The sequence below is a fragment of the Miniopterus natalensis genome, chromosome 8 (genome assembly GCF_054644295.1).
Source record: "Miniopterus natalensis isolate mMinNat1 chromosome 8, mMinNat1.hap1, whole genome shotgun sequence".
NCBI lineage: Eukaryota > Metazoa > Chordata > Mammalia > Chiroptera > Miniopteridae > Miniopterus > Miniopterus natalensis.
This window is the reverse complement of record NC_142088.1, coordinates 2,053,364-2,124,315: the sequence shown is the minus strand read 5'-3', so window position 1 is coordinate 2,124,315 and position 70,952 is coordinate 2,053,364.

Sequence of the window (70,952 nt, the reverse complement as noted above, 5' to 3'; positions counted from 1 at the left end):
CCTCCGTGTCCATGCTCGGGACGGGACAGTGAGGGAGGAGGCCCTGCTCCGGAGTCCACCCTAACTTAGAGCAGGTTGTTCACTTTTACATCATGACAGATGCTGCTCTTGAGTCCCGGGACTCGAGGTGGGTAGTGAGTCTGCCTCCCGCTCCACTGCTGACTCACCGGGTGTGACATGGGCAGATGCCCGGCCTCCCTGGCTTCCCATCCTCCCCTGTGAAGTGGGAAGGCCTGCTGTGACAATCACATGCCTCTACGTCTCCCGGGAGCACGCCCTCCCGTGCGCGTGCGTGTCCACGTGTTTCACGGCAGCATTCATTCCAAACATGCACCAGATGCCCGTGGGAGACGGGGCAGCGACCTTGCTCCCAGGGCCTCCCCTGGTCTTTGGGGGGTAACCTCACCTTCCCTGTCCCCAGGAGTTGCAGAGACACCAGCGTCATTCTCCCTGGCTTCCTTCCAGAAAACTAGTGGAAACTCATAGCTTAGGTTTCCCTGAGGTTTTCTTGCATTTTCTTCCCCTGTGACTAAGCTTTTGCAGGAAATAGGTCTCTGGGTCAGACCGTGACACAGGGGCAGGAACATGCATTTTGCTTCCGAAACAAAGAGAAGTGGGGGGGGGATGGGCCCTGAGCAGACTACAGAGTGATGCCCTTGTGAGTATGAGTGTGTGTGAGTGTATGTGAGTGTGTGTGTGTGTATGTGTGCGTGTGTGCGTGTGTGTGTGTGAGTGTGTGAGTGTGTGAGTGTGTGTGTGTGACTGAACATGTGTGTGTGGGTGCATGTGCATGTGTGAGTGTGTGTGAGTGTATGTGAGTGTGTGTGAGTGTGTGTGTGTGACTGAGCATGTGGGGGGTGCGTGTGTGTGTGTGTGAGTGTGTGAGAGTGTGTGTGTGTGTGACTGAACATGTGTGTGGGGTGCATGTGCGTGTGTGTGTGAGTGTGTGTGTGAGTGTGTGTGTGAGTGTGTGTGATTGTGTGTGTGTTTGTGTGTGACTGAGCATGTGTGGGGGCTGCGTGTGTGTGAGTGTGTGTGTGACTGAGCATGTGGGGGGTGCATATGCATGTGTGTGAGAGTGTGTGTGTGTACGTGTGTGTGTGTGCGTGTGTGTGTGTTCTCAACACTGCCCGCCTGTGCCTAGTCCTGGACACCTAGGAGAAGTAGGATCTGCTCTGCTCCTGGCGGGTGAGCAGAGGAGCCTCTGTTTCTCTCCCCCTGACTTCCTGAGCAGATTCCCAGGGACTGCAGAGATTAGGTTTCAATTCCCGTAACAGCCCCAAACCGTGCAGGTGTCAGCCACCGGAGAGGAAGCCGGCTTGGTGGGCTGTGGGCCACCTGTCCAACACTGTCCGTGTCTGGGCTCTGCTGCTGCAGGCGACTCCCACTTGGTCCAGCCTCCATCCCGTTTTGCCTCCTTCCCCATCTGGCCGCCTCTGAACTTGACCGTTCGCATCTGGTCTTGTCCCCCCTGTGACCTCAGCTCCCTGCAAGGACGGTGGCTGGGACCTTCTCCAGTGTTGCTTGATAAATGCAGGACGCCCAGTAAAATTGGAATTTCAGATACTCGGGATGTACTTATCCTAAAACGTTATTTGTGTTTACCTGAAATTGACGTTTCACTGGTGTCCTGTATTTTTATTTGCTGGGTCTGGCCGCCTCTTCCTTGCTTTGAGCTACTATGGAGAATGGACACCTGTGCTGGGACTCTTGCTGGACCTTCTATCAGCTCCCCACCTCCCCCCGCTCCTGCCCTGGGAGGCTGACCGTGCGGGCTGTGTTTAGAGCTGGATCCAGGATTTAATTTATTAGTTACTATAAAATGACAAACACAGAGACAACTGCCTTGTAAGAAGAGGAGAGGACACACCACCTGTGGGGGGCACACCAGGCCGTGCAGGGCCACATGGGGAAGCACCAGGGTCGGTCAGGAGGCAGAGGGAGCCAGGGGAGAGCCTGTGCCGGGGCCTTGACTGTAGTTTTGTGGGTGGGATGGAGAAGGCAGGAGAGACCAGCTGAGCAAGCTTAGGGTTGGGGAGTGTGAATAAGTTCATTGTGTTCTGGGCTAGAGGGGTGGTCTCTGGTTGTTCAGTACCTGGTCATGGGGTGATTTAGGGTGGGGAGAAGATTGGCCCTGGTGTGTGAGGGTTGGGCAAAGGAGGCGATTGGGGCTATGGACTCAGGACTGGTTGGCGGGCATGCTTGCAGGAATTAGCTCACCCTGGGAGGGACAGTTCCTTCCAGGGTCCGCAAAGCCCCAAGATGTAAAAGCATCACAAAGTATAGGACATAGAAAGCAGGTTGGTGCCAGCTGCAGCCATGGGCCCTGGTGCCCTCTGCTTTTGCGGGGGGGGGGGGGGCACAGGGGGAGCCCTGCACGAGATAAGGGAAAGCACGCACAGTTCGGATATTCACTCACCTGCCCCGACCCCGGCAGGTCATCCCTGGGCTGTCACTCCCTGCTCCCCGCAGGGCAGGTCCCCTGCACAACCCTCTCCTTGTGCCGTAGCCACCAGTCCTCATTTCTCCTGGGCTACTGCGCCATTCCTTGTGAGCCCCCGGTGCCCCTCCCAACTCATGGGGGAAAATATTTAAAACTCTCTGAATTATCCTAACTTGAGCGTGCCCTGTTTTCTGTTGGGACTCTTACTAATACCAGAACCGGTGGGCAAAGCAGACCCTCGGGCCCTCACTGGATTCCGGGATTGGACCACTCGGATGTCAGTGATCCAGAGGCGCCCTCCCCGCTGGCGACATGATTAATGCGCAGCGTGTGGCGGCCTCGTGACGACTGTGTGATCATCCTGTTATCAGGGGTCTGCCGGGGGAAGCGCGGGTGGGCGGCGAGGGGGGGGGTGGAGGAGCTGAGCCCTTAGTCTCTATGGCAACAGTGCCGACTGAGATTGTGGAGTCAGCCCTGCTTCTCACCACCTGCGGGGCGAGCGGGAGGGAGAGAAATTCGCGCCAGGAATTCGCAATTAAGCATCACGGGGGCAGAGCGCGCCCCCTCCTCCGCCGTGTGGACGCAGACCTGGGGGAGGCCTGGTCCGGGCGCTGGTGAGAGGGTTGCGAAGTGAAGCACCAGCTAGAAGCTCGGCCCACAGGTCTCGACAGGCCTGGTCAGGTAGGGGCACCGGGGAGCGGCCGTGGGTATGGGGCGCGGACGTTTAGGCACATCACCCACATGTCCCTGAACCCCCTTTACCAGCATAAACACTCCCTTTGTAAAAAAATAATAACAGCAGCACCCTGACTATTCTAATTGCTTCCTGCTTCCTCTCGGGGCTCTGCCTGCCACACCTCCCCGAGGACACTCTCCTCGCCACCTGGCCGAGGCCGAGTCTCCCCCACCCAGTGGCCCCCCATCACCTCACTCCGTGTCATTACTGTCTTCGTGCACCAAGGCCGCCGCAGCAACACGCCACATGGGGGGCCTGGACGACAGACCTTCCTGTCTCACGGTTCTGGAGGCCGGGGGCCCGGGACCCAGCTGCTGGCAGCGTAGGTTCCTGGCGAGGCCTCTCTCCTTTGTTTGAAGGCGGCCACCTTCTTGCTGTGTCCCTGTGGAGAGAGGTCTCTGGTGTCTCTTCCTTTTTCAAGGACGTGAATCCTATAAGGTTGGGGCCCCACCCCCATGACCTCATTTAACCGTAATCACCTCCTTAAAGGTTCCATCTCCAAATTCAGTCCCATGGGGGTTAGGGCTTCAACATATAATTTTGGGGGGACACGGTTCAGTCTGTAACACCCGCTTAAGAAAAAGGATCCAAAAGCGGTCACTGTTTTTCACATCTGTTTGTGGTCTCTGTCTTTTACGGGAACATCCTCTCAGCATCTCCTGGGCAGAGCCCTTCTCTGGAGCACTCGCTTTTCCATCTCTGCGCTTGGAGCAAGGCCAGGAGCAGAGCAGGTTCTCATAAACATTATTGGGTAAAGGAACGGATAAACAAATTGTGTATAAATAGCTATACTTCCCTGCAGGACACTCCAAACTCCACCAGCGGCCCTTGACCCATCTATCGTCTGAACTTGGCTGGGCGCAGGCAGCCGTGATTCTGACCATGCGGTGACGAGAAAAGCAATTCGGGGAGTCGGTGTGGCAGGGATGGCCTGGGTGCCCACGGGGACGCATCCTGAGGCGCGGGAGGGAGGGGTGGGCACCGGCCAGCCCTGAGGCACCCCCTGCCCTGCTCAGTCTTACCTCGGGTTCCCCCGGGGCCCCGTGAAGAGCTGGATGTGGGCTTTGGTCAGCACCATCCTGGCCGCAGCTCACCTCGGGAGCGCCTCCGGTCTCCAGCTTGCCATGCACGGCGCCCCCGCGGTCTGGAGGAGCTTTCATCTCACAGGCCAATCCTCGGCCGGGGGATGGGAGCCTGTGGGTGCACGCTTCCCCCGTCGGTTCCTCGGGTGGACAATTCTGAGACCTTTCTGTTCTCGCCTCGGTCTGCCCTGTGGGGGTGGACCAGCTTCATGTCGCACTTTAGAGTTTATCACATGGACTGTATGGACTTCCCCCCTTCGCTGTTGACTCCCAGGCCCTTGCTCCTATGCCTGGACGCGAGCCTGTCGGTGGAGACATGCCGCCGGTTTGTGACGGGCAGAGTCCGACGCAAGCCTTCGCTCACACCCTCAGGCGCTCCCTCTGCCCCTGGTGCCGCAGAAGGCCCTGCGCAGCTTGACCGTCACAATGGCCCCGTGAGCTGAGCAGAGTAACTTTTATTCTTTATCCCGTTTTAGAGAGAATTGTCTCGAGGTCTCAGTGTTCATGAGTCACTTGACCAGCAGTGCGTCACTCCGCTGGGGTGTGCGGGCCTCCAAATCGCCAGTGAGCCATGGCCCCAGCTCAGCTGGGCTTTATCCAGTGAAAACAGACGCGGACACCTAACTGGTCTCCTCGGAAGAAGGTTCTGAGCCCAGGCCACCCCCCTGCTTTCCGATTGCCCGGGCCCGTTGTCCTGGCCTCAGTTATAATCATCTAACGCCTTATCTATACTGCTCCGAATTCATTCTGAGTCTCACGATTCCCGAGACAAGACGCTCACCGAACTCTGGGCCCCTGCCCCCAGCTGAGCGGGATGGAGTCTGGGGAATTCAAGCCAGTATCCTGCGGGTGATCACTCTGAAGATGGGCTGAAATAACACAGGGATCCCACTTTAAGAGGACTGACAGGCAGGTGCCAAAGTCACGGGCTTGCTGTCCCTTTGCTCTGAGTCATCTGTAGTTGACCTCAACTACATTAGGCTCAAAGGAAAGGTCAGATCTACCCGACACTAAAAGTCTAGCTAGACTGTAATTTTTACCATGTAAGCATCGTGGAGACAGCCTCACTTAAAAGCATCCACCCATGAAATAAACCGTATCTGCTGGCCACGTCCCATAAATCCTAGAGGAGGGGAGCTCTTGTGAGCATGTGTGTGTTTGGGGTGCACTTTAATGACCTGGAAACGAGTATGGAGAAGGTCAGCTCCGGGGAGGTCCAGCTGTCTCCATGGTGACATCTCAGCTGACCCTGGGGTTGGGGCAGATCCCACTGAAGCCCAGCAGAGCAGGCCCGCCAAGGTCCCTGGGAACAGGTCAACAGGAGCCGAGAGCGCGGAGACCAGCTGGGCACAGCCCAGGAGGGAGCGGCTGCCAAGAAGCACAAATTCCATGACTACTTCTCGCTCCTTTCCATGGGAATCGGGGCTCGTTTGGGAATTGGCTTCCTCGTGATGTCTGAGCTCTGGCTGCCCGCTGCACAGACCCGAGCTTGCTGAGCTGACCCGGGCTCACCAATGCCAGTGTGGCCCGTTTCCATGCTTCTCTGCTCGAAAGGGGCCTGGCCAGTCCAGCCGGTGGTGTCCCCAGCCGGTGGTGTCCCCAGGATCTCAGGGCATCGGCTTCTGCCACGTCCACTGCTGTGCCTGTAACAGCCGGGTCAGTGATGTTGACCGTGGGCCTGTTTCTATGACGACTTCCCTTTGAGAAGATAATTGAATGCTTGTGCTGAGGGAGATGCTTTTCACTTATATTTGTCATTTAATTTAATGTTCACAAGGCAGTGACCTTGTTGGTATCATTCCTAAGCTCACAAATGGGGTCAGAGAGTTTAAGTGACTTGCCCAGAGTCAGCCAGGCAGTGTGACAGAGCTCTGTCAAGCGCAGGTGTGTCTTTGTCCAAAGCCCGTTCTGCCCCACGGTGCTCTCGGAGGTGACCCGCCCCACAGTGCTCTCTGAGATGTCCTGCCCCACGGTGCTCTCTGAGATGTCCTGCCCCACGGTGCTCTCTGAGAGACCTGGTGTCCTGCGAGTAGATCCACCTCCCGAGGGCAGTGCCTTCGGTGGGGAGGGCTGGGCAGGGTGGGATGTGGAGCTCAGGAGCGGGTGCGTCCCCTGCTGTCAGGGAGGTGCGTGGCTGAGGCCTGCCAGAGAGCCTCGGAAGACTGGTACACTGGACACCCCGTGGTTAAGCCCCGTCTGTGGAGGTGGGGAGAGGGCAGAATGGCAGGAGAGAACTTCCATGTAATAACAACCAGATGTCCTAGGAGAGTGGGAATGGTTTTCCCTTTTTGCACGAGGACCCTGGAAACTGCCTCAGGAAATTAGCCTTAGCCCCTGATTAAGTTAAACTAGATGTGTCAGGGGGTGGATGAAGTGAAAACATCCAGCACCACGTGGCGTCGGACACTCCTGACCGTGAACCGCGTTAAATGGACAGAGATACTTGTGTAGACAAAGCGTTGGCGTGCCTTGGGTGAAACTAAATTCTTCAAAGCTCAGGTTGTTCGTTTCCCACGGAGCTCTCTGGGTCGGCCTGGCATTCGATCCCACGCTGACCGAGTATTAGGGAGAAAACTCACCTAGAAAAGTACGGGCATTATTTACTGGCATTTGGTCCTAATTTTCAATACAGTGCCAAACAATATTAAAACGCTGATCTGCCCGCCTCATGGGACCATTACACCAAGACTTGTGTCCAGCGTAATTTCCAACACTCTCGAGTAAGAACTGCAATTTGTGCCTTTAAACAATCCCCCTTCTCAGGAACCTTGGCCTTCAATGAATAACAATGACCTTGTTGACTTCAGTCCCCCATCTTGAGGCTGCCACACACACTTACAATTTCCTGGGCATTTCTCCACCGGCCCCCCCATGGCATCAGATAACGGGCGCTCCCAGTGGAGCCATTTCCTCTTCTTGCCTTGGTACCAACTGCGGAGGGTGATGCCTCTTGAACGTGCCTTGTGATCAGTGTCAAAAAAAAACCTGTCCAGCTCCTGTGCCTACTCTTCCCTCTTTCCCCTCCTTCCAAGGCTCCGGCGTGAGCAATTCCCGAGCATCTTTCCTACGGGACAGGAAAGGGACTGTCACTGCAGGAGACCAATGCAGCTCTGAGGAGCCTGAGAGCTGGGGCCCCGCACAGTGTCAGATCCGCCAGAGCCCAGAACCGGGGTCCTGGGGCCACTGAGGATCGTGACCGTGACCAGGGTGGCGAGGAGAAAGCTTCGAGCCTCGAGCTCAACAATGGAGGGAATTTTGTTCCTTGAAGGCTGAGGACCCCTGAGCAGGCATCTCGTCGCGGACGCACCGCGAGGAAGGGACCTTTGGGGAAGGAGCTCAGCTTTGCAGGGGCCCCTCCTTCCTGGCGGGAGAGAGGAAGGCTCCCGCGGCCTGCAGCCCGGGGCTCGGCCTCATTTGGCCCTGGAGACGAGCAAGGACTTAGGACCCACTGCAGCTCTTCCTCAGCCTGTCGCTCCCACCCTGTTGACTCCTCCCTGGTGCAGCTCCACCAAGGGGACCACCGCCTTCCACAGAGACAGCCGGCTCGGGGACCCAGGGGTCCACGCGTCCTCACAGCCCCCTTACCTTCCGAGCTCCCCGCTTCTGAGTGGTTTCGAGATGCTTCCCCTCTTTCCTGACGCTAACTTTGTTTTGCTTTCTGAGCTTTTCTGCTTTCTCCGTGGATGAAGAATGGGCTCTCGCCCACGAGCCGGGCAGAGATTTACACGCAAGAGCCGCCGCGAAGGGGAGCGAGGCTCCGTGCCCTCGGGGAAACGCTGGAGGAAGGCTCGCAGCTAATCAGCGCTGCTGCTTCCCGGCAAGTCCGGGCTCCCTCAGCTCCCACCGAGTGACAATTCCGCGAAAGTAACAGAGACAGAGAATTATGATCCCTCCAGAAATGACTTAAAGTGTGGAGATAGGTGACATGTTCTGTTTTTGTAACAATCAGCATTTTAACTGATATTTTAAGCAAAAGTGTCATATTTCTTGTACCTCCCCCACTATCCAAGTACCTTCCAGATCATAGCATTTAGGGTAGCACAGATTTTCTCTCCCTCTGCCCCCTTTGTCACCTTTGATACTAAGTTTTCCCTCCCTCTGCCCCCTTTGTCACCTTTGATACTATGTTTTCTCTCCCTCTGCCCCCTTTGTCATCTTTGATACTATGTTTCTCTCCCTCTGCCCCCTTTGTCATCTTTGATACTATGTTTCTCTCCCTCTGCCCCCTTTGTCATCTTTGATACTGTGTTTCTCTCCCTCTGCCCCCTTTGTCATCTTTGATACTGTGTTTCTCTCCCTCTGCCCCCTTTGTCATCTTTGATACTAAGTTTTCCCTCCCTCTGCCCCCTTTGTAACCTTTGATACTGTGTTTGAGACTTAAATAGTCACATGTAAACTGTCGTTAATTCTGAAGAACCTGGGCATTCTTGCTTCATGTCCTTGACAGGAAATTGGTGTCCGGGAGGCAGATGCCCCGCATGCAGCCTCTGGTAGCCATCAGGAGCTGAGGTCTCACTGAAGCCACCACCGTGCTGAGGAGTCTACACCAAGTCCGTCCTTCCACTGGCTCCGCGGCTCACTGCTGACCCTCACCGCTGACCCTCACCGTGGCCTTGGAGAGTCCCTTATGGCTGAACAGTGACATTGATTAGAGTGCAGTCACATGGGCCCACATTTTGTCTTTATTTCCTAGAAGTTGATTAGCCTAATTCTGCACAGGAAGAAACCAAAGCTCGGTGAGAAGTGGCGTCTTGCCCAAACCCGCACCACTAATAGAGGAGGCAGAGCTGGAACCCGTACCTGGGTATCTGTCTGGGCTCCCAGTGGCGGGGCACTCGGGGCTGTGGGCTAGCCCGAGGCCACTCATGGCGGGACTGCTGTGTATACCTTTGAAGCCCTCCCCGAGCCTGGTTGAGGGCCATGGAGGCTTAGTTAGCTGTTACTGGATGACTGAGAAGGCGGCAGTCATGGACGTGAACATGTCATGGTCTTGTCAAGCAACGTAGGCAGCGTCTCTGCGCTTCCGCAGGGGCTCCGGCTGGTCAGGACCGAGGGATAAACTTCGCTTATTTCACCCCCCCTCCTCCCCCCGTCGGAGGTTAACTGTTTCGTATTCTTTGTTAAAATAACTCTTTTGACGGGTTAAGAACCACTAGGCTGCTTAAATAAACAGACCCAGGTACACACAGAAACGCTGGGGTAGAAATAAGCTGGAACTCGAGGCCTCGGGGCCGGCGCGCTAGTGGAGGAACGTCGAAAATGACGCGTGGATTTGCCTGGACAGTAAATACCCAGCGACGGCTAGCGAGAGAGATCCTTCTTCTTAGGTAGAAGAAATGGGTCCCTTGATACTTAATCTTCCTGAATTATTAAAATAAGCCCGGGAGTAATGCTGTACCGTCCTTCAAGTGCGCTGCTCACACGGACGCTATTTTTACTTTAATGTTTCGAGTAGTGAACTCAATCTGCCTGTCACAGGGGTGGGCAAAAGTAGGTTACAGTGGCGAGTGCTCAAAACGCAGAGTTGATTCTTGTATTATTTATTGACTATTGTATTATTCCCCATACGAATAGCTGCAAACCCGCCGCTGCCCCCCCCCCCCCCCCCCCCCCCCCGTCACTGTGACAGGCCCGTAACGAATGTGTCAGACCCAGGGGCTGTCGCGTGCGCCGAGGGGCTGTGGGGCTTGAGCACTTCCTGCGCGGGCCGTTTGCTGGCCAACAAGCGTTTTCCTAACCAACAAATAACACTAACGGAGGAAGCGGGCGCTCTACCTGGCAGGGGGTGAGCGGCCCCCCTGCGCAGGGTTGTGCCCAGAGGTGTCCAGATGTCGGGACCGAGCACCGGCGGAGACGCAGCCGGCTCCCCACACGCAGCGGCCTTGGCCCCGCAGCCACGCGGCCTTTTTACTGGCATTTCCTCTCCCCTGGAATTTGACGTTGTTTGCCAGCACTGCCTGCATTAATCAAGCCGCCGTTTCTCCAGACATCGTTTATGTTTGCTGGAGCCAGAGAGGCATCTGTGGGCATTATTTTCACTCCAAAAGTAAACTCGGGGCCAGAGAGCGGAATGCCGTTGGTCTCATTTCATCGCAAAGCCCCAAGGACAAGTTCTGTCCACTTCTGGATTTATATTTGGTCTCGTGACAAAGTAGAAGGAAAGAAGAGCTGGAGGGGACGTCAGGACACGAGAGGGACAGAGGGAAATGTCTGGGTCTCTAGGGCGTCAGGAGCACCGGTCTCCAGTCCCCCTACCGGGACCAGGGCACTTCCTTCAGTAACGAAGGGAGAGTTTGTCATTTTGACTGATCCCCCACAAACATCCGAAGTATTTTTATTCAGCCAAAGGGCCTGATGACATTGGGTTTGGGGACCAGGCACTTTCCAACCAGGTGCAGAGGATGCTGGAGGTCGCTCGCTTGCATTGCTCCCAAATCCCGACCCTAACAAGATGATGCGGATAGCCCATCAGAGTTTATTCCGCCAGGCTCTGTCCATTGTATTTCAAGGCGGCATCAGTATTTCTCCAGAGAACAAAAGCACTATATAAACCCTGTTTGTTTGTTTGTTTGTTTGTTTTTAAAAAAGGGAGCTGAGAAAGTATAAAAAATAAAATCCTCTGTAAGCACGCAGTTCAGACATAACTGCTGTCCACGGTTTGATATTTTCAGATTCCCCCGGACCTTTAATATTCTGCGAGGGTATAATTTTACGGATTTGTAATACCCTGTATGACCCTAGTACCTTAGGGTGGTCAGCCATTCTGCCACGACTAAGCTCTTACCGTCCTCACGTTAGAGAGAGGACCGCCCTGGGCATTCTCGCACGCAGACCTCAGGCCACGCTTTCTACTGTTTTCTCAGGGAACCTGCCTGCAGAGGACGTGCAGACGGCCGGCGGACACGTGAAACGTTGCTCAACTAAGCATCAGAGGGATGGGAATTAAAGCCACAGCGAGACGGCCCCTCACTCCTGTGAGGACAGAGGAGGGTAGGGGGGGACATGGCCATGGGAGGAGACCTGAATTGGGGCGGTGACACTCAATACAGCACACAGATGATGTCAGAACTGTCCGCCCGGAACCTATACAACCTATTAACCCATGTCACCCGATAAATTAAATAAAAATAAAGTAAAAAGAGGGCTGGAAATCAGAACGCACTGACTCTCTCAGGTGTCTTGACCAAAATAGTGCTAAAAACAGGTCTACCCGGTGCCCCATCAAGGTGCTAATTTACCAAGAAAAATAACTGGACTCACGGCCAAGACCACCAGGCCCTGGTCATTGGATTCATTTTTCCTTGAAACGCTCAAGCAAACGTCTTGAGATAGACATGAGGTGCGATAGAAAGTGTTGCCGCAGATGCAGACAGGATCCCTCCTTTCTTAGGTTTTCTGTTCTGTGCAACAGTGGTTCTCAGGGTGGGAAACGCGCCGCGTTGGGCTGCGCTGCGTGAAATGATCGGCCGAGCATCGGACCCGGGGAACGCCGGCCGGCCTGGTCCAGGGGGCGGGCGGCCCCACTCCCGGGAGCCGGGGCCTGGTTTCCAGCGTGGGGCGCACCGAGGTTAGTTCAAACACGGCGGGTGAAAGGCCGAGGGGCTGTGTTGTGCTAACCCGAGGTTATCGCTGACTCCGCGGCCGCGGCTTCCCTTTGGTCCAGTCTCCCCGATAAATCAGGCTGCACCGCCATCCGCGACCCTGTCAGCTTCCATAGCATAGGCTTCCTTTTCCATCCTGAAATTCCTGCGTCTTTATGCAATTTCCCTGCTAACTACTGCAAAAATAAATAAAGTACATTCCCGGAGTGAGTGAAAGGAAAAGAGACGAGCGAAGAGCGAGGACGCCCTTCGAGGGGGCTTCTGATGCAGGGTCGGGAAGCTTAGGTCAGCGGCGTCCCGACCGTCCAGGATGGCCCTCTCCAAGCGTGTGGATGAAACACCTCACAAATGTTTATGTGCAAGTAGCTGCGTTAGAGCCGGGCAGACGTGAGCCAGGAAACCGGAATTGAGGCAGCGGGAACACGGCTCTTGGCTCCGTCTCCATCAGGCCTGGTGCCATCGCTTATAAATCTTGGATGATCACCTACTGTTCTGAGGCCCCTGACAGCGGACTTCAGCACAGACACCGGCTACGTGCTCCTGCTGGAGCAGAGAAAGCTCGTCCGGGAGGAAGGAGGCCAGGCCAGGGCCTTTACTACGAAAGGATCTCCCCCCACCACACCCCCTTCTCCGTGTTACTGTCCTGGACAGGAGAGGGCGGGGGACGCGCCACATGCTCCCAAGGCCACGTTTGATGGGAATGTGCAACCGCTCACGGGGCTTAAAAAAACGTGTCTATTGCTCATTCATTAGTGTAGGTGCTTGGAGCACGTGAGCGAGAAAACAGGCCAAGCCCCTGGCCTCCAGGTGCCCACATTCTATTAAATAAATGAAGTAGAAGTCAAGCCTCCTAAGGCACAAGGGGGTATGTGCCGTGGGAAATACAGAGCAAAGCGAGAGTCAGCCACGCAGAGCAGACCTGGCTGTCCCATTGCAGAGCTAGTGGAACAGGGATGGAGGGGTGACAGTGTCCCCGGGGGCTGCCTCGGAGCATTTGCGCAGAGGCCCCGGCACAGGCCCTGGTGTGGAGTGACGGCGGCCACAGTCGGCCCACAGGTGAGAAGGGCCTCGGCATGTGAGGGGACAGGCCATGGGTCGTTGTCAGACTAAACCTGGCGTTTGAGAAGATGGGCAGCCTTCCAGAGGCTTGGAGCTGGAACGCCCACAGAGCCATTTCCAGGGGCCGTGTGGCAGCCGGGCCCCCACAGGCTCCCACCCCTCTCTGTGGAGCTGCGACGCTGAGCCCAGGGCCGCTGGGATTCCTCTCTCTGGACCCAGAGACCAGGCTCCCTCCCGGGCCCACACGTTCTGCCTGTGGGACCAGCAACGGCAGACGACTCGGAGGACTGCTGGGTCTCCAGGAGCTGCGGCCCCCTAATGTCGCTGACAGGGGAGCCCAGGGCCCCTCTCCCAAGGCTGTGCCCCCTCCCTTCCTTCCTACCGGCCGGGGCCACATGCTGGCTTCTGGGGAGAGGGCACAGGGGCCCCCGCCTCCCCCTGAGCCCTGGCGGCAGGCGGGGGGATGGGGGCTTAAAATTATGTTCCCCAAACGTGAGCTGACCTTCCCGCGGGAGAAAGGGACGCATTTTATCCTAAACCCTTTAACATGCTCTTTCCTTCACGTTGTTTTAGCCGTTTTTAAACACCTTTTATCTGTAGTGTGGCCACGGATGAAATATCTCCAGCCTCACGCTTCAAGGTACTTCTCCTCCCAGCCAAGGCCCCGGTGGGCATGAAGGCCGGGTGGGCATGAAGTCTCCAGTGGGGAGGAAGGCTGGGGGGCATGAAGGCCGGGCGGGCATGAAGTCTCCAGTGGGGAGGAAGGCTGGGGGGCATGAAGGCCGGGCGGGCATGAAGTCTCCAGTGGGGAGGAAGGCTGGGGGGCATGAAGGCCGGGCGGGCATGAAGTCTCCAGTGGGGAGGAAGGCGGGGCGGGCATGCCTCGTGTGGCTGCACCTTCGGGCTCTGTGTAAACACGTTGTCCCCCTGGGCTTCGTCTGCCCGTCAAGTCCCAGCGTGTCCCGGTCACTGCTGGGCCAAAAGGTCCTGCTTTTAGCTTCCTCAATAGGCCAGCAAGGTTAACAAGTTAATAAAATCCTATTTATCAGGCTCCGGAGTCCATTTCCCCTTCCCTGTGGCTCATGGTTATAATTATTTTTTATGGACTCTCGACATTTCTTTAGATCTGATTTCCTCGAACTCCCCCCGCCCCCATTTCCTGAGAGGCAGCCCGGGGCAAGGGCGAAGGGCTGGGCCCGTGGGAGGGTGCCTGTTACTGATTTCCACCTGGGGGGAGCGAGGGTCGCCCTGAGGGACATGTTTAGATGCTCGATTCTCTGACTCGGGCATGGCTGTCTCTCCTCTCGGTGGAGGGGGGAGAAAGCTGGTGGCCCCAGGTGGCCCCAGCCCCGCCCGCAGGCTAGGAGACCGGGAACCAGCTCTGACCTCGTCACGTTCCAGATTTTTACCTGAAAATTGGAGAAATCGTGTTTGAACCACAGGCCTAAATGGAGGCAACTACAGTTATTTACGTGAAAGTGTTTAAGCTGAGGCCTAAATGCTAACTTCAGAACCATGTCCACGCCGGTGCTGTGCAAGCGTCGGCTTCCCCCGCAAGGACTTAAAACCAACACACCAACCCCACCAAGTAGCACGTGGATCTATCAGTTAACCCAGCATTTAATACGTCAAAGAAAGAAAGTAACAATGAATAAAATGGCAATGAACTTGTCAGATAAAATGGAATATGTCTTAATTTCACATGCACGCCCTAAACATACAACCCTTAGTATATAGGATGCATTGTGGGTCTTTAATATGCCCTTTAAAACCCCAAACACAAGTCATTGTCATGCTTAATGGTGACACATAAAGTCATTCAAATTAAAGTCGGGGCAGTGAAATGAATGCCCATGTCCACTATAGTCACTTATTTTTTTAAAATACCGACCAATGCAATTAGATAAATAGAAGATTACGTAATTGCATAGCTAAAAAGACAAAATAGTCAACTGAAGAAATTATTGGAATCGATGGGAGAATTAAACGAGCTGTGTGGTTTTAAAATTAATTGGCAAAAATCAATAGCTTTCCCTCACTTGAAAATTAAACACTTAGAAAATGTGACCGAAGGGGGGCTCCCATTTATAATGGCAATAACGCTTGAACAGCTACGAATAAATCTGATGAGACAATTGCAGGACTTTTATTCTACTGAGAAAGAGAAACTCATCCTGAGGGGCATTTTCTTTGAGTCAATGAGATAACGTAGCTTATCTTTGGAACGGCAGATTCAACCGTGTACATAAACGAAATTACCCTAAATTAGGCGATATAATCCATGCAATGCTAAGTAAACCACCAACAGGGCGCTCTGGGATTCCACGGCAGGATATTAAATTTCATGTGGGAAAATACGCGTGCGAGCGTGATTGAGGGATTTGTGGAGAATCACAGGGATGAGAGCCGGCCTTCCCGGATATCTGACGTTTAGCTCCAGAAAAATCAGCGCGGATGGAGAGACTCGCCGGCCGAGGACACGGGCCGGACGCAGGCCGAAGCGCCTCCGGGCCGCAGTGCTCTCAGGCCCGGAGGAAGAGCCATCGGAAAGCTGACCTTGGCGTTTGCGGAAGGCAAGTGGCAGAGCCCTGAGTATAGAATGACACCGTCCTGGGAACACAGCAGTCGGCGGCTACACGTCTTCTGGGAGGATGGGCGGAAAAAGGATGGCGGCGATGAAATCTTTGCCGGGCAGGGTGGGAGTCCGTCGTGGGGAGAGGGCAGGAACTCCCTACTCTACCGGGTTTGGGGGAAAATGACTTTAGTGTTTTGAAAACAAAAAGAACATTTATCTTTAGATGGATAACCCAGACGTTGTGAAAAAATTATGAAAGAAGTAAGGTTTGTTGAACACGAGCCTAGGAATGTCACAGCACAGAGAGTAATATACTTACAGACAGATGGATGGAAATGGTTTTATAAAAACGGATTATGCTATAAACTGTTATTTATCAAAAATGACTGACTTTCATTTTAAGGAAGTGCTGAATTACAAGGGTTTCTTTGCCTCTTCGCCAGGAGAAAACAAATTGGTTTCTAAAAGACACCTGGAAACGTAAGACGATGATAAACCATGAACAGGCCACAGTCTCCGCATCGCGTTGGTTGCTTGTTTCAGCTTCTCGCGGTTCCTGTTAATTTGCTGTGAAAGATGACAGGATGGGTGAGCCTCGCTCCCTCCCCTGCCCCCCCCCTGCCCCCCCTCCCCTGCCCCCCCTCCCCTGCCCCCCAGGGTTCGGCAGCAGTCTCTGTACATTTGAAAGGTTTCTGGGACCTACTCTCTGCTCCTTAACAGTAATTCCCAGAACGGCTTGGTCCCGACTCCGCATTTAAACACGTGCTCTGCTCCCGCTGGGACTCAATATTCTGCAGTGTTTCCCTGGGGAGGGACTTCTTGACTTGCTTATTTGTGGTTTTGTGGGTTTTTTAAAATTTATCTTTATTGTTGAAAGTATTACAGGTGTCCCATTTTCCCCCCTCAATTGACCCCCTCCGCTTTGCTCCCACCCCCTCCCCAGGCCTTCACCCCGTCATTGTCTGTGTCCATGGGTTGTGCATATATGCATATAACTTCTTTGGTTAATCTCTTCCCACCCTTCACCCCCTTCCCTCTTTCCTCTGAAATATGATCGTCTGTTGCCTGCGTCAGTGTCTCTGGATCTATTTAGTTGGTCAGATTCTTTTCCTCATTAGCTTCTTCTTAAAGAAGACCCTTCAACTTTTCCCATAGTGCTGGTCTGGTGGTGATGAACTCCTTTAGCTTTTTCTTATCTGTGAAGCTCTTTATCTGACCTTCAATTCTAAATGATAGCTTTGCTGGGTAGAGCAATCTTGGTTGTAGTTCCATGTTTTTCATCACTTTGAATATTTCTTGCCACTCCCTTCTGGCCTGCAAGGTTTCTGTTGAGAAATCAGCAGACAGTCGTATGGGGGCTCCCTTGTAGGTAACTAACCGCTTTCCTCTTGCTGCTTTTAAGATTCTCTCTTTGTCTTTAGCCTTTGGCATCTTAATTATGATGTGTCTTGTTGTGGGCCTCTTTGGGTTCCTCTTGTTTGGGATCCTCTGTGCTTCCTGCACTTGTAAGTTGATTTCTTTCCCCAGGTAGGAGGAGTTTTCTGTCATTTTTTCAAATAACTTTTCAATTTTTTGCTCTCTTTTCCTCCTGGCACCTGAATAATATGAATGTTGGGCCTCTTGAAGTTGTCCCAGAGGCTCCTTACACTATCTTCATATTTCTGGATTCTTTTTTCTTTTTGCTCTTCTGGTTGGGTGTTTTTGTTTCCTCATGTTCCAAATTGCTGATTTGATTCTCAGCGTCCTCTACTCTGCTGCTGATTCCATGTAAATTATTCTTCATTTCAGTTCCTGTAGCCTTCATTTCAAATTGGTCCTTTATTATGTCATAGATTTTCTCAGTTATTTCCCTAACCATCTGCTTAAACATCCTTATAAACAAAATTCTGAACTCTACCTGTTAGCTTGCTTGGTTCTATTTCATTTAGTTCCTCTTGTAGAGATTTCTTCTGTTCTTTCCTTTGTGACATGTTTCTTTGCCTCCACATTTTGGCTGCTTCCAGGTGTTTGTTTCTATGTACTAGGTAGAGCTGCTGTGTCTCCTGGAATTTGTAGAGTGGCTTTGTGTAGTAGGTGTCCTGTAGCGTCAGTGGCTCCGCCTCCCCAGTCCCCTGAGGTGGGCCTTCTAGGTGCCCCCCTGTGTGGGCTGTGTGCACTGGACTGTTGTAGTTGAGCCTTGGTTGCTGTTGGTGTCCCTGGGAGGAACTGACCCCCAGGCCGATCAGCTGTGAGGACCAGCTGCAACTACAGCCAGAGAGCTGCTGTGATGGAGCCACCCCTATGGAGCAGGATTTACTTCAGTGGGGCTTTGGTGGTCACCAAGTGCACCCCTTGAGTGTCACTCGTGGCTGTGGTAGGGTTGTGATCCAGCGTGGTTGAGTCTGCCCACCAGGTGCACTGTCTCTGGGGCCTCCCAGGAGGTGCAAAGTCAGCCTGTGCCAGTGCCTTGCCCAGGGCCACCCAGCATGAGCTACACAGCAAACCGTAGTTGGCTGCTACTTGTGCTGGGCTTGGAGGTGCCCAGGAGAGGCCCAGCTATGAGCCAATGCAGCTGCCGCTAGTGCCAGGCCTGGGGCCGCTTATCAAGCCGTATGGGGCAGCTGCTGCTTGTTTGAGAGATTTTAGGAAAGTCCTAAGCATGGGGTTCGAGAGGCCACTTGCACAGAAAAGCCCCTGGAAATGGCCCGGATGAGCTGCAGGTGGGGGGGCGGGGCCTCCGGGAACCACGGGGCGGGGCCAAAGGTGAGTCAGGTGCTGGCGACTCAAACATGGCGCCTGCCTGCCGGCTGTGCCGGGAGGACTCGCCACAGGAGCAACGGCCTCCGCCAGCCCCTCTGCCCGGGAGGAAGCCGCCCTCCGCCTCTTGCCCGGATCTCAGGCAGGTTAGTTCCCCCCGAGTGTCCCGGGTCCTTTCAAGCGCCTGCCCAGCGCTGGGCTCCGAGGGAGCATCCGAGTGAGTCCTGCCGGGCCCTTTAGAGGAGCTGCTGGGGCTCCCGCAGCCTCCGCGACCCTCAGGGACAGTCCCCGCTGTTTTCACAGCCTGAAGCTGTGGGGACGTCTCTTCCCGGCCCTGAGCCCTGGGCTGGGGTCCGCTGTGGGGCTGGGCCCCCCACTCCTCCAGGAAACCCCCGCCGCCGAGATCCCCTCTGGGTTTCCCCGCGGCACCGGGTGTGGGCCCGCGGCCGCTTCTCCGATTCAGCCCCGACCCGCCCGCGTCTCCGCCCCTCCTCCCGGTCTCGGTGCTTCCTCAGCTCCCTGGTTGCCGGGCTCCGTGCAGCTGGATCTCAGGAGGCTCTGCGTGAGGGTGGCTCTGGGTTTTAGTTGTGATTTTGCTGTGGTTGTGGGAGGCGGCGGGTGCGTGCAGGGTTTCCTGCGCAGCCATCTGGTTTCTCCCTGACTTGCTTATTTGGATTCAGGGTGCGGTGAGCTGGGGTTCCCAGGGGCAGCTCTCAGCTGCTGTAGCTGCTGGGTCCTTCAGGCCCGACAGTGTCCAGGCGTCGCCTTTACTTTTGGAGGGCGAGTGGTCTCATGTCAGGAGCTGCGCGGCGCTTTGCTCTCCCCTGACCACCCCCAGGCTCCCCGCCGGGGTCCTAGGGAAGGAGGGAGCCCCCGGACACGCCCCTGGGAGAACATTCTTCAGCCCAGAGTGTGCTGCGGTTCCCACATGGTCCTTGGTTATTACACTAAATGCATTAAACACACACACGCCAACACCCAGTCCACGTGCCCCACGCCCATCCCGCGCCCAGCAAGCACGCTCCGCGCACACGCCCCCGCCGGGCAGCCCACGCAGAGGCTGAATAATGGGGCCGTTGCTCCCGTTCCCCCTGCTCCTGAGGTGCAGGGACCTCGGCCGGTCAGGACGCGTCTCCTGCAGCATCGCTTGGTTCTGCAGCCGACTGCCCCTCGATGATGCAAGTTCCGGACTCTATCTCACGTTAAGTTTTTTAAAAATTATCTTTAATATTTTAACATTTCTATTCTCATATTTGTAATTATCCCTGCTACGTTTTTATATTTTATCTTGTACAGATCCTGAAGCCCATCTGTTGTGTCCTTGACAGTCTTTTGTATTTCTTCCAGTAGGACTTTTAATTGATTTTAATTAATTCTTTAATTTGAAGGGACTGTGAATATAATACATGTGCATAATGAAAATAAATTCAATTAATATCAAATGTCAGCACATATAAATCTATAGCTTCTAATGGCTGCGTAATATTTCTTTTGGTGTAAATACAAAAATTACGTATAAACATTTAACTTTTCCCACTTCTACACCTCTCATATTTCATTTTAGAAAGGCTGCTATTACAACTCTCTCCGTAACATGTGCAGGAATGGGGGGGATAAAGTTCTGGAAGTGGGATTGCTGTCGAAACGCTTAAGTCACAGCCGTGGGGACACGTGGCCGCGTCTGGGGACACTTCAGGCTGTCAGTAGGAGGCGGGGTTGCCCTGGCATCTAGCGACGGGAGGCCAGAGATCCTGCTGGACACCCTGCCATGCCCGGGACCCCCCCCCCGAGAATTGCCTGGGCGCAGTGACGGCCGCTCTGAAGCCGAGAAACCCCGTGCTGTGGCTGTAACCAGCAGCACACGGATGCTGAGTCACGTGGCGTGAGGGAGACGCAACCAGGACCCAGTGGGACGAGAGGGGCCCGAGGAAAAACGGTGTCTGGCTAGGGAAAGAGGGTCTGTAAGAAGTGCATCAGCACAGACGTGACCAACAATGAAGGGAGCGGGGACCGGGCATTAACACAGGGCAGGAGCCAGTGGATTAGAAACATCCCAGAGCAGAGAGAACCCAGCAGTGAGCCCATGAACAGTGTGGGGGCCTGGCGTTGAAGCACAGTAACAAGACAAACCTGTAACAGCTAAGACGTGTTCGGCTGAGCCGTGGGAACGTGCCCTGCTGTAGGGGAGAGACTGTCGGGTGCTGGCGGTTTCTCAGGAGCCCACCCGACGTTACCTGCCTGCCCTCGGAGAAGGGGTGGGCTGTGCGCTGGAAGCACGTCACCTAACCTGCTTCTTAGAACAGAGTGACAGGGCCCGGCCGGCGTGGCTCAGCGGCTGAGCGTCGACCTAGGAGCCAGGCGATCGGGGTTCGATTCCCGGTCAGGGCACAGGCCCGGGTTGCGGGCTCGATCAATGACTCTCTCATCATTGATGTTTCTATCTCTCTCTCCCTCTCCCTTCCTCTCCCTGAAGTCCATAAAGATATATTTTTAAAAAAACACAGAATGACAGGGAACCGCTGGGACTCAGAGGGGCCCCTGGGCCCACAAACATAAGGCATCGTACCCAAGACCAAAGAGAAAATATAAGCGCCTCATTTAAAACCCACACTCCACGCTCTTCACTGTGAAGCTAATGTCCACGCAGAATAAAGGGAACAACAAAGAGGTTAATCAAATTTTTAAAAGATCACAGAAGAAGCAGCAGGGCCATGGGGGTCCAACATACAGCCAGCGGGCGCCTGGGGTGTGGGGGGACGGGACAGATCAGACACGGGGAGAAGTCGCCGTCCCGGGGACGGGGGAGCTCCGTCGGCTGCGGAGAGACCTCATCACATTCCCGGGACATTTCGATGGAGGAGGCAGGTCCTGAAACATCCCTGGTGAAACTCATCAACTCCAAGGATGGAGAAAGAGCACCACAAGCTTCCAGACAGAGAAACCGCCGTTCCCGTCACGGAGAGCAGAAGGAAGCACCCCGTGTGCAGACGCCCCCCAACACAGCTCCATACACGGGTAAGCCCAGGCGGCCGACGGAGAGCCGGAGCCCCGGCGCTGGTACCCAGCGAGGCTGGTTTTCTTGGAAAAAGCCAACAGCAAGTCATGATCAAGTATACAATAAGCGTCTCTGGAAATAACTAGTAGATCATACTTGAAAGGAATGAAAATAAAAAGAAAAACCAACTTAGACGAAAGGGAGATATTATGGGGGGAAAAACTGGTTGGTGGTGAGCATTTTAACCCAGGACTGAGTGTAAATAACTATGGTAATTATGTTTATGAAACATAGTAAAAGTCAACATTTTGAAAGGAGAGCTGCTAAAGCAAAATTTAAAAATGACCTACAATGTACCGAAATTTCTGTGCTTATTGGTAAAAGGAATTGAAAAGCGTGGGCGGGAGTGCGCGTACACTGATTTTAGAGCAGAGGGGAAACAGCATCTCATGTCTGAGATTTTGTGTTGGGTGTTGAAAACGTTAATGCCGTCTGTCCATGTTATTTGAGCAATAAAATTAGTGACTAGGAGAACCAAGGACAGATTATATGGCCCTTCATTTATCACAAGGTGAAAAAATATGATAAAATGAAAGCTACGAAAGGAGTAGGAACTATTTCATTCGGACTTAAGAATGAACGAAGGGAAACCTATTAAGGTTCACACATTCCCTGTGTTGCCAGATTTGTGAAGAAACCATCTGGTTACCTCGGTAGATGCAGAAAAAATTCAATTTTTTATATGGGATCAAGGAACAACGGTTAGCCAACCAATAAGGGAACGCTCTTCGCTAAATAAAAGGCGTCAGCCAAGCAGAAACCATCACTTAAGAGTGAAGCACTGGAAGGACTTATTCTGAAGTGAACAGGAAAGTGTCTGTTACCACTGTTTCTAATTAATATTGTGCTGCAGGCCCGGAAAGCACAAGACAGAGGAGAAAGTCTCCGCCCCCTGACAAAGAAATAAATAAAAAATCCCCAAACTAAATAAGATGTGAAGAGATTGGAAGTACGCGTGGTGATTGCTCCCAGCAGCCGCGAGCTAGGCCGTCAGTGTGACGACGGCATTGAAGGCGCGGCCGGGACGCGGCGGGGCGGCAGGAATCTGGGAGCGGGTGGAGCAGCGGACAGGCCGGCTGTTCCCGGGAAGTGGAACAGCTTAGACGCAGCGCGTGGAAGCGCATCTGCGCTTGCAGGCGAGCGGCAGCCGGGGAGCCGATTCCCGCTGGGTGAACCTGTGAAGTCCAGGCAGAGCCCCGCGCGTGGGCGATGAACCCCGATGTCCCCTTTTTTTTTTTTAATATATCTTTATTGATTTCAGAGAGAGGGAAGGGGAGGGAGAGAGAGATAGAAACATCAATGATGAGAGAGTCATTGATCGAGCCCACAACCGGGCATGTGCCCTGACCGGGAATCGAACCCCGATCGCCTGGATCCCAGGTCGATGCTCAACCGCTGAGCCACGCCCGGCCGGCCCGATGTCCGCTTTTATCATCAAATCCCCGTGGGGGGGAAGGGCCGGGAGGGTGAGGGGCAGGGTGGGCAGGGGAGGCGTCACGACCTTATGGCGACCGGAACGGCCACCCGTCGTGCAGGGGACAGGGGGGCTGGGTGTAGGCCTGCCCCCTGCCCCGTGACACTCCAGGTAAAGACAGAAGTCGAAAAAGTAAAACACGAAGCTTCGCAGGAGAGAAAAGCAGGGCCGTAGCCAACGTGGTGGAGATGTGGAGAAATGGTGGCATTTCTGTCCTGGGGGGGCAGGGCCGGGGGCAGTCAGGGGGGACATGGGACAGTGTCTCAGGAGGACAGGCTGCCCCTTCTAGGGGATTTGGTGGTGGGGGTTCCCCACATTCCTGCGTTTCCCTCCCTCGGACCAGAGCCCCAGGAAGCCTCGCGTATTCGGATGTTCGCTGCAGCATTATTCATAAAGGCGGGAGCAGACAAAGCCCAAATGCCCTTCGTGGGAAACAGCTGCGTCCTGTTCCTGTCCTAGGGCCTTCACGGGTCTGAGTCTGCAGGGAGGAGAGCAGGACGGGGCAGGGGCTCCAACTACACCGGCAGTGTTGCTCCATTGAAAAGAAACAGCATCTGAAGCCAAATAGAAAACGTGCTCGAAAACACAGGTGACTAAGCTGACAACTAGCGCCGGTGTTTCTCTCGAGGGGACACTTGTCTGGTTGGGGAAGATGGGCCTAGGAAACTTCGTTAGGTCTGGAAGGGAGCCCAGACTGTGGATTTTGGAGAAAACGGCATCTGAAGGAGGCCTCCATGCGGTTACACTGGGGTTGGCGTAGGAGTGTGATTGCAGAAAATTTATGTAAAAGCCGAGCTCTCGCTCCGGTGACACTAGCGTGGTGGGTACGTGTCACCAGGTGACACTAGTGTGGTGGATACGTGTCATCGGGTGACACTAGTGTGGTGGACACGTGTCGTCGTGCATTTGTCCAAGCCCACAGAGGGCACAGCACCGAGAGTGACCCTAAGGTCCACTATGGCCTCTGGGGGTGATGCCCTGAAACGGAAGACTCATGGGACCATCTGGCGAGGATGTTGATAGTGGGGTGGCTTTGGGGGTGTCTGTGCAGGTGGGGGTGTAGGAACTGGGGGTAAATGGGAAATCTCTGTACCTTCCATTCAACTTTGCTGGGAACCTAAAAGTCCTCTAAAAAAATTAAGTTGATTTAAAAAGCCAAAGTTCAAATTTGACATAGTAAAAAAAAACACAAAAAAACAAAAAACAGTATTTTACTTCAAAGATTTAAATGTTTACACATCTTGCAGTGATTACTTTGGTAATTAAGAAATTTCATCTCTACTAAGAATGAAAGAAATGCAAATTTTACACAGACCACATTGTCAAAAATGTGATTAAAACGTCATGACGCCCTATTGGCGGGAGCTCGGGGTGGGGAGCAGACAACCCATCGCTGCTGCAGGATGTAAATTAGCCCAGATTAACTGCGGGGCATCTAAGCCCTGGGGAGGCTCAGAGCCTTGAAACTGTAATTTCCCTTTAAGTAATTGAACCTTGGCCAAGGTCAGAGATGTGCAAAAATATTTACATAAAAAGGGGTATGTTGTTTCTTAAGTTATTAAAGTAAAATATAGGAGACATCTGTATAGACGTCAGTGATAGAAATTTATTCAAATAAAATATGCTGTGTCCATGGGATGAAATACTACCAATCATTAAAATCAATTTTTCAAAAAAAGATTCCATTTTATGGACACTGTTTGTGACATAGTGGTAAGCTTCAAGAGTGGGTTTCAAAACAGTATTACAATGGGACTCCTATTTCTGTCTGTGTGTGTATCATATATATACACATATATATACACATATAAATATATATATATATATTTGGCTACACAAATACACACATATAGGAGAGAAAGGAGTGGAGGGAGGGAGGGAGAGCGAGAGAACAGATAGAAGGAAATAGAACAAAATGTTAACTGTGCTCATTTCTGGGAGGTTTAGCATAGTTTCTGCATTTCCCACCTCTGTACAGGGTGCACGTATATTACTTTGATAGTGACTTGAAAATGCAAAGGAAAAACACCTGGAGTTTGGGGAGCCAGAGCTGCCCCGAGCCTGCTCACGTGGCCGTGGCCGTGGCCGTGGCCGTGGGATCAGGTTCCTCCCGGCCCAGGGTCCTTCCGTCTACACAGATGCCAGGTGGCAGGATTAGTTCAGAAGCCACCCCCCGAGTCCAGCCTTTGCACCACGCAGCCGCCCAGACGTCGGGGGGAGGAAAATGCTGTGGGCACGTGAGCCGACCAAGGGACCGGCGACATCGCCGGGTGCCACAGCGGTGAAGTTCCCCTCGGGCGCACGTGGCCCCGGTGAAGAACCTCGCGAATACGTCACATCGTGTCCAGCGAGCAGGACATGAGAACCCACGGGGCCTGAACTGAAAATGAACTACTGGGGAGGAGCAGCGTTTTGCTGCGAAAATAAAAGTACTAATTTGATAAGGAGATTAGGGGAGTGAACTTCGGAGAAGGGAGGTTTCCTTGTTAAAAATTTACCAGGGTTAATGGGATTCATTAATCACCCATCTGCTATTCCTGGTTATAAAAATACCAAACCAAGAAGGAAACTTACGGAGGCCTTACACCCCCGGAATGTTCTGGTACTTTTTAAAGGATCTGGACATTTAGCTTTTATTCCTGGCAAAGAGCAAATGTGTATTGAAATATAAACTCTGGTGTCTATTTGCATATGTGTCTGTGCAAGAGTCCATAGCGATAACCGAGGACAGCGCAGCGTGGGGACAGTTAGCCCGCCGGGGAGGCCGGAGCTCTCGCCACCTGCCCGCCCACCCCCCCTGCCCACCCACCCACCCACCCACCACCCCCCTGCCCACCTGCCCTCTGCCCCCCCACCCACCCCCCTGCCCCCCTACCCCCCTGCCCACCTGCCCACTGCCCACCTGCCCACCCACCCACCCACCCGCCCCCTGCCCCCCTGCCCCCCTGCCCCCCTGCCCCCCTGCCCCCCTGCCCCCCTGCCGGGCGCGTCCTCGCTGTTCTGCGGTCAGTGCGGAGCAGCGTGTGCTGACCTAACATTCATTTCCTACCTCTGTGTAGGGCCTGGGGTTATGAACCCCATTTTAAAGGCGGGAGGGCCCTCGTTCCCACCAGCATTCTTTTCGGGCCTCCCTGCCTCTCCCGGCCCCCTCCCCTTCCCCTCCCTCGCTCTCCCTCTGTCCCCCCCCCCTCCAGCCCACTCTGACGGAGACCAGATAGAGAGATGACAGCGAGAGGTGCAAGCTAGTGTTTGCCTGTCTGTCGTCTGTCGTCAGTGGCTCTGACTGACCCGGAACCCCCGGGAGCCGCCCCGCGAGCCCTGCTGTGTGGTCTCCCCAGTGAACCTGGAGACAGAAGAGAAAAGCCTTGGCGAGCGTGAGGGGGCGTTTGAAACAGGCGGGTGTGGCCCGAGCCAGCGCGCCTGGAGTGAGACCCGTCGGCGTCCACTCGGGGCTCTCGGCCGGGCCTCCCCGAGCCCCGCGCGTCTGCTCGCCTGCACCCCGTCTCAGGCTCCTCCGTGGGCCTCATCGCTTCAGCCGACGACTCCTCCTGGCTTTGAAAGTGCACCTGGCTTTGCTCCCACGGGCGGGAGCGTGACGGACAGAAATCAGCTGTTTACCGCGCAGAAGACGGGCCACAGTACTAAGCGTACCCCAGGCGTGGGGACCTGGAGCCCAGTGACTCCCAGCATCTGCGAGGCTGGAGGAAAAGAATAGTAGTAATAACAACAATAATAATAATATTGCAAGTGCAGAGCCAGGTCTGAGCGCTCACCACCAAGAAGCAGGTTTAACGACTATTCTCCCAGGACGCGGCCGACTGCGTGAGTCGGATGATTGCCTGGTCGGTGGCGTCCCGCGGACCCTCCTGAATATCAGCGTCGCTTGGTACAATCAACCAGGGGAGCATCCCACCTCCCCTCCTCTCCCCTCCCCAAGGCCCTTTCCTTCTCCCAGCTCTCGTCTCCGTTCCGGGCGGAGGGTGCAACGGGCGGAACGTGAGGATGGCGTCGGGAGTCCACCCGAGGGTACCAGCCGGGTGACTTACCGACCTGTGACCCGGGGCAGGGCTGGTCTTTCCCTGCAAAGTGGAGACGGTGTCGTCGACCCCGATGACATGCAGAGTTGTTATAAGAATCAGAGGGTGCGGGTCTGCGGGGCACCCGGGGAGGGATAAATTACCATCCAATCAGAGAGTTAAAAATAATTCTTAAATCTGTTTCCTCCCCACCCTCTACCCTTCGAATCGATGAGAACTTTTTCGGGTAAGGGGCCGAGTCCAGCTCGTTTTTCCTCTGGAACGTCACAGATATTCTGTATAAATTTGCAGGCTTCAGTCACCCTCTGAGAGGGGTGTTGGTTACTCTAAGTTTCTGCGACGTAATTTGAGAATTTGTGGCAAAACCCACTTAAAACTGTATAGATTTTGACCCTGAATCTGTAAGTTTTGGGGAGCACGTGAGCCACAGGGTCTCTGGCTGCCCCGTCCAGGCCGACCCTCCTCAGACCCCTCTGTGCACAGGTTTGCCTCAGGAAAATGCCCTCTGGACGCGAGCTGGCAATCGACCGAAAAGAGGAACCGGCCGATGGGGTCATTTTTCTGTCTGTCTGGCGAGGCGATAAGGCAGGCGCAGCCGAGTGTTCCCCAGGGAGGAACGCGGGGTGTTCGCCGCGAGACCGTGTCGGTCGGTTTAAGGTCCTGCGAGGTAACTTGAGAATCTGCGGCAAAACCCCCCTAAAGCTGTCCAGGTTTGGGCCCCGAATTCGCGCTTTCAGACATGTACTAAGTGGCATGCGTGTCGCCTCCTTCATAAAAACGGATTCCAGGCCCGTGGCGCGGCCGGCCGGAGCTTTTGTGAGAGCGACTCACTCCGGGCTGGTGGGATGGTGGACAACGTTTCCTTCACTTATCTACAGTTTTTGCACTTTCTACAATAAACATCCATTATGGACAAAGTAAAAATGAGTGAGCGTATGAAAGGAACTAGATCTCCCAAGACTCAAAATTGGCCTTGGCCGCGGGCGTTGCTGACGAATGCCGCCTCGTTGACGACCCGGTGCGGGTCTGCAGGATAGCGGCGCGGACGCTAAACAGAGAATATGAAATATTTACGCGGGGCGGGGGCCCGCGGGCGGCGCACCCCCGGAGGGCCAGAGGGGCCGCGGTGTTGGCTCGGCTGCAGGAAGCTGGCAGGCAGGAGGGGACGTTCTTGCCGAGACGGAGGCTTGTGACTGAGGATGCGGGTCCCAGCTGGTTTACTGCGAGCATTTCCTGCGGTTTATCTGAGTCCGACAGCTCCCCGCTGAGCACGAGGTTCCCAGGGCCGGGGCCTGGCCTTGCGCCCCGGTTTCTCTCTCCGTACCTGCCGAGGCCTGCAAAGGGCAGCCGGGGGAGATGCGACGTGCGCGGCCGGCTGGCCCGCGTGGGGCCCGCGGAGGGCCGTGTCCGACGCTCGGCCCCGGGACCAGCTCCGCTGGTCAGAACGCTTGGGCCAACTCAGATGGACAGTCAGAGGTTCCTGAGACGTTAGAACCGGGGAACAGTGGTTGGCAATATCCATCCACTTGAAAACAAACAAACAAACAAAAATCTTAGTATTTCTGTTCAGTTAAAAAGTTTTTAAAATAAAACAAGTCAGTGGGGGACTTGGGGGACCACAGGGCCCAGAGAGGCTGCTGGGAGGAAGCCGTGCGGACAGCAGCCGTGTTTATTGAGCGCCTACCCCAGCAGGCCCTCGTCCACGTGCTCGAGCGCCGTGGACCCCCAGCCTCGCACCCGCCACCCGCACCCACACTTTACAAGGCAGGAGGCAGAGCCGGGTCGGGTCACGGTCCACGGCCGCGGTCACGGACGTGGCGGAATCTCCTCTTGGCCCCGTGTCCTGCCTCCCCCGGCCCGGGGGTGACCGGCGGGGTGATGGTGGTGGAGGGAGCAGAGCAGGGCCCCAGGAGGAGGAGGAGCCCCCTCCCCCCTCTCCTCCTCGCCCACCCGGCCCCGCCCTGGCTCCCACCTGGGTGAGGGCATCTGCCTCCGCCTGGCCTGTCCTCCCTCGGGGCCCTGACCTGAAACATCGCCCGCCCGCTGCTGCCAAACACGATCCTGTGAGGACGGCTTGATCCCGAGGCGGACGCTTAATGATGCACAACTCGCCATTCCCCACCCCAATGTGCCCCCCTACCCCTGGAGTCCCCAGCACCCCGCTGACAGCGAACGGGGTCTCCCCCAGAATGTCTGCCCCACCCCGACGTCGCCCTGTCTCCTCCCCGCACCTGGACCTCGGCGGGGGTGCCTGGAGCGCCCCCCTCCCTCCTCTCCAGCGCGCCCCCCACCCCTGAACTCTTACAGGATTTGCATCTGTGACTAATTACTGGCTGTTTAGCTGTCCCGTCAGGGTCCTCCTGTTGCTCTTGGCTGGAGCCTCAGGCCTCGCCCTGCTCTGTGGAAGCGCTTTGTTCTGCACCCTGATGGATGGCCGGGCCCCGAGGACGCCTCCCGGGAGAGGCCCCAGGCTGAGCTCACGCGAGCTCGGGCTCTGCACCCTTTCTGCTGTGTTTTCCCAAACCTGTCTGTTTTTTAAACTTAAATGAATTCATGGTTAAAAAATAGCTTTTTATCACCCCCAGGAATGGGAAACAGTATCGCATGGCTTGCCGTCTGCAGAAATGGCTGTAAAACGAATCCCGTGAGCCGCGCAGGGCAGTCAGATCGCCTCTCCACCCGAGGCCTGCTCTCTTGGGGGGAGCGGAGCCCGCCTGTCAGGGGTGCGTTAACCGCACACCCGGAGCAAACTCAAGCTCTCCCAGTGTCCAGACAGGACTGGAAGGGAGCAACCTTTCTCTCCCATCCACAGTCGTTCAGTCCAAGGTCCAGTTACCCACGGTTCAGCCCGCACTCGGGACTCCAGAGTGCAGATCCCAATAATCACCATTTACTGTGCAGTTTTCAGATAACAGATCCTATGTATTATCTCACCCGAGCCACCTGAAGTTCTCCGAAGAAAGTGCTACTGCTACCCATTTCCCAGGTGAGAAGACGGAGGCACCCAAAATCAAGGAGCTTGTCCAAGACCACACAGTGGTAAGTGGCTGAGCCAGGATCTGGCTGGGGAATATCCAGCTGTACTGAGTTTTATAACAGAGAATGTACCACAGGGACATCCCAGGATGGAAGTCAGAGCCACAGGAGGCTCCGTGGCTGCAGGAGATGCCACCCAAACAAAGGGAGTAAGAGCCACAGCTGGCTCCCCTCCCTCCTACACACCCGTCACCTGCCAGGCTCCGTTGGCCGAGCCCATGGGCCTGCAGCCTGCAGGGGCCAGACCCTGATATAGAGCGGAGAGGGGCGGAGATGGGGGAGATGCCTCTGAGACCACCAGGGCCCAACCCTGGGTCGTCTCGCCCACCCTGACTGATGGATTCCTCAGGAGACATCGACTGTGCATGTTCTCTCTGTTCCAAGGAGAGGGGCTTCTTTGTACTTCCCAGAGACGGGGGTGTTTGCTGGGCTACCTGGAGCTACCTGGAGACGAACTTTCCCACTTGCTATTAAGTTTATTGAAAAAATGGTGCAAAGTGGCCCAGACTGGGAGAAATGAGAAGGAAAGTCAACTGTTGCCTTGGATGGGGCTCGGGTCTGAGGTCCGCAGGGCCTGTGGACACAGGTCGCCCGTGTGTCACTTCTGCCTGAATTCCTAAGAGGAGGCCCAGCCGCCCAGGCTCTGGTGGAGACATATGAGAGTTTGGGTCCCAGCACTGGACCCTCCACGTGGCCAAGGCTCCCAGCTCTGCAGGAGCGTAGAGCTGAGAGAGACCACACGCGGGACAGATCGGATGTCAGAGGCCCCGCTCTGGGGCCGGGCGCACACAAGCCCAGGAAGTGGGGTGGGGGCGGGGACGGCAGCAACCAGCTCCGCTCTCCAGCCTGGTGGGTTGTCCACGTGGAGTTAGACTCAGATTAATCTGGAGAAAACGAAGTCAGGCTCTTTCCTGCACGTCCGAGCCCGTGAAATTCTCAGCTGTCCCGTGATATAAAAAATGAGGGTCCCTGGCTGGTGTGGCTCAGCTGGTTGGAGCATTGTCACAGATTCAATTCCTGGTCAGGGCATATACCCAGGTTTCGAGTTCGATTCCCGGGTTGGGGAGCATACAGGAGGCAACTGATATATGTTTCTCTCTCTCTAAAAGCAATAAAAAATATATATATTTTTTAAATGAGAGGATGATACAAGGTCAGTCTCTCGGTCTCTGCCAGCCTGAGTCCCTATGGCCGGGACTGTGTTAATGGAACACTCTCTGGGACCCTGGGCAAAAAGCAGACTCCTACCTTGGCCGGGTGTTGGCGTAACACAAAACTAGAAAAGGGACCCGTCCTGCCCGAAGCCTCTTCCCCGAGGGGCTGCTGCAGAGCTGGGAGAGGCAGCTTCCCTCTGAGACACCTGCAGCCGGGTCAGTGGGAGCAGAGGTGACACACCTGTCCCCATCACAGCAGAGCTGCTGGAGGGCCTGGATGAGCAGGGCCAACGCTCAGTCCTCTGGGCAAAAGCAGTAATGAGACTTTGGCTCCACCCCTGCCGGGGGGAGGGGCAGGACGTCGGGGTCACTTGGATCATTAAAAATCAAAAAGAATTCTTCCTTTTAATCATTTCTTTTCATGACAAGCTTAAGGCCACAGGCCGGCCCCACACCGCTGGCTCCTTTTATTTCGCTCTAACTGAAGTTCAGGAAGCCAAGGACACTCTTCATGTTTCTCACACTAAAACTCAAGCTGCACCGTGTCCAGAGGAGCAGCTGAGAGAAAATAATAGGATCTCCTGGGAGTTTTCTTCCTGCTTCCAGGGAAAAGATCGTGTTATCAGCTTGTACCTCGCTCGGTGAATGCCGCGGGTCAGAGGCTACTGTTCCGCCCAAGCCTCTCGCCTCCTAAATTTCCCAGAAGGGTCTTGGTCATGGGGTTGAGCAGCACTCATCTGGCAAGGTGGCCCTGGCTCCCTGCAAGGTGGCCCTGGCTCCCTGCAAGGTGGCCCTGGGTCCACGCAGGGCTCCTCAGTCCCCAAGAGAAGCTTCCAGCCCAGGGGTTCTGTGCCCGGGACACGCAGAGCAGCAGGCCCCGGAGCTGCTGGCTGTCCCGGCTCCGGCTCTGTCTGTGCCACCTGGACTTGGCACAGCAGGTTTGGCCCTCACCCCACTGCGCCCCTTGGAGAAAAAGCAGAGGCTGGGCTCTCAGGACCTGGTCAGTGGTGAAAAAGAGGGGTGGCGGCCATCAACAGGAGAGCCCAGGATTGACATTCTTAGACCCTCCGAGTGAACGTTACATGGCCACAAATAAGCAGGTGCCATCAAAGTTTAGCTTTTAACATGTTCCATCGTCATCCGACATCATTCCTTCATCGTCTGACGTCATCCCCGTGGCCTGTGTCATGACTTGGTGGAAATATGCACCTTCTTGGGAGCACTGGGCAATTGTGCTTCCTTACCATGCTGAGACAAAGGAAAAAGTGGGAATCCAAGGCCTTTGCAAGAAATAGAGCTCAGAATGGAGCTGCTGGTCTCTAGGTGGAGTCCCCTGGGGTGTCCCCTGTGGTGTTTGCTCATCCGAACCTTCCGTAAGGCCCGTGGACAAAACCTGCGCTTCCCACATTAGAACTGACGTGGGATTTTGTGTCTGGGAGAGGAAAGCCCACCTGCTGGGGGGGAATCGCTCAGAACTGTGTCGGCCTCGAGGAGCAGAGGGGCAGAGCCCGCGACTGGAACAGCGGCCCCTGGAAGGAGCCCTTTAGGCCGAGAGATGAGGGGTCCTCACACTCTGGTCTCTCACCATTTGCATTTGAACTGCTGGCCACAGGTAAGGCCACTGGGACAGGAACGTGGCCCCCGCGGTACGCGCCGGCCGGCAGCCGGACACTCCGCCTGTCGCCCCCTTGTCGGCAGGTGTTCCTGGAGGACATGGGTCTTTCCGATGCTCTTCTTTCTGTTTCCTTCGGGTGTTAACATCTCCCTCTCTTTTGAAAGAATTTTGTCTGTCACTCATGCAAACAGAGAAACAGAATTCACCACGATTTGCCTGTGTGTTAAATATTTATAATTATTTGGAATAAGATGCCTGTTCTATAGATGGGTCAGAGGGGGACGAGTGGCCGAGGCACATGGAAGTTTTATAAGCCGTAGAGGGCTCTGTGAATGCTCTGTACTGATGTCTGATGTTGTTGCTGCAGCCCCCCCACACTCAGGGACACTGATGTCACCCCCAAAGGTGCCGAGTTGCCATGAACCCGCCACCAGCATCCCATTCAAAAGACCAGGACTGGAGAAAGGTTCCCTGAAGTCCTGGGTTCACCACCCAGAAAATTGCATTTCAGCAACGATTTCCTCACAGTTATCGCAGAAAGTAGCTGCGGAAAACTCTCCAAAACGTAGCGGGGGGGGGGGGGGGGGATTAACACGTGCCCTTTAGTGTCACAGAGACCGGCGTCTGACAATTTACCAAGCCCACCCACGGAGCATCTGAGCTCCGCAAGAGCTGTTGCTGTTGTTTTGATTTAAGACAATCGGGGTGGGGGTAAAACAATGCGGGTGAATTATAAGGTGTAGCTGTTTCTGTCCAGTGGAGAAGATTTTCAAGCCCAAATACAGGTGTTGTTTTTTTCATTTTTTCATTTTTGTTTTGTTTTGACCCATTTCGACGCTTGCCCTGCAAGCATATCGATCAGAGTCTCTGCCTTGGAACTAACTGGTCTTTCTCCATCTGGTTCCCTCATTAATGAGTTAAATAAATCTTCCAACATGCTCCCTCGATGTTTGTACGAGTTGCGTTTCATACGCTTGGAAAATAATACAGCTGTGTGGCGGTTTTCAGAAAACAGAGATGGCCTTTGATTTACAGCAAGGGGTCCTGGCTGGAGAGGGACTCTCACACGTGTCCCTAAATATAAGCGTGTAAACAGAGGGCCGGCCCCGGAACCCGAGAAAGCCGAGTCCACGCTTTCGCTGTCACGGGCGCTTGCTCGCGGTCAAGTGCCCATGACGGGAAGGATGTTCCGCACACACCAGAAACAGTGCCTGGTGGCAGCTGAGAGAAGGGCCTTTCCCTTTTGGGGACAGGAGTGAAATCGCAGCTGGGCCTCCTCAGTGGCTCACGGAGTAATGAGTCAGCCCGTCTCGCTGCTCCCGCGTTAAACGGGGAGAGAGCAAGCGGCGGGAAGGAAGACCATGCCGTCCGCAGCCCACCTCGGACCTGTTCTCTAGGAGACGGTGGACATTTTCCCAGGAAAACCCAACTTGTCTGCAGTGGCCGATACCAACAGGGAGCCAGGAGGGCGACACTTCAGGGAAGGAGTTCGGGGGCTCGGGTCCTGTGGGCTGCAGACGGAGCCTGGAGAGTGTCCCCACCCCCGGGGCTGTGTGGCCTCCCGGGCAGCTGCGTCCTTTCCAGGTCAAGGGGCTGGAGTCTCAGCGGGGCTCTCGGGCTAAGCCGACGGTCCTGGGTGCTAACGCCCAACGCCCATTTGGGGAGATCGGGAATGTCTCTGTGCAAGGAACTGGCTCTTTACAAGTTTAGGAATCCTGTGGGGAATAAAGTATATTTTCCTTCTGAATCCCACTGGAAGGCAGCGAGAAGGGTGGGGAGCCAACATCTCCCTAGAAACGCCCGATGGCCCAGCCCGCCGAGCGCTCAGGGCAAGTGGCAGGTCCTAGAGCGACGGGATGGCCTCACCGACCGAGACGCGCTCGTAAATTCCTTATTAGTAAAACAGCACCGAGGCAGGCGCAGCGGAGGGCAGAGCTTGGGGGGCCGCGCGGGAGGCCTGCAGGGAGGGCCCGGGCCTGCTGTTCTCTTTGGATGGGGGGGGGCTGCTGGCTGGAAAGAGAGCAGGGAGGGGCGTCTCTGTCTCCGCCCGCACGGCCTCCGAATGGTCGTTGCGAGGGGGCTGTGAAGTCACAAAGTCCCACTGGAGCCCCTGCTGTGCCTCTTCCTCCTGTGTGACCTCAAATAATTCCCCAAACGTCTCGATTCTCAGTTTTTCCATCTGTCAAATGGAGACAGTCGCCCCCTGTGAGGACTGCACCTGCCTGGCCGGTAGCAAGTGCTCGGTAAACGCTGGCAACAGACATTCGGCTAAGCTGGCCTGCGGAGGAAGCATCCAGCTATTTCTCGGGAGATGCAGCCAGAGTCTTGGTGATGTCAAAGCTCTTAGGTGAGGAATCTCGGTCTACCTCACGCTTCCTGTGGGAAGGACGTATTCTTATCGTTGACATTGGACAATGATCTCTTACATAGAAGTAAAGCATGTGACACAGTGCCTGGCACAGAGCAGAGCGCAGTGGATGTTTGCTCCATCCATCAACATGATATTTTTTTAAGATTTTTTATGGATTTTTTAGAGAGAGAGGAAGGGAGAGGGAGATAGAAACATTGATGTGAGAGCGATACGTCGATCAGCTGCCTCCTGCACGCCGCCCACTGGGGATCAAGCCCGCAACCCGGGCATGTGCCCTGACCCGGAATCGAACCAGCAACCTTTCCGTGCACGGGACGGTGCCCAGCCAGCTGAGCCACGCTGGCCAAGGCCTTCAACATGATGTTTTTATTACACTGCCGGACGAGTCGAGCAGTATCTTCCTTGGGCAGAGCTGGCGACATGGGGTCTACATGACCTGGCTTGGTAGCCAGCACGAAGTGAGGAGGGACAATGCTTCCCCGGCGCCCGGGGGGAACACACTCGCCTCTCGATGACTCGGATGCATGCCTCCTTCTCTGCCTAAGCTCTTACCTACAATAAATTAAAAACTCTCAACATGACATTAAACCTAGACATAAGTTTCCTATAGAATCATAAATCTTGTTCCCTGTAGCTATTGAAATCCTCACAAATTCGGCCTTTGTTTAGGATGTTTACAAAGTGGACCAGAGAGGCAACGAATGTGTATTTCACACAGGCTGCTAGTGGGGCCCTCACTTCCTTAGGCCCCAACGGCTTTGGGGTGAAGGCTGGAAGTCAGGCCCTGTGTCACTCACCTCCTCGGGGGCCCTGAGACGAGGTCCTTGCCGGCCCAGAGCTTGCTGCCTCGGCTGCCCAGGTCTGGAAGTGGCCACACTGGCCTCAGATCCCAGCACCTCCCCAGCACATCTCTCCACCTCCTCCTGAGGGCCATTGCCACCCAGACGTGCCCACTCCCTGGCTGGCTTCGAAGGCTGTCGCTCTTTTCTCAGCAACCAGTTGCGTTTCTAAGCTCTGGCCACCGGTCCTGCTCTCGGCTCGGCCCCACCGGTGGCCGTCACGGGCGACCTTGGCATGCACTTCCTTCAGAGCCACTGGGGATGGCGCTCCTTGCCAGGGGCTTCCAGGAGGAAGGCTGGAGAAATGTTCTTTCTCTACAGCATTACCGGTCACCGGATCTTTGTGTAACGAGAGTCCCTAGATACAGAAACGTGGTCAGAGAGCATTTGGAAGGATGCCTTCAGGTTGACCAGGATTAGCTTTGGTTTTCCCAGTTACTCTCTCCGTCCACAGACAACTGCCTGGACCTGGGGTTATCCGAAGAGGACCCTGGGGGGCCCGATGGGTTTAAACTTGGAGAAAACGTCACAGTTCAGAACATACCGAGGGGGCAGAGAGAACCCACGTCTTTCATGACTCAAGCTTGGACTTCAGGAAAAACCACAGTGGTTTCCTCCCGCTGCCAGGAGGGCGACAGTCCCTTCGGAGGAAGGTCCCTCAGTTTGCACTTTCCTCAAAAGGGTGGAGAAAATGCCTTCGGAAAACTCAGTTCACTCAAACTTACAAAACAGCCGTGAGGTCACTGCAGGTTTAAGTACAGACTGGACATTTGGAGTAAAATTAAAGACAGGTTTGTGAATTTCTGAGAAAAAGTCCAAGGGTGGTTTTCCTTCCTCCTCTTTGCTGTCACCATCATCGCCATCATCACTCATTTAAAGGGAAGGAACCTGCCCGGCCGGCCTGGCTCAGCGGGTGAGCACCCACCTAGGGTCCAGGCGATCGGGGTTCGATGCCCGGTCAGGGCACAGGCCCGGGTTGTGGGCTCGATCCCCAGTGGGGGGCGCGCAGGAGGCAGCCGATCAGTGACCCTCATCACTGACGTTTCTCTCTCTCCCCCTCCCTCTCCCTTCCTCTCTCTCTGAGATCAATAAAGATATATTTAAATTAAATAAAATAAAGGTAAGGGACCCCATGCACACAGAGTTGAAGTAATTTGCCCCAGAGCAGCCATCAGCATGAAGGGGCTTGGCGCAGGCGCTCCGGCTGCCCGGCTGTGCTTTCGGCGGCGGCTCCGCTCTGGCCTTTGCAGGTGGAGCGCAGGGCCACCTTTGCTTCCTCAGGTCCCCCAGGGCTGGTACAGGTGCCCCAGCATCGGGAGAACGGCTGTGACGCCTGCCGGCACTGTCCCCAGACGCCATCGCGCCGACTGCCGCCGGCCTTGAGCGCTCTGCTTCCCAAGAGAGACAGGAGCACCGGTTACGCGTTTGAGTCAAATATAGGGAGAGAGAGAGAAGTTTGCCCGGAGCGCAGGGCGGGTATTTGGGGTTGTCTGCCCTGAGCGCTTTCTGCCCATGAGACAGTCACTCATCGGTGAGTGTTTCCATTTATGTTTTCAAATTACAGGGTTTTATTTACCACGAGGCTATTCTCTACCGGGCGGTTGAGGTTTAAATTGCGCCTGCCGCAAACGGAGACCAGAACGGGACGGGCCGCAAGTATTGCAACAGTTGTCCTTTCCTCTCTTCCTTTTGTTTTCGGTTTATTTTAGGATCGGGACCTCGAAAAGTAAGCAACAGGCCGAGGCACCGCTTCCCTCTCCATATCACCTTTTTGTTTCCTCTCTTTTAAAATGTGTAGATAGGGCTTGTTTCACTGCCTTATTTATTCGCTTTTATTTAGCCAACCACTATGTGTACCCATTTCTTACTATTTTCCTTTTAAAAGAGTGTTTCTCCTCCTCACCCGGTCCCGACATTCAAGACGCCCCTTCTCGTCTCCTTAAAGGCGGACGGTTCTCACTCACGGTTCTTTCTCGCAGTTTAAAATATGAGCTGTATGGTTTTCAATGAAATTAATCATATTACGTCCAGGTCGAAAGGTAATAGGACCATTACAGGAATGTACCAAAACAATTGTCTGATTTTTAAGGTCTTGACGTATTTCCACACATGTATCTCTAATTTGCAAAATCTCCGGTCCACAAAATCTCTAATTCTAATTGCCACTAAAATTCCTATCTTTGAAATAATAATGACAATAAAGGTACTTCTTGGACGTCAAGTACTGTTTTAAGCAAATTGAAACCAGTAACTCATTTAATGTCGCCGTAACTCCGGGAGGAATTGCTGTTTTCGGAAGGACAGAACGCTTAAGCAAGTTGCTTGGGTCACGTGGCTGTTAGTGATAGCCCACGGGGGCGTGGGAAATACTTTATTCTGACCATTCTGACCATTAGACCCTCTGTCGAGCGCCTTGTACGGCCCGCCCAGTGTTATAACGGGAGGGTTTCGAGGCTGAGTGGAGTCAGCAGCTGGGATTATAGACCCAGGAGGGACAGCGTGTGACAGAGGGACCAAACTCCCAGGGAGACGGAGAGAGGACCAATGGGTCAGCTTCTCGGAAGTGCTGCCGAGTCGACGACAGGAGGGGGTTCGAGAGAAAGAGTTGGGATGACGAGCTATTGCGGCCAGAGAGCCGCTAGGGTAGAGGAATGGACGCTCTCAGCAGGGGAGACTTTCTGGGGACACATCTAAGACATGGCCCTGAGGTCGAATGCCCGGAGCGGAGCGGGGCGTATGTATGTGCCGTTGGTTTGAGGAGCTAAAGGAACATCCACGTGGTCCAGCCCAGGGGCTATGTGAGCACCCAGAAGAGCGATGCACCTTGGAGCAGGGAAGGGGACAAGCACCTGCGAGCGTGAGAGCCTGGCTCCACCTGGGCGAATGACCGAGGGGAGGAAGGGCCGCAGGTGGCAGGGAGGATGGCAAGGTCTTCACGCACGAGAGCCTGACTGTGGCCTTGGGCAGGGAGTCGGGGCAGAAACGGGATCGCGGCAAGCGAAGGTGGGGAGAAGGGCCCTCTCAGCAGAGGCTGTCCCCGTAGTGCGGGAGTCGGGGCTCCCGGGCGGCTGGGGAGCAGCGAGGAGCAAAGGCAAGTGGGGGATGTGCGTGACCAGGACGTTGTCGAGCCTGCAGCCCATATAAAACGTCAGGACTCTTGTACCAGCGAGACTCACAGAGTCATGAGTAATGGAAAGTGTGTTTCAGTTGTCAAAATAAGTGAATAAAATACGTTTTATGGGGTGTTATTTTTAGTTTTATGCAGCCAGATGTCCCAGCTGTACATTGCTTTACGTGCCTGTATTTCCTACGAGCAGCGTGGACTCCGTAGCCTCGCAGTCTGGAAATACCAAGCTGGGCCTCAGATACCCAGAGTGGCCTCTCCTACAACCCCACTTATGTGGACGCTGGACGAGAGAATTGAGGGAACACAACAGTCTTCTGAGCAACCCAAACAGATGTCACCGAGCCCTGGAACTGTACCTACTGAACATCAGTCATTAGTCACAGACCATTTGAGTTTAAGGCAAAACGTGAACAAAGATTGGTTGTCGGGGTTCCTATCCCAGAGTAACATTGCAGATATTGCTGTGAAATGATGAAGGGCAGAGAGGGACCAATAAATCAACAGGGTTGAGTCACCGAGGGGCCAGGAGAGGAAACCTGAGAGGCTGCCACGTCCCGGGGTCACAGGGAGCAGCTGAGGAAGGACCCAGGAGCGCTGGGAAATGGAGCAGCATGTGCTCCACGGCCGTGACTCAGAAATGACGGGAGAACTGTTATGATAAACGGTCCACTTCATCTGATTTGGGGGCCTCTGGGTGTGACCCGGCGCCTCTGAGCCCATTCCTCCCTCCTGGGCGGTCAGCATCCTCGAGCACCCGTCTCTCCCCAGATGCCAGGAACTGGATCATCCCTTAGTGCTGCAGCCTCCAGTCTTCTCAACCCCTGAGCCGACTGCCCACTTGAGGACCTTTTCTTTTCAAGGGCTTTTGCCAGGGTTCTGAGCCAGAAGAAAAAATAAAAGGGTGACAGAACACATACATGGGGATGTTCCAAAGACCAAGTTCTCTGAGTAAGCCAGTCAATAAATATTTGTCGGGTAAACTTAGGATCTGTTTCAGATGAGCTCAGACCTCAGCCCCGCTCTCACGGCCTCTCCTCGAGCCAGTGGGCTCAGCTGTCTCCGGGAAGTTAGGGTGTTTTATTTCTATCAGATACTTTGGACATTTGAGATGGAGAAACAACAGATTCTCAGCTGAAGCACAGATTGCTAGAATGAGGCCGGAGGCTCAGGGGCCCTTCCCCGTATGTACATCCCCCTGGGTGCCCCTCCCTGTGGGCTGCTCCCTTGGGACCCTTTCTCCAGCCCACAGTCCTGAAGTCCCCTTTGTGGCCCAGGTCAGTAGGTCTCTGGACTGGCTCCTGTACTGAGGGAATCATTGGCGGACGCACAGAATTCCTAGTGAGTCTCCTGTCTTGGTCCATTTTAGTTATGCTCTGGTGCTAAGAAATAAAATAATTCTTAAATACATTTTAGAAAGAAATGTTTAAAAATTGACAATTTTGTGTGGTCTTCAGTCGCAGAAAGTTGACTTCTGTGGCCATGCCCTGAAGTGGGCTGCTAACCTCTTCCCTCGGTAAGATGGATGTGTCACTAATTCAATCACCGTGTATTATTATTCATTGTCACCATTAGACTTGACCACCTGCTTACTTGCTGTCACTCTCAGATGCTCAGATGCTCTCATATTTCTTTCCCAGCCCTAGCATCAGCCACTTCTTCAAGGAGCTACATTCCTTTTACAGGAGATGGTGTTAGAGACCAAGATCTGGGTGCCAGGTGTGCTCACGGCTATGGGGGTGTCACAGCTTCTGGATTCTCCCAGCAGAAGGAGTTTGGAAATATGTGTGTACTCTCAGCCAGGTATGCACATACGTCTATAACTGCTTCTATAATTATCCCTCTGTGCCTGCATCAGGCTAAACATGGGTTCGCACTGACATTTCCATCTCTAATCCTATATCGCTGGGGTCATTCTATCCCCCCTGTGCTCGCTTATCTCTAACCTCCCACTAAGAGTGAGAGACCCAGCTCTCACGATTCGACATCCATTCCCTGAACCCTTTAATGTGCGGTGGTCTCAGGGCGGTGAGCCCGGAGCCCGGGAGGACCGGCTTTACCACCTGGAGTGCGGCTCCCACGTGGCGTTCCCAGCTCCTTTACCTTGGACTCCACTCGGCTCCGGTCACCCAGGTCGGTGCCTCCCTCTCCCTCCGCCTCTCAGTGAGGTCGTCTCCTACATTTGCCAGGCAGATGCTCTGTCTTTGTTTGCTTTCTACCCTGGGCCCCCAGGCTCCTTCAAGGCTGTTTACGTCTGGCTGACCTTTCCCAAGCTCCTTGGGTTGCTGTGGGGAAATCTTCGAGGGTGACATCACCAAACCCTGCTTCACGGCAAAGATACTTTGCTACCCACGTGGGTAACAGCTTTCAGTGAGGACGAGTGTGCCTCTGATCATCGCCGGTGCCGACCCCAAACACAGGCGGCTGGGCTGTTTCAAACAGTCACGGGGGCGAGGGGGACGTCACTCACCTCGGCCACCTGCCCAGCTCGGGGAACAGCTGAACCGGGTCTGCTGAGCACACTTTCTGTTCCTGGGATGGACGTGTTTGGGGAAAATGTTCTGGTGATTAATGAGCCATTTCCTTACTGATACACCACACCTGTCACCCTGAACGAATGACTCGGGGCAGCCTCGGGGAAGCTCCACCCGGACTGATCGCAGGATGGAGGCGCGGCGGGCGGGGCTGGTGTCAGGGAGAAGGTCAGGGCTGGGGGTGGACAGCCCTGGGAAGTACCTTCCTGTGCAGGCTGGTGGAGGGGGCGGGGGTGGGGGACCCAGGGAGCCACAGAGGGGCGGGTGTGGATCCCAGGCTGCTGGACTCAGAGCCCGTTTCTTTCAGGATCATTCCTCCCCGGGGTCCTGCAGGCAGGAGTTCCTTGGGTGGGTGGGGAGAGATTAACCGAAGAACTTACATGCCTATATATGCACATAACTCGGGGACACAGACAATAGTGTGGGGAAGGCCTGGGGTGGGGAACGGGGTCAATGGGGGGAGAAAAGGGGGCATTGTAACACTTTCAAGAATAATGTAAAAAAGATAAACCAGTCTTCCTTTGACTCCTGCTAGTATCTTTTGCCTCAGAGCCGCTCCCTGGGCTTTCCCAGGGCTGTGGTGGCCCCAGAGAGCACTGGGGGCCGTCCTAGGACTCGGGACAAGAAGAGAGAGAACGGAAGGCCCCTGAATGAGCTTGTCCGTGGGCTCCGAGTCATCGCCCAGCACCCAGGAGGATTTCCTGGGAGTGCTTACTGTGCATGGGCCAGGGCTCTCTGAGTCCCTACTGGGACAGTCCCCAAAGAGGCCTCTGCTTGTGCGTGGGACTCCCAGGTGGGGTGACCTGCCAGGCCTATTTGCCCAGGAAGGGGATCTGTGGGCCAGGGGACTCCACCAAGCTCAAGTGACTTAATTTCAATCTCTGTGGAGTCCACTGGGCAACCTTCCGACATCTAACCTGGTTCCCAGGGCTGGGGGAGATGCAGCCCCCTCCTTGCGGGCGAGAGAGGAACATTTCCATGGTCCCCGAGTCCTGAGCGGCTTGGAGATGCCTGCACCTGGGCAGGTGTTCTCCAGCTCTGCAGAGAAGGTGAACTTGGCGGGGGCCCAGGGACCCCCTGATTCTTCCCTTCCCTCCTGAGCATTCTTCAAGTCTCCACAGGGTCGTGGCCTGGGACTTGGGCTGCTCCACCTGGAGGAGGTGAGTGACCAAAAGGCAGCCCCGTCCCAGCCACCTTGAACGGTTATCTAGGTGACACTTAGAGACTTCCTCTTGGACCCCCATACTCCTTCACTGACCATAGATGAGGGGTCGCCTCTGGAGTCCAGCACGTGGGCTGCTTCCTGCGGAGGGTCAGGCCGCCTCCGAGCAGCTCTGGGCGTGGGGCAGAGGACTCCTCAGGTCTGGACATGGCTATCCAGTTCAGTGGATACACCCAGGCGTGCCCCAAACACCCCAAACGGGGCAGAATTTTGTGTCTCATGTTTCTGTGAAAGTGTTCATAGCTTTCATCTTATTTTCAAAGGGGGAGTGACCAGAACTGGTGAGAAGCCCACTTCCCTGAGAGATGAAGCAAACCTCTGGGTCACCAGCATGAATCCTGGGCCCCCCTCGACATGATGGTAGGAGAATCCTACTCTGCGCTCCGTGGCCAGCAGCCATCCAAGGTAAAATTGTGGAAGACCAGAGCTCCAGGCCGAAGGTCCAGGCAGGGGTCATTCCCTGGGAGGAGGTAACTCTGGGCAAGGGGGCCTTCCCAGGGTGTCCAGGGGCCCTGGACAGCTTCCCGCCCAGCTGCGGGATGAGGCCCGGGGACAGGAGCATGGCAATGAAGGACGGCGTTTGGAACCTTGGACACTTTTCTGGAAGGCAGGCCAGGAACGTCCTGGCCACTTGGGACATGAACTTCATTTGTTGTAAGTCAGGTTGCCTTGTAAACAGCGAGTGCTGATCCCCAGGAGGAAGGGAGTCGGTCAGGACTTGGCTTGTGCGGGGCCATCTGCCTCATCCTGGGAGGGCACAGGAGGTCAGGGGGGCTCTGAGCCAGGGTGGACCTGCGGGGTCAGAGGCACCGAGGGCTCTGCGGACTCACAGTGGGACACGCGAGCCAGGTAATCACAGCCACGTGGGCCGGGGAGCAGGAGGGGCAGGCAGGCCCCGCAGAAGGCGAATCGAGGACCCTTATCCAGGCCCTGCGCGAACTCTCCTCAGAGCTCGTGGATTCACGTACTTCCAGTGTCTCGGAGACTCCAATCCCCGGGCCAGAGCTTTTCTCTCCCGTTTATTCTGAACCCACCTGCCTGTGGTTCCTCACTGACTCTGAACCTGCTCTTCATGTTCACTGTTTGTGCCCGGCCCTTTGACGCCTCCCTTTGCTCCTGGCTTGTCGACCCTCATCTGCCGACTCAGTCCCAACAACTGTCTGTCAGACTCTGTAGTTGCAGATAACAGGAGTAGACTAGAGCCAACTAAAGAAAACAGTCATATAGGAAAAAACAGGGCACGTCTCACAAGACAGAAAGAGCCCGGGAGCCGCGTCTGGGCGGGTCCAGGCAGCGAGAACTCGCGGGCAGGCCCCTCGGGGCTCAGGCCTCGCAGGGACCAAGGCTGAGCCAGTTTCTGGCCTTGAACCACTCAGCCTGGTGGTCAGATGTCAGAGAGAATAGAATTCATCTGGTTGGGACCATGTTCCCACACTTACAGCATTGGATACATTTGGGGGGGGTGGAAATGGGAGAGGGTGGGTCCCCGAAGGGAGGTCCAGGCCCTGTTACCCGGATAAGGAGAGTGGATACTGAGCAGCAGTGGCACACGTGTGTCCATCACAATGCCCGGGCAGGACATGGGCACGGTGCAAAGACGAAGTCCTTTGGCCCTTCCGGAGGCACCGCAGTCCTCTGTGTTGAGCACCACAAGCTCAGGCTGGAGACAAGGCTTCCCGGGGCCAGTCTGTGCCAGCCTGCCCTGGCGGGGCGGGGCGGCGCTGACGGGCTTTGTTTATGCGGACTGACCATTCGGTAACCTTGCAGCCACACTCCAGCTATTGTCCCACAGGATATGAGACAAGGGCGGCCTGCGTCAGGAAGGGCGAGTCCCAAACTGCCTGTCATGTCAGCCAGGAATGAGATAGAGGAGCAGTGGGCTTTAAACAGAAACCCTGGAGCTCAGCGTCTCTCCAAAGCCCAACAGGACAAAGACCAAGGTCAGCTTTGAACTGCATCCAGACTCCATCCTAGGCCTATCTCACTGTGCGTGACTCTGTGTGCGTGTGTGTATGTGACTCTGTGTGTGATTGTGGGGGGCGGGGGCGGTGGTACATGGTCCTTTCTTCCATGGCAAGGATTCTTACTCATATCTGTACCCAGCACACCCAGCAGAGTGACTGATGTATAGCCAGCTCTTGTTAGGTATTTGCTGAATGAATGAATGAATGAATGAATGAATGAATGAATGAATGGGATGATTCAGAGGCCAGACCCATTACCTTAGAGGGTGCCATGGCCATAGAGCATGAGGTGGGCCTTTGCCACCGAGGGTGTGCCAGGGCAGTGCCCGCAGGGTGTGGAGTCGGAGCATCGCCCAGCACCGCGGGCCTCACGTAATGACCCTGAGGCAGGATAGGGTCTTTCTCCTGAGAGGCAGCCCAGGGGCTTGGGAGTCCCAGGCGGGATCCCCATTCTACAGTGCCCTGCGGTTTTCTCCCCCGGAGCCCCAAGTGTGGGCTGCGGTTTTAGTCTTCAGGATGCAGAGAAAGCTCTGAAAGCAGCAGCGTTCACAGCAGCCACAGGGTGAAGCAGCTCAAGGGCTCCTGATGGATGAACAGATAACCAAGACACAGCCTGTCCCTGCAACGGAGTATTACTCAGCCTTTAGAAGGAAGGACATCGTGACACAGGCCTCAACACACATGAACCCTGAGGACATTACGCTGAGTGAAATAAGCCAGACACAAAACTGCAAATACTGCCCGATTGCACCGTGTGACGTGCTGAGAGCCGTCAGTCAGGTTCACGGAGGCAGGGAGTGGACGGCTGGGTGCCGGGGGCGGGGGGGTGGGGGGGCTGTTGTTAAACAGGGACAGAGTTCAGTTTTGCAGGATGAAAAAGTTCTTGAGATTGGAATGGGATTGTCATTAGCACTACTGAACTCCACACCTGAAAATGGTGAAAATGGTGAAAATGTTAAAAGGGCGGGGGGGGGGTCGGCAATGTGTGGTCTAAAAAGGTCTCGTCACCTGGATCCGTGAAGAACCAGCAAAAGCAGTAACGGAGATGAACAACTTAGTAGGAAAGTGGGCACAAGATTTTTTTAGAAGTGTGTTTATATTGATTTTAGAGAGAGGGGAAGGGAAAGAGAGAAACATGGATAGGCTGCCTCCCGAACATCCCCGACTGGGGGTTGAACCCACAACCTGGGTACGTGCCCTGCCTGGGACTCAAACCGGCAACCTTTTGGTGTAGGGACCATGCTCAACCGACTGAGCCACACCGGCCAGGGCCGGGCAGACGAGTTGAAAAGGCGCTTCCCAGATGAGGCTGCCCAAGTGGCCAGTTGGCACAGGGAGGGAGTGGCTGAAATGAAAATATGGGGAAAAGAAAGTGTTGGCAAGACTGCACGGAGCCACCCGCGTGCTCACGCGGGGGCGGGTTACTGGTGCCACCACGTGGGAGAGCCATGTGTGCTAAAGTGGACACAGGTGCGCCCACTCGTAGGCGCACGCCCAGCGGGAACGGGCACGTGTCCCCCAGAGGGTGAGTTGCCAGAAGTGCTCACAGCTGCGCTTTGGGTGATAGCCCCAACCTGGGAATGGCCAAAGGCCCACAGTGACTTACAATAAGTAAGTAACTGTGTTATAACCACACCGGAGAATACCAGGCGGCCACGAGAATGGACACCGCGTGTGGTGGTGGCTGAGCGTGGATTCCAGAGACATCCGGCCGAGCACAGGAACCCAGCTCCAGAAGCAGCAGACGGTATGACTCCATTCATGAGAAATTTGGAAACAGGCAAACCCAGTCTAGCCTGGCCCGCGGCCTCCACGTGAGACCTTCGAGGCAGAAGCCGCGGGCGGGGGTCTTAGTGGCAGGGTGGCCGGGCGGGGCTCCCCTCGAGCCTCTGGCCGGGCGGGGGGTAGGCACACCTTGTCCCACCGTTGGCCGAGGTCTGGCTTGGACTCTGGCTCCCGCCAGTGTGTTGGGAACTGGTAGCTTCACGTGGTCCCAAAGGATGGAGAGGCCCAGGGGTTCCGCAGGTCACCCCACTCACCTTGGCTCCTCTCGGAGGGACGCCCCGCCTTCCTCTCCCCGGGCCTGGGAAAGGCAGCTCTGAGCCTCGGGCCTGGGAAAGGAAGGAAACGGGGTCTTCGGGAAGGGTCGCTGTAGGCTGCCGGCCTCTGATTGTCTCCCCTCCGGGTGACCTCTTCTTTCAAAAGCCCTGGCCTCTTCCAAGGGTCTGGGTGAAGCTGCCAAGAAAAGCCCGGGAACACTTGCACTTAGGGCTGAACTTTCCTCCCTTCCAGGTGACGGAGGAGCCCCTGTGGGCCACCTGGCGCGAGCCTTGGAATCGCAGAGCTAATGGGAACCAGAGCAGCAGGACCCGTCCAGGAGTCCTGCCTGGGACTCATTCCCTGTTCAAAGGGACTGGGGTCCCTCTCCTATCTGGTCCCCATCAGCTGAGTGATCTGCGTGTTTGCAAAGGGCTCCCCAGATGAGATGACACGTTAGCACCCCTCCCACTCCCGTCTGGTGGAAACGGGCTTGCTCAGATTATTAAATCCGAACTCCCAGACTTCGGACACGGCCCCTGCCCCGTGCACGGCCCCGCACAGCTGGGGTGCCTGAGGAAGCCAGCGGGAGGGGTGTCAGACAGCGCCCGCTGCAGGGGCGGGCGGCCAGGGTGCGGGATTCGGGTTCACACTCCTGCCAGGGGCCTGGTCCCCGTGGGGACCGTACGCTAGGAGGTGGACGCTCAGCTCGAGCTCCCAGGAGAGCAGGTGCTGTCTGCGTCCCACAAGATGACACAGGCGACAGTCCCCAGGACGGCTGGAACTCACACTCCCCTTCCCTCCGAGACGAGTGTAGTTGGCTGTCAAGCATCAGGTGAGAGCTCATGTGTCGCCCTCAGCTTTTGAGCCAGGACTTGGCTGGTCTTGGGGTGGCCCCAGCAAGTGACCAAGCAGGACTATGGTGCATCTCCACCCGCCGCGGGACTCCCCCAGGGGACTCGCTATAGGACAGGCAGGGAGGTGCCAGCTCAGAGCCACAGCTGACAGCTCCCCTGCTGATTGGGCTTCTCCCGTTTCCCTTTCAGAGCCATTATCTCCCCAAAACCATGTGCTCCCCCAACTCGGTCTCGGCATTTGCTTCCCAGAGGGTCCAACTGCCAGGTCACACTCAGCTCCGCATGACCTGAAGCTGTCCTGCATCAGTCACCTGCCCGCGAGGGGCGCCCCCACCCCTCACCCCTCACCCCCACCCCCACAGGAGAATTGACGTAAGGAGGGGCATCCACAGGGGGATGGAGCCGGGGGGCTGTTTAAAGAACAGCAGGAATGGAGAGTTGGGGAAAGATGACCTTGGAGCCTGCCCCATCCAGATTCCCAGCCACCAGATGGATTCAGGGAGACTGCCAGCCAAGGCGGGGCCGGGCGGGGCACCATCGGGCAGAGCAGCATCCCAGGGATGTCCCCTTAATGGGGGGTCATCTGAAAATACTGTTGACCCAGGGGGGCAAACAGTGTCTGCTACAAGGCCTGCTGAGGGCGGAGATGTACCCAGAGACTTCACAGCCCAGGACCGAGCCAAGCCCCTGGGCTGGTCCCTATCAGATGCCACTTTGAAGGGTGAAGATGAAGCTTCTCATCACTCCGTTTGCTGAACCGGCTCCAAACCACCAAAATGCCCTCTCCCCAGGCCCCGGGGGTGGACAGGTGTCCACTGCCCGGTCCCTGCACCAGCCGGGGACCCACCAGCCAGGGCAGGCGCGGCTGACGGGCACTGGACGCTCCATCTCCGCCGGTGGGGGAGCGTCTCCCTGCAGCTGATCCCACAAAAGGCCCGAGGCGGCCCTTCTCTCCGAGACACACCCTGGTGGCTTCTTTCCCTATCGGTGTAAAGCGTGCACCACCTCGAAACGGCATCTGGAGAATTTAGTTATCTTTTTAATGTTACATGGGATTGTAGAGGGTTTTTAAAATGAAATTCAATACATAAGTGCGTTTAAACCAGGTTTCCCTAACCTTAATCCTAACTCTCAAATCTAACCCTGACCCTGACCCCGACCCCTAACCCTAAGGCATGTTTCTTGGACATGATCCCAGGGAAGAGAGCATATTCCTGTCTCTCTCCTCAGTGACATTTTTGCAAGTCTGTCATCTGGCATGTTGTTCTACGAAAATATGTCTCAAAACCAGAAATTAATGGTTTTGTTTTATTTTTACAGTGGGTGGGTTGCAGAAAGCCAGAGGAAAGTCTGTTTTCTGGACGGCTTGTTTTACTTGGAAGGAAAATCACCTCTCTAATGGGTGTCCTTGGAGGCAACCAAAGCTGAGAGAAAGCACTGCCAAGGTTAAAAGGTCAAATATTTCAGAAGGCAATACTCAGCACGTTCTTCTCAGGGAGACTGCCCAGGCCACCGTAATTACCTGTTAGGGCCTGGAAGCCGTGGTCATTGTAGCTTTATAATAACACGGGAAACAGAGGAGCACGGATGCACGTGGGCGGGGGAGAAACTGCTGCTCACAGATAACCCCAGTCGGGGACGTGCCAGCGTGGAAAAGCAGGACCGCGGTGGAGGTCCCTCCACAACAGTATCCGCGTTACAGGCACAGGCGTGATTTTGAGAAAACATGAAACATGAAAATAAAACCCCCAAATTTATCAGAAGCCATAAAAGATGCTTCCTCTGAGGGGAGGAAAATAGTTCTAGATGTAAAGGTAATTCAAACAGAATTCTTATGAATTTGGCAAAAAATATTTGGAAATGTGTCTGGAAGAGCACTTGGCTTAGACGTTCCCTAAGCCAGTCTGAGAAATAAGAGCAGCGGGAGACATGTTTATTATCCTCGCAGATCTTAAAACACATCTTAAGAGGAACGTGAATTAAAACATTAAAGCTCTGGCTTCAGCCCTGAGACAGGGACCAGCCTCGAGCTGAAGGCGATCACACAGGCATGCAGCCGGTCACTACGGAATCCACGTCCAGCGGCCACGTTTAACCAGGCAAAGAGCAGGCGAAACGAGCTTCAAGCACGTAATTTGTTTAACCCAATATATCAGAAAATATTATCGCTTCATGTGATCAACCCAAAAAGCGGAAAGCTGTCTGCGTCCTCTGGACCGTCTTTGAAACTTGGATTCCCCGTTTCGTGGGCTCAGCAGCCACATGGCTGGCGGTCACATCACGACCGCGTTGGTGACGAGGTTGCGCTTTTTATATGTGACGGGACAAGTGTCAGGAAAACGGTGAGGAAGGGAAACAGGCCTTCAGTAAGTGGTGTGACAGTTACTTGCAAAACCTAGAAGAGGCTCACGAGGGAGCCACGCCACAGGCCACCTGACTCGGTAAATTCCAGATGGAGTCGATCACAAGCTACTTTTAAAAAGAGACAAACCACAGTAAGCTGAACTATGGGTTCCGTGACAAAGTGGCCAGGGGAAGAAGGGAAGAAGGCAGGAGGGGACCTGCTTATGGAGGCAGATCCTGGGAAGGTGACCAGGAGTCCAGGACCCAGCACCCGAGAGGCGGAGAGACAGTCCCCAGGGCGCGGATTCCGACAGCCGTGAGGCCCAGGCGGCCGTGGGCGGGCGAGGCTGTGCTGCAGAAAGCTCCCGGAGGCGTCCAGCCTGCATCCAGGAGGCGTCGGGGATCTGCACGGGGGGACAGGGCCTCGCCCTGGAGGCCGTTTGCTGTATCACGAGCTGTTCTCTCCAGGAACGGGGACTCCGGCTGCCCAGGGCGGGCATTTCTGTGGCTGCCAGGACCCGGGGGCTGTGGGGCGATGCCTAACCATGAAGGCCCATTTTCTCAGACATCTGTACCTGTGGTCGGTTGGCCTGAGGGAATGTTTTGGCCCTTAGCCCCCTTCCTGTCCCCGCCCCTTTCCCCTCAGGCCTTTGCCCTGTCCTTCCCCGTGTCTGGTGGCATCCTTCAGAGTCACCTGTCCTGACAGCCCAGCTACGTTAGATCTACTGCAACCAGCTGCTGGGCTCCAACCCAGTGTGTCCCAAACTTCAGGGGCCTCTGGCTGGCATCTGATCACCAGGGGGCAGGGTACAGACTTGTTAAAATGCAGATCACAAGGCCTCGGCCCAGGGCTCCTGAGTGGGTGGGTCTGGGGAGGGGCCTGGGGGGCGCATGTCTAACCCGCAGCTCCCTGCCGCAGCTGCGCATCGGGGGGCCCCCATCTCAGAACCGCTCGGGTGTGGTCCCAGGGCCCGGGCACCGGCGTTAACTGAGAGCTGGTAACCACCAATCAACTTGGGCCAAGCCCAGAATGACAGTCTGTATTTTTCCGGGATCCCTAGGGGATCCAGAGAACCTGACTTCACCCATGGAGCAGGGATTTTCTCCGTTTCTGTACATTCCCAGCACCTGGTAAAGCCGAGAGTGAGCCTGGGGCCGGGCAGAGTTTGCAGCTCTAGAGAAACTCGCCCTGAGCATGCCGACCACCCACATCAGACTCACTCGCAGCCGGTCACTTGGCACCTAGAGAAAACCACCCAGCAGCTCCGCAGGCCTCCAAGGTTCTGGGATCTCCAGAGAGCGCCCATCATCCTTGTGCCCAGGGGACTCAGGTACAGTTCACACCTGGGTGAGCAAAGGAGAGGCTTGGCAGGTGTGTTCTCTCCCCTTTCTGGAAAGAGGGGAGCTGATGTCCAAACCTTGGGCGGGCCCCTGCTCAGAGGACCTCACACCACGGGGGGCAGCCTTCGCGTCCGGGTCCCGACCCAAAGCTCGGTTTCTGTTAACTTTTCCATCATTTTGTTCTTGTTGAAAGTGTCTGAACCTCAGCATTTTGGTTGCCAAGCACCGGAGCTCCCTGTCACAGGACAAGTCGCACGGCGTGAGCTCCATCCAGCCCGCCAGGCTCACCGGCGCCTGCCCCTGCCCCTGCTCACCCGCCTCGCAGGTCACAGTGAGGCTCCGGAGGCTTCCTAGAAAAGGTGAGTTTTGCGCAGAATTTAGACGGGAATACATTAATTTACAGGGACGAGGGAATCCTCCTGTTCAACCTTCCCCCGGGCGGCCCCCTTGTATAGAGCAGCTCGCTCCCCCAGCTGTCCAGCTCATGAGGGTGGCCTGCTTGTCCACGTGGGACAGAGAAGGAATTCCCCACGGGCGCCTCCACGTGGCTGCTTGAGCCCCTTCGCAGCGTGGCGGCTGGGTCCGAAGAAAGAGCATCCGGGAGGGACAGCACACACGGCCACCAGCTGGCCGCTGCTCCACTGGCCCGGGCCAGTCCAGGGCTCAGCCCCGGGGCCTGAGGAGGGGCCGCGCAGGAGCTCCGGCCACAGGAGGCCTTGTTCCTCAGGACCAAATGCCGCCAAACTAATCAAAACAAAGCCACGCTAGCATTTCATTGATTTCTTTCACTTTGTACTGAAGTATAATATATGCATAAAAATGTGCTAATATCATCATGTAGAGCTCAGTGGATCTTCACAAACTGAGCACACCCATGTTCTCAGCATTCAGATCAAGAAACAAAACATTTCCGGCACCCAGAGCCCCACCTGTCCCCTCTCCCAGGCACTCCCCACCTTCCCCCTCACCAGGGACAACTATGCCCCCGACGCCTAATAACATCAATCCATTTTTCAGGATTTTTTCCAGCTTTATATTGACAGAATGAACGGCCTACATCGACGGTGTCTTTTGTTCGACTTTATGGTTGTGAGCTCACCCATAGTGTAACTGTCGTTTGCTTACTTCCCTATGACGTTCTATGTGTTACCCTGAACGTATTCTCTTGCCCTCTCCTGCAATCGATGGCACTCGCCTGGGTCCGCTGCACCTTTGCTCTGTGACCTGGCGACCTCTGAAAGGCGATGCCCTCGACGGTGAAACAGGGGTATTAGTCCTACCAAGCAAGGGTTGTGTTGAATGAGTAGTAGCTGCACCGTGCCGGGCACAGGGGGCCTTCCGTGGGTATTAGCTGTCATCACCATCACCATCATCGTCACTGTCATCAGCGTCGTCGCCACCGGCATCAGCATCAGCATCCCTCTCATCACCACTGTCGTCACTGCCGGTTCATCTTGGTGGTTGTTGGGAGGCTGCTCGGCCCTTTTCCATGGTGTGGAGTGTTACCATCTAAAACCAGAAGTGACAGTGATCTCTTCCTGAGGCCTTTGCCACAGGTTGAGTCAAATTTATAAAAAAGCTTAAGAGTGGTGCTCCTGTGAAGATCCGAGGTCGCAACTATTCTGATTTCCCTCCGGATTCCCAAGCTCCGGAGCATTTGAAACGCATTTTTGAAGGGAAAGCAGGACAGAGTGTCTTGGAGAGAGGAGGAGACGCCCCCAGACACAGGGAGCGACGGACCCCCGCAGGCAGTTTCCCGAGAGCATCGCCTCACCGGGCCCCGGGACGCCTCTCCGAGGTGGGAGTTCTGCAGTTATTAAGCTCATTTTGCAAATGAGTTTAAGAAAGCTCAAGGAGATCAAGGGATACACCCAAGAGGACCGGACCAGTAAATCACGGGGCCCGGGGCGGCCTCACGCCCGGCCCCACGCCTTCCCCGGCCCAGCACTGCACTGCTGGCGCCCGGGGGGGCTCTAAATCTCCACATCCGAACAGCCACTTCTGCACAGTTTGAAAACCAGGAATTAATCCCCGCGCCCGCGGGGATGCGCTCAGAGCAGAGATAACCGCCGCGTATCCTCAGGCTCCGTTCCGCGCATCCCCGCGTCCACCTGGCCTGGGGCTATAAGTCAATCTCCCAGCCACTAAGCTCAACTCCCAGGCTGCTCTTAAGAGAGAGAAATTCCAGCAGTAAATAGCAGGACTGTTAGACCAGATTAAACTTGCCAAAGTGATTCGAGCCGAGCTGAGAAAAATGGACCCCGTTGAAACGATACGCTGGCGGCCAACAGCAACATAACCCTGGAAACCAAGCTCCCCGCTTGTGAGCGCGGTAGGAAGGGGACTGGGCCAAACTCCAGCCATCGGCGGAGGGTGCGGACGATGGGAGCTGCGCTTAATGTGCTTCTCACTCCCCCCCCCTTTCTCTGTCTCTGTCTCCCCTCTTCCCCCCGCCCCAGGAAAACGATTGCCGGGGGAATTCGCTGGTTCTGACATTTGACTCCGTCTGGACAGTGACGGATGGCAGCGCCCGCCCTGAGCCACAGGTTGCGAGGGAGGGAGGCAGGGAGACATGCGATAAGGGGGAATCACAGGGATTCATTCGGGGGGCGCATCACAGACATGGGGAAGCAATTTGGTCTCTCCTTTCACTCCATTTTTCTCGTAACAGCTTAAAAATGGAAAACAAATGCTGTGGGAGACTTTATTTTTCTAGGGAACGGATAGTTTAAAAAATACGCCAATACGTGCGTACGCAGGTCGGTGCTTTCTGTTCCGACTGGAGCAGCCGGGGTCCCACAGCCCCCTCGGGCCCCCACGGCCCCTTCCGCCTCCTGGGTCAGCAGGGCCAAGGCCAAGCAAGCACCACACGCCCGTGTCTGTGTTCACTTCTGTTTCTGTTTTTGGAGAAGCCCATGCACTAAGGTGACACTGTGTGTGTGTGACCTGGGGGGGGGGGGAATGACAATCCGATAACCAGGTGGGCGATTTAACTGCGAAGTTTTCAGACGCTGGGCGCCGCCCAGACTGCGGGGCCGTCCTGGTGTTCCTCTTCCCAGCTCGGGTTCTGTGTTGTCACCAACATTTCTAGAATAGCAGCAAGATTAACACGCGTTCAGTCTTCGCTCTCGCAGCCCCCAGCCAGGAGCCTGGGCCCGGCCCACAGGTGGGAAAAGGCTCTGGACAGGCTGGCGCTGGCTCTGAGCCACCTCCCCGGCCCTGACTGCTTCTCTCTCTATCCTGGGGGCTCAAAAGCTTTTTCAGTCTTTTCTATGGAAAAGTGCTCCTAAAATCTAAACTTACACCATTTTATGATCCACGTAGGCCTTTGTCCCATATACTTAATATGGGATTATCCTAGTGGCGGCGAGAGGGCGGGTCTGTTTGAAGGAACCAGTAAACAACAGGTGGTGGCCCTGCTCCTTTAACCCTCGCGGTCCTAGGAACTATTTAACCCTGTATGACGCCTTCATTCCATTTCCCCTTATGAGAAACGTGTGGCAACTCTCCACCCAGCTGCTCATCCAGACCCCAGAAAACAAAGCCTGTTATTGTGGGGAGGCTGGCGGACCTACTAGCTTCTGGACACTTTCTCTAGTGACATCCGTGGGCGTGTTCTGCGACTGTCGGGCGCATTAGGCCCGGCTCAGCTGACAGGCTCCCACTTGAAAGAGATGAGTTGGTAACTAAGGGTCACTGAACCACCTGCCCCCAAGAAACACTTACCGAGGGTCAAGCTGCTGTAAGAGCAGTTGCAGCAGGGATGCCCTAGTGTACAGGTGAGGCGATCCACGTGCACACGTGAGGCTATTAATGTGTTCAGGTGAGGGGATCCATGTGCACACGTGAGGCTAGTCATGTGCAGGTGAGGGGAGCCACATGAACACGTGAGGCTAGTCATGTGTTCAGGTGAGGAGCCACATGCACACGTGAGGCTAGTCACATGTGCAGGTGAGGGGAGCCACATGCACACGTGAGGCTAGTCATGTGTTCAGGTGAGGGGAGCCACGTGCACACGTGAGGCTATTCATGTGTTCAGGTGAGGAGCCACATGCACACGTGAGGCTATTCACGTGTGCAGGTGAGGTGAGCAAAGCTAGGTAACACTCTCCCCCTGGTGTCTGCATCTGGAACTGAGGTCTGGCCCTCCAAGGGACGCAGGCAGGGTGGGCTGCCCTGGGAAAAGGACCTTCCGTGAGCTCTGAGGAATTCTGGGAGACAAGGGGCTGGAATTCCCCTGCCCCGCCATGAAGTCTGCTGTCACCTCTGAGTGATGGGGCTCTGGCTATCACTGCATGTCCCTTGGAGGGGAAACTATCTGAGCCCTGCAGCAGGTGGGGTCGGAGGCCCATCCTCTGCATCAGTAGTGAGCAAGTCCGGGAGCCGAGGGGCCAGCCACGTCCTGAAAACAGGCAGGGGTGCTCTTGTTACGCATCTTGGCATTGACTGAAAAACCAGACAGATGCAGAAACTGAGACTGAGAAGCGGGAAGGTGACCCTCCGATTTCCTTTCCCCCGCACCACCCCTTTGTCCAGGAAGGACATGCCTCTCACCACATCCAGGTCACCCGGTCCTCTTAAAGGGCCTGGAGGACCCTGGGAGGGCGAGGGGCCCATCAGTCTCAGGGGCCTGGGCACGGCTTTGATGTCCACCGGCTGTGGGGCCTTGCGGGTTCGTCACCGGGACATCTGATTTTGAGGGGCCGTGCGGACATTGCATGACCCAGGGTCCAGCTGTGGCCTGAAGGCCTTCGTCCCAATATGACAAATGGAGGAGCCCACCCTTCCCCCAGGGGCGCGGGAGTCTCTGCCTCAGGTGAGCTGTGAGGCAAACTGGTTCCTAACCCTGAGAAGCAGGCACACCTGCCAGCCGTTCCCCGCATCCTGGGCCCATGCGCTCAGCCCGAGGCACACAGAAGCCACGGTTTCTCCTGAAACTTTAGGCACAAGAAAGGCTTGGAGCCCGAGCATGAAGCTGAGCCCTTAGGCCCGGCGGGCAATTTAGAACCATGTCGGCCTCCCTAACACAAAGGAAACCCACGCAACCTGCCCACGTCCGCGAGCCCACGTGCGAGCCCACGTGCGAGACCACGTGCCGACAGGCTCGGGCTCTCTGCTGTCCGGGCTCAAAGCCTGTCCTGGGCTCGGGCTCACAGAGCGTGTTTGCCTGGGAGCGCTTATAACTCAAGTGACTGATTCTCACCCGTTTTCAGAGTCAATATTTACCTTTGGAGATGAGCGGGGCCGGCTCTACGCCAGCGGGAGGCCCCATGAGCTTGGCTATTTTGTTAACAGAATGTCCTCAGCTGACACCCCTTCGAAAGGCTGCCACATTGACCTCAGTGGAGAAACGTCACCGAGCCCAGCCTGGCCATTGCGGCGGCCACGTCAGCAGTTGGCCTGAAGGAGTTCCAGAGCTTCCCGCCTGCTGCCTCACCTCGCGTCCCTGTTGACCTGTCTCCCTTTCTCTCTCATTTTGGAGAAAGACCCCCCTCCTCTGAGCTCCACCTCTGAGGGAGCAGCAACTCCCACGACCGACACGCTCCGCAGCTGTGTCCTCTGGAACAGCTTCTCCGTCGACCCCTCTTCACCCCGGACACATGTCCTCGAGTTCATCCAGGTGGGAGTCAGCCAGCCCCGGGTCAGGCCACAGGACCGCGCAGCGCCCGGCCAGGCCCCCCGGCGACCCTGTGCGTGGCAGGGCACCAACGGCACCCCTCGGGCGCCCAGGCCGCAGGCTGCAGGCCAGCGGAGGGGCGGGGTGGCACCTCCGCCTGTGGGACCCCCCCCCCCAGTCCTGGACCGAGGGGACGGCAGCCCCACGCTCACTTAGGAAGCTGCCTGAGACGGTTTGGCGAGGCCCCTGGAAACTGAAGAGGGCGGGGTAAGGACAAGCAAAGCTCCGGCTTAATTAAAAGCACATTTGTAAAAGGTTAGGCCTGGCAGGAAAACAATGACAAAGGCAGTTAAAATTGTAAAAATCAAGCCATCCTCTCCGGAGAGAGCTCTTCCAGACCCGGGTGCGCTCGGGAGGCCGGGCTTTCCCTTCCAGCGGCCCCCCCGAGCATCTGAGCGGGGTGAGCCAAGTGTTAGCACCCTCGCTGTGTTCAAGTAAGTGGGGCTTTTCCCCTCCAACGCCCCCGCCCACCTCTGCAGCCCTGGCGAGAGGGAGGCCTGCGAGGTGGGTGCCTGGCCTGGGCCGCCCGGGGACACACGGTGGACGCTGCGGGCTCCGCCGCCCGGGAAGCCCGGCTGAGTCTCTGCGGGGCGGAGCACCTGTGATCTCCCCCGTCGGGCCGCCTCCCTCAGAAGTCCCCATCGCCTCGCAGATGAAGGGGGGAAAGTGGGGATGGAGGGACGTGAAATTTTAGCAATGGCTGGATAGCCAGCTTCGTCCCTTTGAACAGGAACTGCACAAATTCTTTGTAATTCCGGAAGACAGACCCAGGGCCGGTGGGGAAATTACGGGAGAGCAGGCTTCTGATTAACGGGACTTCCCAGAGACTCGCACTGCTGATAGGAACGGATGGACGGATGGGCAGTGGGCGGCCCTCCCGATGCTGGGGAGAGGGTCCTACGGCGGGGTCTGGGCTGGGACTGATTCACATCCGCCCCTCATCTGAAAAGCCTTCGACTCGGCATTGTGGCCGGATGCTCCGTAGAAAATGCGGGTCCCTCCGAAGGTTGGAAGATGGTTGGTCGAGCACATCTTATTATTTTTGTCAAGTCCATTTCTGAATGAGTCTATCTAATGAAGCAAAAACAGTGTGATGCTCCCCAAGGGTCCCAGAAGGGACTCCTTCCTCGGAGAATCATTATATTCTCCCCACAAGGACAGCTTCCCTGCTCCTGGCGCCAAGAAATAGGATCGACTGAGGGAGGGTGTTTCTTAAATAACACGGGTGTTTCCAGTCAGCAGACATGGGTTCTCCTTGCTATTAGAGAAACTGATTTTCTACGATGTGATTAATGGTGTCCGTAAAGCAGAAAATCCATCAAAGACAAGATATTTTTCCCATCAGAGAAAGCAAATTCCTGCAATGTCATTGACCACGTGTGACATCCTATTAATAGTCATCTTATGTCCGAAGACATATCTGGGCCCACTTTCCACTTTGTCTTCTCCAGGCTCTTGGGAGATTGATGACCTACGACAAAGCCAGGGGGTCACGTGGTGTGATCCGCTGGTTCTCGGGAATCGAGACGCAAGTTCTGCCCTGTGCCTGCTCTGTGGACAGGAGCCCTGTGCGGGAGGCAATGAAAGATGATTCCATCTCCAGGGACCTTGTTGGTGAGTCCTGTTGGCCTTCCAAATAAATCCAGAACCCTAGCATTTCCCCCCCCACCTCCTGCCAACTCCCTGGCCCAGGCGGGGCCATGGCATCACGCTGCTCGAACACGTTTGCGCAACGGGCCCGCTGGGGTTGTGTGGACACAGCTGCCGTCTTACACCTAGGTTACGAAGTTGCCTCACGGCCAGGCTGCGTGCATCCGAATGTCCCCTCTGTGTTACTCTAAAAGCAGCAGCCAGAGTGGTCGTGTTAGAACCCAAGTCGAGTCGCAGGACTGCACAGCTCTAGTCGCTCTAGGGCTCTCATCCCAACCAGAACAAAACCCCAAATCTTCCCGGCGCCTGCGTGGTCCAGCTCCTCCTTCCCTCTGGGACGCACCCCACCCAGCTGCACTGGCTCGCTGTGGCGGGTCCCTCCGTGGGGAATTCTCTCTCCGTGGGCCTCCCTGTGGCCGGCTCCCTCTCCTCTTCCAAGTCCTCAGTGCAAACATCACCATCTCGGAGGAACTCTTGCAACCACACCTGTTAAGATCTCAGCGGCCCCTTCCCCTTCCCTGGCCCCCGCCCCTGCTTTTGGTTTCCACAGCACCTGTCTAGGGTCACCACTGACGTGCGGCACAACTGACCCAGCTGATGTGTTTTTGTCTGTCCCCTCCCAGGAGGCAGCATTTCTGGAGGTAAGACTGTTATCTGTCTGGTCCACTACTGTATGTCCTACCTGGCACTGTGCTGGGCATGTCATGGGGCCTCATTGAATATTTTTTGAATAAGTGGTTGAGTGGGTGGGTGGGATGGATGGATGGAGAGATGGGTGGAGAGATGGATGGATGGACCCCTTCCTCCAAATCAGAGACTGCCCAGCGCTCTGCATAAGAGGGGCCCACGCTCCAGAACCCTGGGACCACCCGGGGAGATCCTGATTCTGTGGGTTTGGAGCCCGGCCTGGGAATATCAGAGTAAGAGGGTCCCCAGGGTTAATCATTTCTGCGACGTTTGAGTTCCAGAGATGACAGAGGGATCAGCAAAAGGCTTCCAATAGGCCCGAACACCTGGCAAAATGCACGCAACCTGTGGCCTACTCGGGGGAACGTTCTCCGGGGAAAGCGGGTCTGAGAAGAGGGGACAGTGGCCGTCTGGCTTGAAGGGCAAGCCTGTCACAGGTCTCCTCCAAGCTTTCTCAAAAAGCCCCACCATGACCGGACCCCTCCTGGAAAAGCCATGGGGAGAGCAGGCCCTGTGGTCCCTCCAGGGTGCAGGCCGCTCGCCGCTTCGCTTCCTCCCCAGGAAAGTGCCGGGAACTTGGAGCGGCCCGTCCTGTCCTCGCAGCGTCAAATCCCTGCCACCTGCTGTAACCATCAAAGCCCACGGTCAAGGTCTGGGCGCCTTCCCAGCTCCCAGCGGGCTGAGCCACCTACGTTCCCGCCACCTCCTCCGAGGCCCGCCCTCCAGTGTCCCGGAGGAGGTGACTGAGCTGCGCTGATCCCGCGCGTACCTGTCTCACGGCGTGTCCACGCAGCATCAGGAAGGCTTCCTGCTCGCAAATCACCGAGGCTGAAAAAGAGAGCTCGCTCAGTGAGCATTTGCAGACAGGGAGGAGGGCAGGGAGGGAGAGCGGGACAGAGGGAGGCCCAGTGGGTCACGGAACAGGACACACAGCACACACCTAACAGAAAGGTTAACAATAGTGACAGGAGCCCCCCACTGTCACCGTGGCACCCTCCGGTCACGCCCACGGTTTCTTGCTGCGAGACCCTGGTGACCCTCTACCTGGGGGCTTTCACTGGCTGCAGGACCAGGTGTAGGGAACATTGATTTTTAGGATCCCCTCCAAAGCTCGTTACTTGCACTCACATCTCGGTCATGGGGTCAGCTTCTTGGGGAGCCCAACCTAAGACGGCCCCCCACACGCACTAACGCCTGAGTCACTTACACTGATGTGTGACATGTAAGACGCTGTGATCGCCTCAGGGTCATCCCAGGAGGTTCTGAAAATGTGCACAATTATTAAAAATCTCTCCCTGACTGGGGAAATCCTTGGCCCAGGGATAACGGTTGACCAGTTGTAAGAATAGTTGAAAGCACTCACGTGCTCCCAGCTGCACCCCAGACAGGGCGACGCTTTAATTTCCTGTTCCATGCAGATGGGTCTCTTGAATTCTCATTTCCATTGATCTTTTTATACCTCCGGCTGCAGGAGCGGCTCACATGTGCAGCTCAGGGCCCCTTTCTGTCCGACCAGCTCGCAGGCAGCCCGCGTAGGAGAGCGAAGCTCTGGGCACCTGCGAGGACCAGTGTCCAGTCTGTGAAGCGGCCCCCATGGGGGGGGGGAAACAAATTAATATTAGGAACCGAAATGTACATAGAATGGGTGACATTTTAAGTACATGGGCAGTTATAGAACCTGACTTTTTTCAATATGAAATCCATGGACAGCAATGACCCACTAGGAGATGACACTGCTTCAAGCCTGGGGGTCAGGGGCTGGCCTGGGCTCCTTGTTTCTCCCGTCACAGCTTGTGTCCCTCATAGAGTAACCGCCTCTCACCATGACTGTGCTCCTTTCCTAAATGTCACCTCCGGAGAGCTGTGTCCCCACAACCAGCCCCATGCCTCACGGACACTCGGGAGATACTGGTCGAGTGAATGGTGGGTGGGTGAGATGATGGATGGATGGATGGATGGATGGGTGGGTGGGTAGATGGACGGATGGACTGTTGGATGGATGCTTTTCTGTTGGTTTTCTCTGTCATAAGTGTCAGGAAACCCTTTCACCACAAATCTTCCTTAAGATGGTCACGTTTTTAAGGGATATTTTGGAAGGAGATATAAGTTTGTATTTGTTTTTATATCACCTGAAAGCTTGCCTTTTAATAAGATACTTTAACACATTTATTTTGCCATATTGACCGATTTGCTTTTTTTTTTGGTTTGTTTTTTACTTTGGTTTTAATTCTGTCGTCTTCATTTATGATTTCCTTTTTTTTTATGTTTCCCTCATGTTTCCAATTTATTTCCTGCTTTTTGCCATATTGCTAAAGCCATTCTTGCTTTCATTTCTGCTATGATTTGTATATTTACTATTTATTTATGACAACAGTAATGGCTCAGTTTATAACATGATGTCAAAAATATATAGCGATGCAATTTTTTGATCAACATTTATGAGCTGCATCTCCTGGCTCCTCCACGTAGGATGAGAGGATTAGTTTGTAGCAGGTTGTTTTTATGGTTCTTTTGCCCCAATTTCCTCCCAAGATTTTGTTGACGTCACTGGGAATTTAAAATGCAGCTTATTATCAAGTTACTTTTTGCAGCAGATCACCTCCCTGAGCGTAGTAATCGTCTCACCTCCGAATCAGGCTGTGGGTCCGGTTATCCGTGTCCCTGCACTAACCTTGCTGTTCACGCAGCAGGATTTGCACTGTTTCCCCCACAGTTGCCTCAGTGTGACCTCGGCTCAGACCCTCTCGGCAGCCTCCCCGTGGGGAGCGAGAGCCCTTCCGTTCTGAGGATGGTGTGACGCGGCCAGAGGGGGGACGCGACTCCCAGACACTGGGTGCTGGGGTCCTGTTTCCCATCTCAACCCGGGAGCCGGGGCCCAGCGACCGGCTTCCTGCCGGAAGGAGACTGGGTGCGGCCTGCTTGTCTTGTTGGCTTTGACAAGCTGCCTGCGTTTCTGGAATTCGGAAATCTTCACAAAGATTTATCTAGTTACATGTGTCTCTCCTGAAATCCAAAATGCAAATAACTTTATTTCTCTCCCCGAAATATAAAAGCAATAAACGGTCAGCTTTCCGCAGGGGCTGGTCTGTTTACTCCTTTAAGAATTTAAACGAGCCTGCTCTTCTGCTTACGTGCTCTCGCCTCTCTGGAGAATGTCCCAGATATCTTTGGGACCCATAGTGGCTCTGCGGTCCCCCAATTTCCGAAGCGAGTCATCCCCATGGGGAGGGACTTCCTCGAGTGAGCCCCTTCCTCTGAGCCACGGGCTTGCGGGTATCCCACGATTTTCTGTTTGCTGGTGTTCAGGGGAGAGACAGGATTGTCCGTCAGTCCTTGGTCAGCCCTTTTAGCCCCCAACGGTGGCACAGAGGGAATGCCTGTCTTCTCGGTGCTGATGTTGGGGTGCACAGGGCCCAGGGGGCAGGTGCACAGGCTGGTGGAGATGCCAGGGCGCAGCCCTCCCAGAGAGCCCACCGTGAGAGGGGCCCCTTTACCAGCTCTGCCCCCATCCAGGAGCAGGCCCCAGGGAGCCCCACAGCATCACCAAGACCCCTGCCCACCCCAGGCCTCACTGCCAGTCCTCTGTCCAGCCAAGTAGCTCCTGGGAGGCAGCTGGACAGGAGCAGCATGGGGTGGGAGACTTCATAACTCTGCCCGGAGGCTGGTTCTTGGTGTTTTCTGTGCCCCCCTCCCAACACACACATAGTCCCTTCTCTAACCTCCTGGAAGCCTCCTGACGTTCAGTTCTTGACAGGTCCCAACCCCTGAGTGGGCTGTGGTGCCTTCAGAGGGGTCCCGGGCCTGTTCTCTGACCCCCCAGGGAAACACCAATGCCAAGTCCAAGGGGAGCTGGGGCCTTGGATTTGGACAGACACCGCCTCCAGGAGGAAACCCGCGGTATGTCGGTCCTGGGTATGTCTCCTCTGAAGCATTAGGTCACATCCTTCGTAGTTTTTAATGCTCCTGTAAACACAGACTCTATCTCACATTCCCGGCTAACTCTAAACGAGGAAATTTTGTTACTTGTCTTTGAGAAACAGGCCACATATTTCTACTTTTTATTGCCGTTACTGCTCACCCAGCTGCAAGGCAATGGGTGACCCACGCATAGCGCTCGCTGGCACAGGTTATGGGAGGGACAAGCATGAGCGGGTCTGCGAGACGACACGTGAGTCACACCTCATTCTCTCTCCTAGAGTCCGAAAGGTCCCGACCCCCCCGTCGCACGAAGCGATCACTCCTCCGGACAGCGCCCTGGCGTTCGCAGCGGGAGAGGGCCGGCAGCTGGGGGCGCAGGCCGCGGGCCCCCGGCCCAGCGCGGGGGAGGGCGAGCAGCCTCGGCCAGCGGCATTTTCCTGCCCAGCCAAGCGCACGGGCTCGCTCGGCACCCGGAGGGAGCGGGAGGGAGGCCTTTCACCTCTTCCCGAAGCGTAGTTCTGTTTTGGTCAATTTCCCAAATAAACGATGGTCTCGTCTCACTCGCCGCTTTGCTGGAATTCTCGTGAGGCTTATTTAGTACATTTAAGGGCTGTGCGACGCCCAAGCATACTTCACTGTTTTTTTCTTTTAAAGAGCCAAATAGAATGCTGACCTGTTCGCATTTTTCCACCGGCTCCAGTTGGCACTGAGTCACCGAAACCTTTCCAAGATCTGTGGTGCCCACTTCGAGGGGCGGCACGAGTCAAAATTTTCAGAGTGTGGACGCTCTGTTTTCATGTAACTCGTTCGGCATCTCGCCGTGAGCTAAGGCAAGTGCTCCCCCCGCCGGGAACCCCACATCACGGTGCGCGCCCCGGCTTCTCGGCAGGACAGGTCTCGGCACGTGCACGCTAGTGACGCCTGCGGTTTTGAAATGTCACTGTTATGATCTGTGCCAGACGTTTGACGCCTCCTGTGGACAGGGGATCAGGAGGCTGCTGAGCACCAGGGCGCGATCAGGCCTCATTACTGGTCATCGCCCCCAGCTGCTGCGGGTTTCCAATAGCCCGGAGGGGCCGCAGTGACGTCAGCTCCTCAGCCTCTCTCTTTGCCTTAGAGACACTGAATCTAAATCTTCCTCATTGGAGCGAAGCACGTGGGCACTGAGCACCTGGACACTGAGCACGCGGGCACTGAGCAGTGGGCGCTGAGCACGTGGGCACTGAGCACCTGGACACTGAGCAGTGGGCGCTGAGCACGTGGGCACTGAGCAGTGGGCGCTGAGCACGTGGGCACTGAGCCGTGGGCGCTGAGCACGTGGGCACTGAGCCGTGGGCGCTGAGCACATGGACACAGAGCACGCGGACACTGAGCAGTGGGCGCTGAGCACGCACGTGGCGTGCACCTGGGCAGAAGCGCGCTCCCTGGAGGCAGCATCGCTGGAGCAAGACTTAGGACACATCGAAGAGCAAAACAGCAGCAGCGTCCCGGCCACTGTCAGCATGTCCCGCCTGGGAAGGAAGGGTGAGTGCTGGGTGCTCGTTTTAACTTCATAGATGTCCCTGTGCAGAAAGGGAACCAGCGGTGTACGCAACAGGGGGGAGGAATCATGCCAGCAAACGCGCAGAGGCACAATTTTAAAGAGAATTTTTTTTTCTAACCCTCACTCGAGGCTGTTTTCTCCATTGCTTTTCAGAGAGAGTGGAGGGGGAGAGAGAGAGAGACATCGATGTGAGAGGCATCGTTTGGCCGCCTCCCAGATGAGCCCCGACCAGGGCCGGGGATGGAGCCTGCAGCCGAGGTGCCTGCCCTTGGCCGGGACCCAACCCGGGACCCCTCAGTCCCAGGGCCGACGCTCTAACCACAGAGCCAGACTGGCCCCGGGCAAAGAGAACTTTTGTTTTTAATGAAAATGGAAGCCAGGCGCAGCCAACCCTGATTAATGAGGGCTGAATTCCTAGCAGGGCCGGCGATCGGCTCACTGCAGTCGGAAGGGTTTGGCTATGAGTCAGTTACAGCACTTCGTGGGGAAATTATAATCTGACCAGCAAAATGAGCCCTCCTGGCTCCACTGGATAGCGAACCACATTGTGGAGCGTATAATTGAAATAAAGAGGGCCTAGTTTTTAAAGAGACATATAGGGGTGCACAGTAATAAACAAAATGAGGTTATTATGTAAGAATTCAATATATAATAAGCATTCCATTTAGGGGAAAGGACTGTATAATAAATGATGTTGGGATGGCTGGTGAGTAATTTGGAGAAAACTCCTCCGGGAGGAAGCCCGGTGTGCTCTGCAGGAGCAGGCTCCCCTGCCTGGGGCTTCCTGGTGGCTGGGCCAATGGAGGGAGACGGGAGGTCACAGCACAGAGGAAGGACAGTGTGTATAGGGCAGTGTCTCCTGTCCCGGTCCTCTGTCCTCGCGGCCACAGCTCGGCTCAGGCGGCCTTTCCATACAGCTACTCAAGCAGGGTCGATTGTGCTTCCAGCCAGCGCCAGGCCCAGGGTGCTCACCATCCCTCCCCGGTGTCCCTCAGCCCTGCTGATTCACTGTGACAGTCCTCAAGCTCCCAGTTCGGGCGGCCATCCGTCTCCTCCTGGGCTCCTGAGCAATGCAGGCGCCCTGAGGTGCACCCTCTATGTCTCAGCTTCACGGGCAATTTCAGAATCGAATTTATCCGTTCATCCAGGACTGCCGATGGCGCTGGGGCTCCAATGCATGCTCACCCGACAAGCACCAGGCACACTGACGGGAGTGGGCACTGTGCCCTTGCTCAGTGGTTCTCCACTGGGGTCATTCTGCCCCCCACCCCCACCCCTAGGGGACATCGAGCAATGTCTGGACACGTGTTTGGTTGATACAACTCAGGGGCAGGGTGCTCCTGGCCTTTTGTGACAGAGGCTGGGGATGCTGCTAAGCATCCTGCAAAGCCCAGGACACCCCGCTGCCTCCACAAACGACGGTCCACACCCGAACATCAACAGCGAGCCGGCTCTGACTGTCGGGAGGGACCATGGGTTCAGAGCCATGGAAAGTCAATAAGCCTATTTGGAAAATGAAATCTCTGCCATTGGCCTGTTAGCGAGCACCGACCAGAGGGTGAAGAGCAGCTGGGTGATCGTAAGAAATGCTGCTGCTGACTGAGTCCCGAAAGCCCAATTTATCCGCCTCTACCCTTCGGATGGACCTGCCACGTCACTGGGAACCTCGCCTCGGCTGCTGGAGTGTCTGCATGGTGAGTGTGTGGAGTGTGGCCTCCCGTCGGGCTGTGGCTCCCTAGGTTCCTGGGCTGGAGCCCTGAACACCGCCCCCCAGTACCTCGAAATGTGACTATTTGGAGACGGAGCCTTTAAAGAGGTGATTAAGTTACAGTGAGGCCATTGGAGTGAAGCTCTCGCTCAGTCCGGCTGGAGTCCTTATAAGGAGAGATGAGGCCTGAGGATGCGGGGAGACGGCCGTCAGCAAGCCAAGGGGACAGGCCCTTAGAGGAAACCACCTGCTGGCTGGCACCTTGACCTTGGGCCTAAAGGTTAACCCAGAGACCCCCTGACGGAGACGGCTCCCAGAAAAATACGCAGAAGAAAAGAAAGCAGCAAAGTCCTTGGTGGTGGAAAACAAAGGAAACCTTTGTGAAATTCGGGATCCCCATTCATAAAAGACTCGAGGATGTGGAATAGTCACAGCATTACTTCCATGGGACACCATCACCAAACACCCTGCAAAATTGCTGGAAAGGTTCTCCATAAATCGTTACTGGATGAATGAACACAATCATAAAGCCTTAATATGACTTTTTTTTTTTTAAAAAAAAAAGACAAAGTAGAGAGACATTGTGTTCTGTTTTAATAGACTAGAACACAACGCTGTAACGTGATTCCAAGTCAGACGCAGTGCTCTTGTTATAACTCAGTCCCACGACGGTAAGTTCATTGAGCGCAATGAAGTCGGCGGGAGTGGGGGTGGGTTTCCCACGAAGCTGGGGGGGGGCAGACGGTCCAGAGCCTCTGGGCCTCGCCTCCTACACGGGGAAGGGAGCAAAGACGCTCCATGTTCATGACTTTCTGGGTATATTAAAAAATATTCCAAACAGAGAAAAATGAACAGAAGCTTGGCCTTTTTAGAGCACAGAGTATTAGCTCCTGTGACCAAAATAAGAAGCCAAGTGGAGCTGTTAAGGAACAGAAATAAAGATGAACGGATGGAATATGCATAGCAGACTAGACCCCGTATAACATACCATCACGCAGCCTTCTGACGAATTGTAACCTAAATAGCGTTGGGATAATCTGCTAGCAATTGGAAGAAAAACTAATTTATACTCACAGTTTATACCAGGATCACTCCCCCCCCCAAAAAAGGAGGGTTCATCATGACAAGCATATTCATAGAGAAAAATCTGCAGAAACACGTAAGATAAAATGTCTGCATGAATTGTGTCAACAAATAAAATTCACACTGGTAATACCCTTTGAAAATGCTCATGCAGGTTTGGGCTCCATCCCTGGGGGGGGGGGGGTGCGGGAGGCAGCCAATCAATGTCTCTCTCTCCCTTCCTCTTTTTCTAAAAATAAAATAAAAATAAAAATAAATGGCAATTGTCAACATAATGTTTGTTAGAGGAGAAAGCGGCTCGAATGTTGAATAACAGAGAAATAAGTAAATGTGGGTATTTTAATTTGATGGACTATTTCATGGCCATTATGTGTAACTTAAAAGGTCGGGGAGAAACTCAGGGCAAGTACACGGTGGGATACTATAAAGTGAGCCCACTCCCTGAACACAGCGCAAGGCGGACAGACGCCACCCCACCCACCCGTCAGAGGAGACAGAAAGTGAAATCCGACGTCTCTGCGGCCTCCAGGGTGTGAGTGTGGTGTGTGCGATGTAGACGAGGGGAGAGTGCTCAGAACTAATGGAAAATGGCGAGAGATCATGACCACTTTAGGTAAGAAAATAGTGGATTCCCCCTATCTTATAAAAGAACCCCTATTTCCATGGCCTGTTCTATTAACATTCTGCCTGTCGGGGCTGGACCCTCTTAAACGTCAAAGTCAGAATGAAGATATCCATTACCTGCATATAAACCGTGGGGTCTTGGCAGGCGATTTTTAAACATCAAAAGAATTCCAAATACAAGCGGGAATCATACTTTCATTGGGTTGAAAGAGTGTCCTTTCTTTCCCCCTCTCATCCTTGGTCCCAGACTCCACTGGACGTCAAACCGAAGGCTGTTTTCCACTCGGGGCTCAGCGTGACTTCAGCCCTTCAAGCTGAAACCCTCGGAGCCAACTTCCAGCCGGGAAATGAGTTTTATAGGCCCCGCGAAAGGAGGGAGCGGCAATACCGTGAGTCCCTTAGCGATCCTCAGCTTTATTAGATACCTCGTGGCTCAGACGGGACAGCCTGCTGGTCTCCACGGCCGAGAGGCTGTGCCCACCGCCCAGGCACCTCCGCCTGAGCCCACCCTCCTGTAAACGCCGCGCCCTTTAATGGGGGCACGTACCCCTCTATTGCAGATCAAACGGAAGGGCTTTGGAGACGTGCGAGTTCATAGCGCTCGGGTTCGTTTTCTACCGAGAGTTTCCTTCCAAGGACACGTTCCCTGCTTGTAGAGATGAGTTTCTCCGGCCCCCCTTGGGATGGTTCCTTGGTAATTGTCTTGGGGGAGACTCAGCACAGAATCCTCAAATTTGACGACCCCAGGACTGCTTGGCACGTGGTTAGCACTATAGTTCTCAGCTCTTGTTATCATCACCGTTATTGCTGTATGTGTTTTCCGAGACCCGGCGAACAGTGGAGAATGTTCTGGAGGAAATCAATGGGCCAAAATCGAACGTTTTGGGGGTGGCAGTGTTTACGCCACGGCCCAGAAGCCATTGACCGGGGACGACGCGGTGGCCCACGGAAAAGACCCGGGAACGCGCTGTGGGCGAGGCGCAGCTCACAACCCCGGGTAATAAACTCATACAGTAGTCGAGGTGACATATGTCGCGGGGTGGGGTTTGGATTACAGACAACAGGCCACATCTGGAGGCCTTGTCATGACTGGGTATTAATTTTAAATTGGCCAGGCGGCAGCTGGGGAAAACGGGAGGGGGCCCTGAAGGATTGGGAAGAGAATAAACTAACTCCTGTCTTTTAAAAGAGGGTGAGAATGAGGAGGGAGCCAGTGAGCTCGCAGTTTGATAGGTTGCGACGGTGGCTCCCATTCTCTCCCTGCCCCCTGGAGCCACCTGTGACTTTAGAGTGACATCCGCTCTGGCCTTGGACTCCGGGTGGCCTCGCGTGGGGGATTCGAGCAAGCCGGACGCAAGCAGAGGCTTGAAGGGGGCCTGTGTGGCTAGTCCCGCTGTGTCCCTCTGCAGTCACAGAGACTAGGCCCGGGCCAGGCTTCCACAGCGTGAGAAACCATGGACAGGGCCCGCGGGCTCCAGGGCCCCAGCTGAGGCCGCCCGGAATCAGCCAACGGCCCATGGTGCAGGGACACGCCTCCCAGCCATACACACAGGACTGCCTAGATGGTGACCTCCCCGGACCTGACAGGGATAATCGTCCACCTTATTTCATAAATATTCCTAAAGTCTGTCGTCATCTCCTCATCTCTGCCTTTATCACCCAGGATCATTCATTCAGTGAAAAAACTGTTCATTTGGCGTCTACTCTGTTCTAGGCCCTGAGCCAGCTGCCAGACCTCAACAGGGAGAAGCCAGGTGAGCTCCCTGGAGGCAGCTTGGTCTCTGCATCTTCTCTAGCTCACCCGGAGCACCGTCTCCACTCTGCAATCCGAGTGGCATTCAATGCCCACATCCCACTACATCATGCCCTGCTGAACCCTCCCCTGGCTTCTCCTTGCTCTTGGGGGAAAATCCTGCACATGGGCTGAGGGTCCTACCCCTTTAGCCACATCTCCCACCGCACTCCCCTTTGGCCGCTGTACTTCCTGGTCACCATGCTTCCTCTTAGTAGGAGATTTGCCTCTTCTATTCCGCCTGTTGGGAATGCTGTTCCCTGCAGTCTCCAGCTTTTTAACCCATTTCCTAACAGGACTGACAAGTTCAAGTTCCCCGTCACGGGCTCTCACAATGTGGGGCTCTGCTTCTACACCCCACTGAATGCACCTGAGATTCTATAAGACGGCGATTAGGTCTGTATCCGGGTCCTCCACCCCCCACCCCATCTACAAACTCCATTATCTTCCCAGCATCTAGTACAGTGCTCAGTAAATATTTATTGACTGAATGATGGACATGATTTCTGTTTCGAATATAAAGAAAGGCAGCCCAGGAAGGCCACGTGACTGTATCATACCCTGGGTGTGCGTGCGAGTCTGGATTTGAACCCGGGTCTCAGATTCGAGTCCCACCTTCTCAAGCTTCCACACACCGCCGGGACCGAGCACTCGGGGGCCAGCGCCCTTGTCTCAGGGCCAGCCGGGCACCGGGACGCGAGGACGCGGGGCTGCGGGGCTGCGGGTCGGCGGCCCCGGGCCTGGATTCGCTGCGTCCACGGCTGCTCTGCGTCAGGGGCCCCCGGAGAACAGGGCCGTTTCTCTTTGCTCCCACATGCTTCCCCGGCCTCTCCTTTTGAGGCTCAGAGAGACCTGGGCCCGTGGGAGGCCGTCGAGGGAAGGCCCTCGTTCCCGGGCCCGGCGGCTTGAAGGTCCCCGTCTTTGTCGGTGCAGAGAAAGGCCGTGTGCTCCGATTTCTATTAAAAACGGGGAGTTAGGCCACCGTCCCGGGGCGGCCGAGGAAGTGATTAATGTAGTGACACGGTGACAGATGAT